Here is a 72089-nt window from a genome sequence, read left to right on the forward strand (position 1 = left end):
GCATTAAAATAAAGACTGTGACAAGAGACAAAGAAGAACATCAAGAGATCAATCCTAGAAAAAGATATAACAATTTTAAATATATATGCATCCAACAAAGCACCATCTAAATGTATAATGAAAATATTAATAGACATAAAGAGAGAAATTGACAGTTACAAAACATCAGTAGGAGACTTTAACACATCCTTTACATCAATGGACAAATCATTCAAACAGAGAATCAAAAAGGAAACATTAGTTTTAAATTCTATATTAGACTTGATGGACTTTATAGACATGTATAGAACATTCTTCTCACGTGCACATAGAAGATTTTCCAGTGTAGATCAAATATTAGGCCACAAAACAAACTTCAGTAAATTTGAGAAAAATGAAATCATAGCAAGTATCTTTTATGACAATGGCATGAGAATAGAATAGAAATGAACTAAAAAAAAAAAAAAAAACCTGCATAAAAAAAACCCAAACTCAAGGTGACTTAACAATATCCTACTAAAAACCAATGGATCACTGAAGAAATCAAAGAGAATAATATATATATATATATATATATATATATATATATATCTGGAGCCAAATGATAATGAAAATATGATTATCTAAAAGCTATAGAACACAGCAAAAGCAGTTGTTAGCAATACATGCTTACCACAAAAGAAACAAGCAAAACATCAAATAAACAACCAAACTGTACTGTTAAATGAACTGGAAAAGGGAGAGCAAACAACTCAATTAGCTATGGGAGAAATTATAAAAATCAGAGCAAAAATAAATAAGAGACTAAAGTAACAATAGCAATTTAAAAGACCAATGAAGCAAAGCAAAGAGCTGGAAAGATAAACAAAATTGATTCTGTGAAAAGATAAACAAAATTGATAAACATTTACTTAGTCACACACATCAAAAAATAAAGACAGAGGGCCCAGATCAATAAAATTAGAAATGATAAAGAAGTTACAAATAGCATCACAGAAATACAAAAAATCATAAGAAGTACTATGAACAATTGTATGCCAATAAAATGGACAACTTAGAAAAATGGACAAATTATCAGAAATGTACAATCTCTCAAAACTGAAGCAGGAAGAAATAGAAAATATGAACAGACCAATTACCAGTATTGAAATTAAATCAGTAATTTAAAAATTCCTAATAAACAGAAGTTCAGGACCAGAAGACTTCTTGGGTAAATTCTACCAGACATTGAGAGAAAAATTAATACTGAGCAGTCCTCAGATTACTCCAAAAATTGCAGAGAAAACTCATTCTGAGGCCAATATCACCCTGATACTAAAACTAGACAAAAATATATCACAAAAAAGACAGTTACACTATCTTTATATATTTGCAGCCACTATCATTGATGAACATGGGTGCAAAAATCCTCAACAAAATATTATCAAGTGAATTCAGTAATATATTTAAAGGAACATACACTGCAGTGAGGTGGGTTGGGATACAAGGATGTTTCAGCATCTGCAATTCAATCAGTGTAATGCACCACATTAATAAGCTGAAAAATAAAAACCATATGATTATCTCAATAGATGTAGAAAAAAATGGCAATATTCAACATCTATTTGTGATTAAAAACAAAAACAAAAACCTCTTCGTAAAGTTAATGTAGAGGAAACAGACTTCAACATAGTAAAGACTATATATAAATCAACAGTTAACATCATACTCAATGGTAAAAAGCCAGAAACATTTCCTCTAAGATCAGGAGTAAGACACGAATGGCCACTCTTTCCACTTTTATTCAGCATAGCTATGGAAGTCCTAATTATGGCAATCAGAGAAGAAAAAAATTAAAGGAATCCCAGGTGGGGAAAGAAGAAGCTAAACAGTCACTGTTTGCAGATGACATAATACTACGCATGTGCCGCTGTGCTGTGCTAACTTCCTTCAGTGTCCAGCTCTTTGTGACCCCATGGACTACAGCCCGCCAGGCTCCTCTGTCCATTGAATTCTTCAGGCAAGAATCCTGGAGTCTGTTGCCATTCCCTTCTCCAGGGTATCTTCCCGACCCAGGGACCAAACCCAAGTCACCCGAATTACAGGCAGATTCTTCACCACCTGAGCCACCATATGAAAAAGGCTTAATCTGACCAGTAGTCAGGAAAATGAATATTTAATATGCATTTAAATAGCCATGAATTAGAATTTTACATCCAGATTGGGGGGAAGTGTCAAAATCTAGTGATTACCAAGTGCAAGAGATGATGGAGAGAATCAGGAATTTTTTCGTACTGCTAATGGGGGTGTAAATCATATTTCAGAGAGAATTTTGACAATTCCTAGTAAAGTTGAACATGAACATATTCTAAAATTATCTAAAAATATATAGAGAAATTCTAGCATAGGTGCACAAAGCAACATATATAAAATTGTTTATTGTAGAATTGTTCATAGTAGCAAAGATGAATAGATTGTGGGAAATCCACTTAATGGGAAACCATAATAGAATGATGTTTATAATTAATTAAAGCTATATATAGCTATGAAAACCACAATATACCATAAAGAAATGTTGCACAAATAATGTTCATCCACTTAAATTGTTAAATACTCAACTAAAAAAAAAAAAATTACCTGTCCGTATACACACAACGTCAGGATATTGGTGACTGCTTTCAGAAAGGCGGTATGAGGAGCTCCATGGATGTTCCCAGGAACCAACTGTAACTGGTGGAAAAAACTTGAGTCTCCAGAAATTTTCCTAAGCAAGTAAGATAAAAGAAGAAATATATATTCAAGAAAATCTTCTAAATCTCAGAATGTGTAAGTCTGTAGCACCTGCTCCCTTTGTTGCAGTGTAGAGGAAAAGAAAGAGAAATGAGCTTTTTCTTTCCTCTTCCTGAAAATAAAAAAGGTAAAGAGAAGAGTGAGCAGGCCTGAACAGTTCTAGCTTTTTTACTTTAACTTCACCTAATTCTGCATATCAGTAACTAGGTTTGCTTTTCTTCCCCCTAACTCTGCAGGAGCTACACTTCACACCTATTTCCCCATGTTGTTGTTTAGTTGCTCAGTTGGGTCCAACTCCTTTGCCACCCCATGGACTGTAACCCACCAGGCTCCTTTGTCCATGAGATTTTCCGGGCAGGAATACTGGAGTGGGTTACCAGGCCCTCCTCCTAGGGATCTTCCCGATTCAGGGATCAAACCTGCATCTTCTCTGTCTCCTGCATTGATAGGTGAGTTCTTTTCCCTCTGAGCCACCTGGGAAGCATTTCCCTTTGACTCTATGCTAGATACATTCTGTATCTGGTGTTTACCCTTACAACACTCTCCTTCTTATAGTTCTTCCTTTTTACATGCCAGAAAGAAGGCTGTAGAGACAACAAACAGGCTAAGTTACTGGGTTACTACACCAGCCTATGACTGTCTTTGAAACAGTGCATGAAGAAGAATTCAAGATCCTAACACCTTTGTCCCCTCATCACTGACTCCTAACTTCAAGTCCTCATCTTATATAAGTCCCTAGACTCCTATGGACTTCCCAGGTGGTGCTAGTGGTAAAAAAAATAAAAAAAAATTAAAAAAAAAAAAACAACTCACCTGCCAGTGCTGGAGATGTAAGAGGCACGGGTTCAATCCCTGAGTCAGGAAGATCCCTGGAGGAGGGCCTGGAAACCCACTCCAGTATTCTTGCCTGGAGAATCCCGTGGAGAGAGGAGCCTGGTGGATCACAGTCAATAGGGTCACAAAGAGTCAGACATGACTAAAGTGACTGAACACACACAGAGAGACTCCTCATGGAGGGGAGACACTGTTCTTGAGGTGTGAACCAACTGTGTTCCCCTCCCTGCCAGCTGAGAATTAAAGCCACCTTTCTATTACCTCCAAACTCTGTCTCCATATTTTTTATTCAGCTTCAGTGGACAGAAAAAGCTAAGAATTTGACCAGCAACACGTTCCTAGTTCCTCTCCAACTGGCCAAGACAACGAGAGCTCTAATTTAGGCATGTGCAATCAAGGAAAGGAGCCCATCTTTTCCTCAGCCCCTGGACAAGAGACAAATTATTTCACTATCTCACTTGGAAAGGCAGGCTGCTAGCATTTCTCAGCTCCCACCTCCTTACTCCAAATTACAGAGGTTACATTCCTGGCAAGTGTGGCCAAATATTGAGGACAATCTTCCCCCACTCATACCCAATTTATAGGGCTGAAGACCACCTCATAGGAGATGTAAGCCAAAAAAAGAAGAAAAAAAAAAAAAAAGGACAATGCCCAATCCCAGCTAATGTATCGAGGGCATCCCTGCAGGAGAAGCAGGCCACAGTCTCCATTCCCAGCCCTAGAGTAGGGGTTCACAGATTTTGATAGAAGATATACTACCAAAAAAATCTTTGAAAAAGCTCTCTCCAGAAGACCCAGATTATTTGCAACATTGTGGAGGATTTCAAGCCTAAGGGTACATTCAGAAACAATAGACACTTTGATAGTATGCAATTAAGAACAACAAGCTAAACCAAAGGTCAGCTAATTTCCCAGAGAGAACAAAGGAAAGAGATTGCTAAGAATAGCCCTTCTGAGTTCAGAACTAGTTGCAAAGACTTCCTGAAAGAAATACCTCTCCAAATGGACCCCAGTTTAATTGGGTCAGACTTGGAGTAATTTCTGACTTCATAACAAAAATAGAGCATTTGCTGGGGCAATTAATATGGCTTAAAAGCTGAGGAGATATCAGAAAAGGGAGTGGGTTTAACAGAGATATCCGCAGAAGAGAGAGACAAAGAGAGTCTTATTAAAACTGCGCCATCCCAGCCTGATTGTGTGCATTCCCAAGTGTGCTCTTTGTGGAGTGGTACCAGTTGCTTCACACTCAGGAGACAGAAGATAAATTTTGAAGAAATAGTCCAGCCATGTAAATAAACAAGTAAATGAACAAACAACAGCAAAATCAAATCCCAGAGTCTTGAAGGATCAGTACCTAGAGTTCCTGCAATATACCCTTCGAAATAACTAGTTTATAACAATGACAACAACAGCAAAACACGCCACCCGTGAGAAAGGCAAATTGATAGGAGATATACTATCAAAAATCTTTGAAAAAGATACTGCCTGTGACAGACCAGAAATCAGAATAATAAGACAAAACCTTCAAAACAGCCACTATAAATATCCAAGAAGCAAATAAATAAATAAAGTAAAAAAAGAAAGAAAGCCATGATGACAATGTATTATCAGATAGAAAATATCAGTAAAAAGACAGAAATTAGAAAGCAAATGGAAATGTTCCTTTACTATGTTCTCATGTTAGCGACTATCAGGGTGCTATAGCAATAGATGCAAATAGTTATTTATTTAGTGTCTACTTGAAATAAACTGTAAGAATTTGGTGTTGTTCAGTTGACCAGTTGTGTCCGACTCTTTGTGACCCCATGGACTACAGCAACCCAGAGTTCCCTGTCCTTCATTATCTCCCAGAGTTTGCTCAAACTCAGATCCTTGGAGTCGATGATGCCATACAACCATTTCGTCCTCTGTTGCCCCTTTCACCTCCTGCCCTTGAACTTTCCCAGCATCAGGGTCTTTTCCAACAAGTTGGCTCTTCATATCAGGTGACCAAAGTATTGGAAGTTCAGCATCAGTGCTTCCAACGAATATTCAGGGTTGATTTCCTTTACTTTGATCTCCTTGCTAGCCAAGGGACTCTCAAGAGTCTTCTCTAGCATCACAGTTTGAAGCCATCAATTCTTCAGCACTCAGCCTTCTTTATGGTTGAACTCTCACATCCATACATGACTACTGGGAAACCATGGCTTTGACTAGACTGACCTTTGTCAGTAAAGTGATGGCTTTAAGGTAAATCCAGCTGGGCATTTCACATGATATACTCTGCATATAAGTTAAATAAGTGGGGTAACAATATACAGCCTTGACATAATCATTTTCCAATTTTGAGCCAGTTTGTTGTTCCACATTCTGTTCTAACCATTGTTTCTTGACCTGCTTCTTTACATGCTTTTCAGGAAGCATGTAAAATGGTCAGTATTCCTGTCTCTTGAAGAATTCTCCAGTTTGTTGTGATCCACACTGTCAAAGGCTTTACCATAGTTAAGGAAGCAAAAGTAGATGTTTTTCTCAGATCCCCTTGCTTTTTCTATGATCCAATGGACGCTGGCATTTTGATCTCAGGTTTCTCTGCCTTTTCTAAATCCAGCTTGTATATTGGAAGTTCTCTGCTCATGTATTATTTTTTGCTAGCTTGAAGGATTTTGAGCACTACCTTGCTACCCTGTGAAATGAGTGCTATTGTGTAGCAGTCTGTACATTCTTTGGCATTGCCCTTCTTTGGGATTGGCATGAAAACTGACATTTTCCAGTCCTGTGGTCATTGCTGAGTTTTCCAAATTTGCTGGCATATTGACTGCAGGACTTTCACAACATCAACTTTTAAGACTTGAAATAGCTCAGCTGGAATTCCATCACCTCCACTAGCTTTGTTCATAGTGATGCTTCCTAAGGCCCACTTGATTTTGGACTCCAGGATGTCTGGCTCTAGGTGAATGATCACACCATCCTGGTTATCTGGGTCATGAAGATCTTTCTTGTATAGTTCTTCTGTGTATTTTTGCCACCTCTTCTAAATATTGTCTGCTTCTGTTAGGCCCATACCATTTCTGTCCTTCATTGTGCCCATCTTTGCAGGAAATGTTCCCTTGATATCTCTAATCTTCTTGAAGAGATCTCTATAGTCTTTCCCTTTCTATTATTTCTGCCACCTTTTTTTTTTTTTTTTTTTTTTTTTGCTTAGGAAGGTTTTCTTATCTCTCCTTGCTATTCCTTGGAACTCAACATTCAGATGGGTGTATTTTTCATTTTCTCCTTTCCTGTCACTTCAAGAAGATATAAACCATATCTCCTATTAGTCAGTTTTATACCCATATTTTCAAGATCTTGCATAGTGTTTGGCATATAGTACACATCAAATAAATCTATTTAATAAAACACATGATTCTAGAGCCTCAGAGATTCAGATATTGACATTTTATACTTACACATTTATTCAACCATATTCCTGTTTAAAGGGAAGTAACTCTTAATGAGCACCTCTCATATGCCAGACATAGCACTAGGGAATCATGAATACACTTCATTTTTCACCTTCATAACTTTATGAAGGCAATAGTATTGCCCATTTGTAAATTAAGCAAAAAAAAAAAAAAAAGTTAAAAGAGATGAACTTACTCAAGGTCGTAAGTTACTAAGTGTGAAGTTAGCATTAAATTTGTATGGAATTAAATTTTGTATGGAAAATAGTATGGATAATATGGAATTAAATTTCTGACTGTTTCATTATAGGCTTTGGTGTTTATGCAATACTGTTTAATGGTAGAAGAAAATTAATTAAAACTCATTCAACAATAGAAGAACGGCCAGGGACAGTAGTAAATCTGTATGTACCTTTTGAGTTTGAGGTTAGTACAACTTCCTAATTGCTTTCCTATTAACAAGTGAGACCTAACGCGTCTGAGATGAGTCATACATAATGCTATGGGTTGAGTGCTGGCTGCTGCTCAGTCACTCAGGCGTGTCTAACTCTTAGAGACCCTATGGACTGCAGCCCTCCAGACTCCTCTGTCCATGGGATTTTCCAGGCAAGAATACTGAAGTGGATTGTCATGCCCTCCTCCAGGGGATCTTCCTGACTCAGGGATTGAAACTGCATCTCTTGTGGCTCCTGTATTGCAGGCAAACTCTTTACCACTGGGCCACCTGGGAAGCTCGATTGAAATTTCAGGTCCCTCTAAAATTCATATGTAGAATCTCCCGTTCCCAGTGTGGTGGTATTTGTAGGTGGAGCCTTTGAAAATTAATCAGACCATCAGGTCATGATTGTGATCAGTGCCCTTATAGGAAAAGACATAAGAAATATGATGTTCTCCTCTGTCAAATGAGGGCATAGAAAAAGGTGGCCGTTTGTGAAACAGGAAGAGGGCTGTCTCACTAGAATCCAACCATGCTGGCAGTCTGGTCTCAGCCTTCTAGTCTCTAGAACTATGTGAAATTAATACTTACTATCTAAGACACCCAGTCTATGACACTGTTAGAGCAGCTCACATTAAGGCACAGAGACTTCCATGCATTTATTGTGATTGCAAATCAATATGAATTTCCTAATCCAGCCCTTCTGAGGAAAGAAAGTAAGATAAAGATGAGGTGGATGCAGAGGCTGGAGATTCTCTGTAATATTAAGAGTGACTTTACTTGGGGATGAATATTCAGGATATGGAAAAAGGGAAGAAGTGCAGGAAAAAAAAAATCACTGGAGGGTATATATGTGTCTGTGTGTAGGTTGGGAGAGATATAGATTTTACAGATCTTTTCATGTCAACACAAGCAACTAATTAATACCATTTTGATGGGAAGTCAGAAAAGAGGCTTATCTGACAAAAACGATACAGTAAATTCCCTACATACAAATAAGTTCCATTTGAAGAGCATGTTCCTAAGTCCAACATGTTTATAAATCTAACAAAGTTAGCCTAGGAACACAACTAACACAGTCAACTATATAGTACTGTAACAGGTTTATAATACTTTTCATACAAGGGATACATTAAAAAAAAGCAGAAAATAAAATATTTTTAATTTTACAGTGCAGTACCTTGAAAAGTACAGTAGTACAGTACAACAGCTGTATACAGGGGCTGGCATGGAGTGAACAGGCAAGAAGAGGTACTTATGGAGGAGGGAGATGAGGTGGGAGATGGTAGAGCTGAGGATTGTCAACAACAGGAGACGTAGGGTGAGCTGCAGTTCTCTCACACCTGCTCTTCACGGCACAGGTCCTGGTTCCTTGCTGGATTCAATTCTACTTACTCTCTTCAAAGGTGAACCAGTGATGTCTGGGCAGTACTTTTCTTCTTTCTTTTTCTTTTTTTTTAATTAAAGATGACACAGTATCACTGAATTGCATTCTTAATGGCTGCGGCAACCTTCATGTACTGTCCTATGTCAGGGTCCTGATAGCTTATAGTGAACAGTGTTGGATTCATGATCTCTGAAGATGAAGATTTAGCTTCGGGACCAGGGACCAGACTTGATCACTCAAGAGCTTTTGTGTAGCAGAGTTTTACTAAAGTAAGAAAAGGGAGTAGTGAGTGGCCGAGAGGAAAAATCTCATGTCCAAGGTCTTTAGCTGTAACTGTGAGGAGATACCCCACTTCCAAGATAAGAGAAACCCCAGTAAGGTGGTAGGATCTGAGAGAGGGCATCAGAGGGCAGACAGACTGAAACCACAGTCATAGAAAACTAACCAATCTAATCACATGGACCACAGCCTTGTCTAACTCAGTGAAACTAAGCCATGCCATATAGGGCCACCCAAGATGGACAGGTCATGGTGGAGGGTTCTGACAAAATGTGGTCCACTGAAGAAGGGAGTGGCAAACCACTTCAGTATTCTTCCTCGAGAAACCCATGAACCATATGAAAAGGCAAAAGATAGAACACTGAAACATGAACTCTATAGGTCAGTAGGTACCCAATGTGCTATCGGAGATCAGTGGAGAAATAACCCCAAGAAGAATTAAGAGACAGAGACAAAGCAGAAACAACCCCCAGCTGTGGATGTGACTGTTGATAGAGGCAAGGTCCGATGCTGTAAGAGTAATATGGAATGGTAACCTGGAATGTTAGGTCCATGAATCAAGGAAAATTGGAAGTGGTCAAACAGGAGATGGCAAGAGTGAACACTGACATTTTAGGAATCAACGAACTAAAGTAGACTGGAATGGATGAATTTAACCCAGATGACCCTTATATCTACTACTGTGGGCAAGAATCTCTTAGAAGAAATGGAGTAGCCATCATAGTCAACAAAAGACTCCGAAATGCAGTACTTGGATGCAGTCTCAAAAACGACAGAATGATCTCTGTTTGTTTCCAAGGCAAACCATTCAGTATCACAGTAATCCAAGTGTATGGCCCGACCAGTAATGCTGAAGAAGCTGAAGTCGAATGGTTCTATGAAGACCTACAAGACCTTTTAGAACTAATACCCCAAAAATATGTCCTTTTCATTATAGGGGACTGCGATGCAAAAGTAGGAAGTCAAGAGATACCTGGAATAACAGGCAAATTTGGCCTTGGAGTACAGAATAAAGCAGGGCAAAGGCTAATAGAGTTTTGCCAAGAGAATGCACCGGTCACAACAAACACCCTCTTCCAACAACACAAGAAAAGACTCTACACATGGATATCACCAGATGGCCAACACTGATATCAGATTGATTATATTCTTTGTAGCCAAAGGTGGAGAAGCTCTATACAGTCAGCAAAAACAAGACCAGGGACTGACTGGCTCAGATCATGAAACCCTTATTGCCAAAGTCAGACTTAAATTGCAGAAAGCAGGGAAAACCACTAGACCATTCAGATATGACCTAAATCAAATCCCTTACATTTATACAGTAGAAGTGAGAAATAGATTTAAGGAACTAGATCTGATAGACAGAGTGCCTGATGAACTATGGATGGAGGTTCGGGACATTGTACAGGAGACAGGGATCAAGACCATCCCCAAGAAAAGCAAATGCAAAAAATCAAAATGGCAGTCTGAGGAGGCCTTACAAATAGCCGTGAAAAGAAGAGAAACCAAAAGCAAAGGAGAAAAGGAAAGATATACTGATCTGAACGCAGACTTCCAAAGAATAGCAAGGAGAGATAAGAAAGCCTTCCTCAGTGAACACTGCAAAGAAATAGAGGAGCACAATAGAATGGGAAAGACTAGAGATCTTTTCAGGAAAATTAGAGAAACCAAGGGAACATTTCATGCAAAGATGGGCACAATAAAGGACAGAAATGGTATGGACCTAACAGAAGAAGATATTAAGAAAAGGTGGCAAGAATACACAGAAGAACTGTACAAAAAAGATCTTCATGACCCAGGTAATCATGATGTGTGATCACTCACCTAGGGCCAGACATCCTGGAATGTGAAGTCAAGTGGGCTTTAGAAAGCATCACTACAAACAAAACTAGTGGAGGTGATGGGATTCCAGTTGAGCTATTTCAGATCCTAAAAGGTGATGCTATGAAAGTGCTGCACTCAATATGCCAGCAAATTTGGAAAACTCAGCAGTGACCACAGGACTGGAAAAGTCAGTTTGCATTCCAATCCCAAAGAAAGGCAATGCCAAAGAATGCTCAAGCTACCATACAATTGCACTCATCTCACACGCTAGCAAAGTAATGCTCAAAATTCTTCAAGCCAGGCTTCAGCAATACGTGAACCGTGAACTTCCAGATGTTCAAGCTGGTTTTAGAAAAGGCAGAGGAACCGGAGAACAAACTGCCAACATCTGCTGGATCATCAAAAAAGCAAGAGAGCTCCAGAAAAAACATCTATTTCTGCTTTATTGACTATAACAAAGCCTTTGTGTGGATCACAATAAGCTGTGGAAAATTCTGAAAGAGATGGGAATACCAGAACACCTGACCTGGCTCTTCAGAAACCTGTATGCAGATCAGGAAGCAACAGTTAGAACTGGACGAACTGGACATGGAACAACAGACTGGTACCAAATCGGGAAAGGAGTATGTCAAGGCTGTATATTGACACCCTGCTTATTCAACTTATATTCAGAGTACATCATCAGAAACACTGGGCTGGAGGAAGCACAAGCTGGAATCAAGATTGCTGGGAGAAATATCAATAATCTCAGACATGCAGATGATGCCACCCTTATGGAAGAAAGTGAAGAACTAAAGAGCCTCTTGATGAAAGTGAAAGAGGAGGGTGAAAAAGTTGGCTTAAAACTCAACATTCAGAAAACTAAGATAATGGCATCTGGTCTCATCAGTTCATGGCAAATAGATTGGGAAACAGTGGAAACAGTGGCTGACTTTATTTTTGGGGGCTCCAAAATTACTGTGGATGGTGACAGCAGACATGAAATTAAAAGACACTTACTCTTTGGAAGAAAAGCTATGACCAACCTAGCCAGCATATTAAAAAGCAGAGACGTTACTGTGTCAACAAAGATACGTCTAGTCAAGGCTATGTTTTTTCCAGTAGTCATGTATGGATGTGAGATTTGGACTATAAAGAAAGCTGAGTGCTGACGAACTGATGCTTTTTTTTGAACTGTGGTGTCAGAGTAGACTCTTGAGAGTGCCTTGGACTGCAAGGAAATCCATCCAGTCCATCCTAAGGGAGATCAATCCTGAGTGTTCATTGGAAGGACAGATGTTGAAGCTGGAACTCCAATACTTTGGCCACTTGATGGAAAGAACTGACTCATTTGAAAAGACCCTGAGGCTGGGGAAAATTGAAGGCAGGAGGAGAAGGGAACGACAGAGGATTAGATGGTTGGATGACATCACTGACACAGTGGACATGAGTTTGGGTAAACTCTGGGAGTTGGTGATGGACAGGGAGCTCTGGTGTGCTGCAGTCCATGGAGTCTCAAAGATTTGGACACGACTTAGTGACTGAACTGAATTGAACTGAGCCTGGCTTTTGATGGGGTGTGTGTATATGGGGAGCTTGAGTAGGGGGGTGGGGACTGGGGAGTGGAAATTCTATGGGATAGAGTTTTCTAGCCTTCTACACAGCCGTAGTTTTTTGTATGTGTGCATATATGCTCTGTCACTAAGTTATGTGTGCCTGTTTGTGATCCCATGTGCTATAGTCCCCCCGGATCCTCTGATCCGTAGAATTTTTCAGGCAAGAATAATGGATGGGTTGCCATTTTCTACTCCAGATGATATTCCCGACCCAGGGAGGGAACCCACATCTCTTGGCTCTTCTGCATCAGCAGGCAGATTCTTTACCAAACAATGGCACTCATTAGGCAGGAATTCTTTGGTGTAAACCAATAATTTTAATTAGCACAGGTTTATGAAAGTATTAGTTTACATAAATGACTTCTTGAATTTCAGTAAGACGTAATAACATCCTTGGTTGCCAAGTAGCAGTTTATAATACAGAGCAAATTAAAGGATTCAATTATATCATTAGCTCCAGCATATTTCTTAAGTATTAAGATATTTGTTGTACAAAATCCTAGTACCCTCCAATAACCTATTTGTCCTAAAAGTATCTTAGATTTAGCAAAATTTATAGACAAAATAAAATTGAACTATACTTCTAAGAATCATTGAAAGATAAAAGGAAAAATTTCTAATCAACTACTTAATATATAAAATTCTTCAAAGATAATTGTTCTGTTATTCAAACATTCTAGGAAAATTATTTCAAGAAATGTGGCAAAAGTTTAGCATAGTTATTATATGAAAGATAGACAAAATTTTACAGAATAATACTAAGAAATGAATACTTAAATCTGCAAAAAAAGGAAAAAGTGATAAGAATACTTAGATGGTTTTGATAAACTGTGAAATAAGTGTGCATTTAAATGAGATAAAATTTATTCTCACTAAGTATGGAAAATTTAATTGTAGTGCTAGTGAGAATACATGAACTTGCTTTGTCATATAGAACTCAGCATGAGGCCACAAAAATTCTTGACATTTGTGGATGTCTTTCAAAATCCATGAAACAAGTCATATGTTTTGCCTAGAATTTTATTAGTATTGCATTAAAGTAATAATCAAAGAAGTTAAAAGTTATTGGAAAAGATAATTAATCATGGATATGTGCTGTGCTGTGTTGTGCTCAGTAACTTCAAAGAGTTGTGTCTGACTCTCTGAGACCTGTGGACTCTAGCCTGCCAGGCTTCTCTGTCCATGGGATTCTCCAAGTAAGAATACTGGAGCAGGCTGCTGTGTCCTCCTCCGGAGGGAACTTTCTGACCCAGGAATCAAGCGTATATCTCTGGTGTCTCCTGCATTGCAGGGATGTTTTTTACTCACCGAACCACCTGGGAAGGCCAGTTATCAATATAATACAATTTAAAACATGCATATAGTGTAATGTCCAGTAAAGATGCCAAAAGTAGACATATGAGCATTCAGTTTGTGACTGTGCCAAAGCAGTGATTATGTATAAAGACTTTATGTATAAAGTCTCCCTGGTGGCTCAGATAGTAAAGCGTCTGTCTGCAATGCAGGAGACCCGGGTTCCATCCCTGGGTCGGGAAGATCCCCTGGAGAAGGCAATGTCAGCCCACTCCAGTACCCTTGCCTGGAAAATCCCATGAACAGAGAAGCCTGGTAGGCTACAGTCCATGGGGTCACAAAGAGTCGGACAGGACTGAGCTATGTCATTTTCATTTTCTAGAAGAGAAATGATATAGAAATACAAACAATAATTGTGTTAGGGTTGTGGTATCATGTAGGATCCTCTGATTTGCTAAGTTCTTTCTAATATTGTTATATGTTTATAAGTTTGATAAGAGTGGCGTAAACAGGCAAAGGAAGAGAACAGAGGTTCCAGGTTATTTTTCACTGTATTCACTTGCTATGTGAGATAAAGTGCTAGTAAAAGAGTGTGAGAAGAGAATGAACACATTCCTTAAAACTTTACAGAGCTGTCAAACTGTTCAGAAATAATTTGCTAAAACGTAGCATGAGCCTTTTCTTGGTCTCTTTTTTATTGTTTCTATCACCTGCAGATGTGACATAACAAAATTATGATGATTTACAGCTGTGCTGCAGAGAGGTTTATAATGTATATGGGAAAATCTTCATAATGTTTGGAGCTTGAGGGTCTGTGTGAAACTATGGGAAATTACTTCAGGGACCATGCTGAACTATAAATCTCATTTACAGAGACTGAGTGGAGGGGATACTGTGGATAAAGGCAACGAAAATACAATATTTAAAATGACAGGTCATGATAGAAGTTAAAAAATGCATTTAGCTTATCCAGGTGTGCTGCATTTACTCAATTTTGAGAGACTGTTAGTAAGCAAAGCACATATTGTATTATGCTCTTTAGTGTTTTCATTGTTTAGGGGATCAAGTAGAAATATTCTCTTGAAACAGAAAGTGTGTTAAACACTTACAAAAATAAGCCAGGTTAAGTCCCATCTCTGCCAGGTGAAAGTCAATATTAATATCTAGTAGGATATAGAACTCAAAAAGATCTGTTTGTTTGATAGAAAACCAGTTCTACACCTTTTCAAGGTATACATTATATCAATACAAAATGAGCTGCCATCTCTGGGTAAAGAGATTTTCAGATTGAATTCCAATGAAGACAGGTCTCTCTTGGGCAAGTTTATAGTGTAACCGTTAAAGTGTACAAGCACAAGAGGAGAAATAATTTAGTTTAATTTATCATTAGATACTTCTCAACTGCAAATATCTTTTGGTCTACAGTGAAAACTGTATCCAATTTCTTAGCCCAAACTTTTTGGCCCAGAAAACTGATGACTTTATGAAGTAGAGGAAAATTCTATAATTGGCAATCAAAAGTAATATTGGGTTGTCAATGTCAGAGAATTTTGTTTTTCACTTGGAAAGGTCAACATGGAAAGTTACAAATGCATAAATGCGAGCACAGTAGTGAATAGCTAGTTCAAGTTTACATGTCTAATTACGGTAGAAGGAAGACTAAAATCTTACAGTTTTTATCTAGATTAATTAAACTTTGAAAACACGTGCATGAAATAAAGAGAGTACATTTATATGGGACTTAGATTCAGTAACTGTAGCCTGTATTTTGCTTATAGGGGATGAGGAGGGACTGGTAACTGGCTATATGATAAAAATAAAAAATATCTCACTTCTCTGAACTGGCAACAGTGGATTAAAACTATTAGCAGACACATTTATCATGTTAAAATAGAAAGACCAAACTCTCTTTACCTACAGGTGGCTATTAGTTACCACAGAGCATAAAATAAAATGCAATGGGATAAAAGTCAGGAGGTTTTCATGAGTCTCTGTGACACGATTTAAAAAACAACAACAACAACAACAAATGGGTATAGAAAATCTGCAATACTGGCAAGTGAAAGATGAACATTTGAAAGATAAACAAATTATATACTCTTGATGATGTACTCAGAGCTATCATTATGACATGCAAAATAAACAAAGGAGTTACCCACTGTAGTGAAAGAGCAAATTACCCAAGATGGCAGTGGCCAGGTTCTCTCACCACGAGGCCTCTTGCTTTTTCCCCACATTTTGCAAATACATTGTTATGCAACAACTGAGATCCCTTATAGGACTGCATATGTGTGTCCCGATGTACCCACTTGGCCATGGGCCACTTTTGTTCTATAAATCTATATAAGCTACACCTGAAAAGCCCTTGAGGCTGTATCATGTCTGTGTTAAGGCTGTGTTAAGTTCACATCAAGGCTGCATTAAGGCCACGTTATGGTTGTGTTATGTCTGAGTTATGGCTATGTTATAACTGCATTAAGGCTTTGTCTGCTAGGTCAACCACAAGAATAAAGCATGCATGCATTGCTGCTGCAAACAAACATGTCTCTAGTTCCTATGGCTCCTCAAATTTTCTTCCAGTTTCCCCATTCACAGCTTGCCTACCCTAGGTTCAGTGAAGAGTGAGATACAGCGAGATAGTTGGCATAGTTGATGGGATACCCAGCAGGCAGGGGAGCCTGAGGCTCCAGTGGTTGGAGGAAGTCAGTGGACACCACATAGTATGTGGTACCTGGCGGCCACAGTCCTTTCAGCGTGGGCCCCAGTTGGAGACTGGGAGATGGAGGACAGGTCACTGGATAATGTTGAAATGTCATTACAGGAGGTGAGTTCCCATTTGCCAGATAATGTGCCATGTACCACCACTGGCACCATGAGATGGGTTTTCCTAACCTCTGAAGGCCGGTATGGACATTGCTCTCCTTGATGCTGCTCAAGTGCACGAACTGCAGAGACAGATGAACAGAAGAGTTGGAACCATGCATATGTATGCTGAAGCCAGACATGGCTGACCTTGAGGATCCCAGTGCCTCAGACTGTGAGGTAATGAGGGACGATGACAGTGAACACTGTGAGACGCAGGCCCCTGCTTGGCTGTGAGGCCTGTTGTACAGCAGGAAGTGGAACAGGAGCAGTCTATGGCCCGGGGGGGACATCTTCAGGGGACCCACAGTGTGACTGAGTTCACAACCTATAGACCATATACTCAGGTAGAGTTGGCAGTATGGCTTCTGCTACTCTGGGACACAGCGGGGGAGGATATCATTTGCTCCAGGGATGAAATAGAATGGTTTGCATCTATAACCACTCACCCCTCATTGAGACAAACATTGTAGAACATTATAAGACTGCAGGTCCCTGCTTGTGAGCAAGGCCAGTTATATAAGTGAGACCAGAGCAGCAGTTTAAGCGCCCATAGCAAAAGATACAGGTAGTTACACAAGCTCCTGATGTGGGCTGTGACCCTGTACATACAGACTCATGATGTGAGCTGTGAATGCTACAGAAATTCCCTCTCTGAAGAGGTGGGCCCTGTCTCTGTGGGGGGTTTTGCAGGTCCTTACTGAGAGAAGTGGGTGGAGGCAGGCAAAGAGGATGAAAAGCATGAAGACTCCCAAGGGGGCCCAAGCTGGCAGGAGCCCATCTGGGTTACACAGATGCAAATGTGGGTTGATTTGTGCAGAGGTGTACTCTAAAGGCTGTGCCCTATGATGTAGATTAAGTAAAACTGTCTACTATAAAGTCTGTGTCTTATGATGTGGATTTAGTAGAACACTGTAAAGCCTGTGTCCTATGATGTGCTGCCGCGGCTGCTGCTAATTCACTCAGTTGTGTCTGACTCTGTGCGACCCCATAGATGACAGCCCACTAGGCTCCCCCGTCCATGGGATTCTCCAGGCAAGAACACTGGAGTGGGTTGCCATTTCCTTCTCCAATGCATGAAAGTAAAAAGTGAAAGTGAAATCTCTCAGTCATGTCCGACTCTTAGAGACCCCATGGACTGCAGCCTACCAGGCTCCTCTGTCCATGGGATTTTCCAGGCAGGAGTGCTGGAGTGGGTTGCCATTGCTTTCTCCGAATGATGTGCTATTAACTGCTAATTCTCTTGCAGATTTAGAATACTGTGAAAACATTTGGAATCATGTGGGCTGTGAATGCCACAAAAATCCCCTCTTTGAAGGAGTGGGCCCAGCGCCTGTGGGGACTTTTGTGATTCCTTACTGAGAAGACACATGGTGGACTGGATTTAGGCATGAAAGACAAAGGCATTCCACATGTGGTGGGTAGCTCTTTTAGCTCCTTGAACACGAGGACTACAACATGAATTCCAAGTGATGCCTGGCATTGGGTTTTGCTATGTGTTGGAGATGCACCTGTTTGCTGTCATAGCATCCACTGCTGTTGCAGAATGTGGGTTTGAGGGTCAGTGGTATCCACAAAGGACATATCACAGAAGTGGACTGTACATAGATTGTGAGGCAAGAGATCCTGAAGAGGTGAAATGTAGGGAAAGAGCAAATTAGCCAAGATGGCCGTTGTCAGGCTCTCTTACAACAAGGCCTCTCACTCTCTTGACCCACGATTTGTAAATACGTGGTTATGTAACAACTAAGGTAATTTATAGAACTGTGCATGCATGTCAAGATGTATGTGTTTGGCCATGGACCACTTTTGTTCTGTAAACATATATAAGCTCCACCTGAACAGTCTTTGAGGCCATATTAAGGCAGCATTATGGCTGCATTGTGTCCAAGTTTTGGCTACACTATGGCTGCATTAAGGCTGTGTCTGGTGGGTTAACCATGAGAGTAAAGCATGTCTGCCTTGCTGCTGTGAATAAACATGTCACAGCAGTTCCTATGGCTCCACGAGTTTTCTTACAGCTTCCCTGTTTGTGCCTTGCCTACCCTGGGTTCAGCGACCTGTGAGATACAGCATCACCTTATTCCTTCCTAAAGATGCTGCTGCTGCTAAGTCTCTTCAATCATGTCTGACTCTGTGCAACCCTATAGACATCAGCCCACCAGGCTCCCCCGTCCCTGGGATTCTCCAGGCAAGAACACTGGAGTGGGTTGCCATTTCCTTCTCCAATGCATGAAAGTGAAAAGTGAAAGTGAAGCTGCTCAGTCGTGTCCGACTCTTAGTGACCCCATGGACTGCAGCCTACCAGGCTCCTCCGTCCATGGGATTTTCCACGAAAGATACTGGAGTGGGCTGCCATTGTCTTCTCCCAAAGATGTTTGTGAATTATGACCCAGTACAACTGCTAAAATTTCGGAAATCACAATGATTATTATAGGTGAGTCTAAACAGACTTCATGATTTTTTCATATACAGGCTCCCCTTACCAATTATATTTGCATTCAATGACTTTGCAATGGACTGATGTATGCATGCATGCTAAGTCACTTCAGTCATGTCCAACTCTTGCAACCCTATAGACTATAACCTATCAGCTCCTCTGTCCATGGGATTCTCCAGGCAAAAATATGGGAGTGGATTGCCATGCCCTCCTCTAAGGGATCTTCACAATTCAGGGATAAAACCTGCAGCTCCTGCAGCTCCTGCATTGCAGATGGATTCTTTATCACTGAGCCACAAGGGAAGCCCAGTGGATAGATAGTTAGCAGATATTATTCAAGCATTTTCTGTGTCTGGTTAGGTACCTTAAATACTAAAGTGAAAACTCAATATTTTTTTTTTTACCTTAACCTTATATATTTATGTGAATATTTGTACATTGTATATGAAAGGGAGAAGAAAAATGGATAATTGAGGAATAATGTATTTTCTTGTGGGAACCACTGAGTTATAAAAAATTCTGAGGTGAAAACAAATGAAGTTGACTATCAGGGCTTCCCTGATAGCTCAGTTGGTAAAGAATCTGCCTGCCATATAGGAGATCCTGGTTCAATTCCTGGGTGGGGAAGATCCGCTGGAGAAGGGTTAGGCTACCCATTCCAGTATTCTTGGGCTTCCCTTGCGGCTCAGCTGGTAAACAATCTGCCTGCAGTGCGGGAGACCTGGGTTAGATCCCTGGGTTGGGAAGATCCCCTGGAGAAGGGAAAGGCTACCCACTCCAGTGTTCTGGCCTGGAGAATTCCACGGACTGTATAATCAATGGGGTCACAAACAGTCAGACACAACTGAGTGAGTTTCACTTTCACTTTCAAGAGGATCAACTAGAAAAGAGTAGGTGAATGCAATCTATCAATTATAAGGTCATTGTAGCCACATGCAGTGTATCCTAAGAGAAAACTTGCTTACTCATTGCTTAAGACGCAACCCTACAATTACTATTAATATCATTTCACCTGAATACTGTTTACTAGATCAGAGTTTGCCACCTGAGCCAAGTGTAGTTCCTCAATAAGATACCAACTAAAATATGATGTGTACAATGTAAAGAATGAGCTGAGACAACCATATTCTTTCCTTGGAATTATATTAGAGAAATTTTTTAAATTTTAAGAAATTAACAACATGAAGTAAAAATTTCAGAGACAGGACAGTGAATTGGAGTTGTTAATAATTGTGACAAAACAAAGCAATGAGGAAACAGACATTATGGTGAACTACTTAATATGAAGGGTAGAGAAGAAAAAAAGTCAGTAGACTAGGAGAAGACAATAGAATCAGCAAGGAGAACCCTTTCTTTCTTCTTTCTTTCCCCCTTTCTTCTATCCTCCTTTTCTTTCCACTCTTGCTTTCTTCCTTCCTCCTTTTCTTTCTTCTCTAATCAAGAAAAAAAGAACACGTAACATTAAATTTTCTATCTTAATCATTTTTAAGTATATAGTTTAGTACGGTTAAGTATTTTACATTGTTTGCAATGTATCTCTAAGACTTTTCTCCTTGCAAAGCTGAAACTCTATACTCATTAAACGTCATACACCTGCTGCAAGGCTTTGGCAACTACCTTTCTACTTTCTTTATCCATGATTTTTACTACTTTAGATACTTCATAGGAATGGAATCATACAACATTTTCCTTTCATATTCCTATCGATTTTGTAAGTTATATGCTTTTCCAGTGACAGATAACATTTAGGTACGTATACATCCTTAGAACAGTTATGAAAATAAATACATATCTTTGAGATACAAAACAGTACCAAATAAACCCAAGTAGTAACAAGTAGCAATATTTTCCTTTTGAATCAAGGAAATAATTGAAACACACAATTTGAAATATTTATTCAATAAAATAATACTTGGGGGGAGTACAACAAAAGTCCATCTAGTCAAAGGTATGGTTTTTCCAGTAGTCATTATGGATGTGAGGGTTAGACTGTAAAGAAAGCTGAGCACCAAGGAATCAATGCTTTTGAACTGAGGTGTTGGAGAAGACTCTTGAGAGTCCCTTGGACTACAAGGAGATCAAACCAGTCCATCCTTAATGAAATCAGCCCTGAATATTCATTGGAAGGGCAGATGCTGAAGTTGAAGCTCCAATACTTTGGTCACCCAATGCAAAGAACCAACTCATTGGAAAAGATGCTGGGAAAGACTGAAAGCAGAAGGAGAAGGGGATGACAGAGGATGAGATGGTTGGATGGCATCACTGACTCGATGGTCATGAGTTTGAGCAAACTCTGAGAATTGGTGATGGACAGGGAAGCCAGGCGTGCTGCAGTCCATGGGCTCACAAAGAGTCAGACACGACTGAGCAACTGAACTGAACTGGGGGGTAGTACATGGGCCCAAGAAATATATTAGGTATTGGTGTTTAAGGGAGGTTAAAGTAAATATATCCCACTTTCACTTTGTGTCAGGAAAAAAAAAAAAGCACTTTATTGATTTTAAATTTATTAAATTTATTGATTTTAAAATAAGTTTAATGTATTTTAACTGAGTTAGAGACTTGAGGGAGAATGTAACTAATGATGAAATTTTTGATTATGTTTTCATAGAACTTTAAAATAGGTCTTAGTTCCACTTCTCTTTCATAATGACAATACTCCTTGCTAGATTAATCTTAAAATAAACTCGGTGTATTTTAATCTTGTGTGAAGGTTTCAAATATGCATTGTAATGCATTTTAGTAAAATATATAAATGATGACATCTCTCTAAGCAGTTCTGTATATAAAGAGATACTGCTGAGCTCACCAGTTGTCATATAATTGAACTTATCAACTGTCTTGCAAGCTTTTAAAGAGTCTTCCTTGTCATCATCCTAAACATTTTTAAATCTCCTCTGTTTTCACAAAACTGGATTATCTTACACAGTGTGAGAATTTGTAATTAAAGTTTACTTAGAAAATGTATTAAGCACTATAGGAGCTTTTGCACAAGTGCTAATGAATATACTGTATTTAATCATCATCAAACAGATCAGATATAAGGAGCTGATAAGTTAAATAAACAACTTTTAATAATGCAGATGCACCCAAAATTGTGATATTGGCATTGTAAGAAGTAGATTTATTCCATGTCATTTATGTTAAATTGATTTTTTTTAACTTCTCTCTAGTGACATAGGTACATGGTAACTGTTAAAGCAAACTTCTAACATGTAACATTTGGGGAAATTGTATGAATTATAATGAATTAAATGTATGAATTATAAAAAAAAGTTTTTAAAAATAAAAAGAAAGCATCATTTAGCTATGTGAAAGATTTTCCTCAAAGCACTGAGTGCTCTTTGTAAGAAAAGCTATGACAAATCTAGACAGTGTATAAAAAAGCAGAGACACCACATTGCTGACAAAGGTCTGTATAGTTAAAGCTATGTTTTTTCTAGTAGCTATGTATGGATGTGAGACTTGGACTATAAAGAAGGCTGCACTGAAGAACTCAGGCTTTTGAATTGTGATGTTGGAGAAGACTCTTGAGAATCCCTTGGACAGCAAGATCAAATCAGTCAGTCCTCAAGGAAATCAAGCCTAAATATTTGTTGGAAGGACTGATTCTGAAGCTGATGCTCCAGTACTTTGGCCACCTGATGCAAGGAGTCAATTCACTGGAAGAACCCTGATGCTGGGAAAGATTGAAGGCAAGGTGAAAATGAGGCTTCAGAGGATGAAATGGTTGGATGGCATCACTGACTCAATGGACATGAGTTTGAACAAGCTCTGGGAGATGGTAAAGGACAGGGCAACCTGGCATGCTGCAGTCCATGGGGTCACAAAGAGTCAGGCATGACTGAGTGACTGAACAACAATTGACTGCTAAATATTTGGAAAGTCTAGTTCTGGGATTTTTAGGATCATAGTGAGCTATTCATTAAGTGATCTCTAGACCTGGAACTGTTGGGCCAGATGGCAAGGGAAAAGAACAGTTAATTTAGGTTATGCAGGAGATCAGTTGTGCATGATGATGGAAGGTATAAGCTAGTGAGGGTGGATCAGCAAGAAAGAACTGTCAAGATCAACAGAAGCAATGTTTGGCTCCTCTGGGATATCATATCTTCTCCTGAGGAATCAAAGTCAAAGGCGAAAGATTCTCTGTAAGCAAAGAAGTAGAGAGTATACAGATTTATCTGACCTCATGGACTAGAGAATGCTTTCATGCAAAAATGACTTGTACTCAATAATTTTTGAAAAAAAGAATCTCTAAATGAGGCATTTATCCTCTGACTTTTGTGGCCCTCTCTAATCTTTAAGAAGTGTTGCTTACTAATGCTACACTTAGGGCCCAAATCATTGTCTCTTCCTAGAATAAAAACTGACATGGGGTTTAGAAGAGAACCATGGCCCCAGGAGCTCTAAAATATTGATTGTAGAGTGCCTCATTTTTCCTCTTTTTGGATGATTCACTCTTATGCAAGTGGTTTGTTCTTCCTGTGGTTGATGTAGGATTAAGGCCTATACATTCATAATAGTATTAGTTTACTTTGCCATCACAGAATTTTCATGCTAACAGGGGTCTTAGAAGCTGGTTGGTCTCTACTTCTCACCTGAGTAATGATCATGCATGGTAATCCTCCCGGACCTAGAAGTCAAGTTCCTCTCAATTTGCTGACCCTTCCTTATTAGTCTATTGTTCTCTAAAAAATGAGAATAACAAAAAACCTCTAGAAGCTCGGAGATTAGTACTGGGCTCAATCCTCTAAACGTTGAAGTGCTTATATAAGATCTTGATGAAAGAAAGGAGAGATTCACTTGAGCAATGACACAGACAGGTAATCAAACACAGCAGAGTATATAGGTCAGCAAAAAGCTTCTCTGAAACATAAACTGTAAAAGTGAAAATAGCTATTGTGAAATATAGTTACATTAGATGCAAGCAAAGCCATTACTAAAATGCTTATTCAAATTGCCCTGAATAGTTTCAAATATATAAACTTAATATATGTGTTAATTTTTTGCAAAGAATAAAAAAAAATATAAAAAGAGGAAATCATCAAAGAAAATTGTTTGAAGAACCTAGGGCCACTGTGGAAATTAGTCCAGTTCTTTCACTTTATGCATAAAGAGACTAAATCTCTTAGGGGTAACACCAGTTGTGCTAGGTCACAGCAGGCCAAAATATAATCCTAAATCCTCCGATATCATGTTAGCACAAAACTGATTGGGTATTTTTCTTTTAAAAATACAGAAAAGAAGAAGAGGAGTATGACAGAAGAAGACACAAATTCACAGTGTAATGCAGGAGCAAGGTGGGTAGCATCAAAATGGAGGATCTGATAAACTAGAAGGACCTGAAAAACTAGAGATCAAGAAAATCATGTTAAGAAAGTTAAGGCAAAAAATAATAGGAGTTTTTAACTAAAGATGTTAGGAAATTTTCCAGAAAATCTGAATCAGTTTAGGTAGTAATAGAGTGAAAGTGAAAGTGGCTTAGTCGCGTCCAGCTCTTTGTGACCATGGACTATACAGTCCGTGGAACTCTCCAGGCCAGAATACTGGAATGGGGAGCCATTCCCTTCTCCAGGGGATGTTCGCTTATCCAAGGGAACTTCCCAACCCAGGGATCAAACCCAGGTCTCCTGCATTGCAGGAGGATTCTTACCAGCTGAGCCACCAGTGAAGCCCAAGAACACTGGAGTGGGTTGCCTATCCCTCCTCCAGCGGATCTTCCTGACCTGGGAATCAAACTGGGGTCTCCTGCTTTGCAGGCAGATTCTTTACCAGCTGAGTTACCAGAGAATCCCACATTCCTTGATAATGCGATAATAATAATAGCAGAGTAATAGAGTACAATACTACAAATTTTCATTCTGGGCATTCTTTTTTTTTTTCTCTCTCTCTTCAGCCCACAGATACAATAGAAGACAAGCTCAGAGCCTCTGAATTTGAATGGCAGTTCTAGCGGAGCAGGAGTAGAAGTGCATAGAATACCTGAATCTACAATCAGAGGATTTGAGAAATCAGAATTCCCAAATACTATCCACTGTTAATTACTAACCATGAAGCAAAATACAATTTGAAAATAAATTTCATATTTTTTCCCCTTTTGTCCCATGAGAAAAGAACATGAAATAGCTATACACGCTAGAGTATGTTTGCAATAGAATTTATACAGAAGCAAATCCTCTATACTAATAAGAAACTGAAAACACTTTTGGATATAAAGAATAGCCATGTAAGTGTAATTATTTTATTTGTTTTGTTGCAAGATATAAGAGGTTTCATTCAGACCAAATTTTTTTGTGTGTATTGAATTTAAAAGATATACTTTTTTTATAAAATTCTGCGAGCCAGCTAGTTTAATTTTTAGCTATAAATTCTGTGAATTTGCAGGCTTTCAATTTTCAGAAGGCAATGAACATTATTTCAGTACAACTTTTATGTTAATTTGGGGGTAATAAACACCACTGCAACAGGTTTAGAGACACCTCTTGTCAACCTACAGCCTCTGGGATAGGTTATCATTGTGTGTGTGTATTTAGTCACTCAGTCATGTCCAACTATTTTGTGACCCATGGACTGTAGCCTGCCAGGCTTCTCTGTCCATGGGATTTCTCAGGTAAGAATACTGGAGTGGGTTGCCATTTCCTTCTCCAGGGAATCTTCCCAACCGAGGGATCAAATGATGCCTCCTGCACCTTCTCTGTCTCCTATGTATCCTGCAGTGTGGATGGATTCTTTACCCACTGAGTCCCTGGGGAAGCCCAGGTTATTACGAAAAGACACCAATAAAAATATGACATAGTATATTGATTCAAACTCCCTAGTTTCAGCAACTATAATTGTTTGACTAAGACTGAACAAAACTTTACACACACACACACACATCTTTTTACCCTCATCTTTGGAATAAGAATTAAGCAAATTAATAGGGTAAACTAATTTATGTAAGAAATGACTACTTCCATGTATAATGCCTTTAAGAATTTTAGCATACTAATTATTTGTATTCAAAAGAATATTCCACATGAAAATCTATTATATATAAGGAAAGATCTCTATTTAGAAACATGTAAGTTCTTTAAGAGACTGTGTAGCTCAAAAATATAAATCAACTGTCTTGAATAATCTCTTATAATTCATCCCCTCAGTTGACATGGATCTGATAGGGCTTCTTATAATTCAAATTGCTTCTTAATTTTCTTAATAATTTAGAAATACATTAGAGTTTTCAGTTTACATGTTGTTTGAGAGACTTGGGTTCCATCCCTGGGTCAAGAGGATCCCCTTGAGAATACTACCTTCTCTAGCAATGTCTTGCCTGGAGAATTCCATGGACAGAGAAGCCTGACAGCTATATGTGGATCATGGGGTCCCAAGAATCAAGGAGACTGAGCAACTAACACTTTCACTTCTTTTCAAGTGTTATACACTTAAGGCAGTTGTTTTTCAATTTGTTTGTTTTGTTTTTCATGACATGCTGTCTATGAAATCACATTAGAAACAGTGTTTGGTTATGCTTGCTTTACAAAATAATGAGTCAGTATAGTTTCTGTGTGATCAAGACATTCTTATTCAACATTTTTACCAAAAATAATTTCTAAAAGCAGCTGCATTTTATGTCATGACTCAAAATCTTAATATTAGTGAGTGAAAGTGTTAGTCATTTAGTCATGTCCAACTCTTTGAGATCCCATGGACTGAAACCCACCAAGCTCCTCTCTCCATGGAATTTTTCAGGCAAGAAGACTGGAGTGGGTTAGCAGAGACTTCCTTTCCCAGGTAATCTTTCTGCCCCAGGTCTCCGGCATCACAGGCAGATACTTTTCCATCTGAGTCACCAGAAACAGTGTTTGGTGCTGCTTGCTCAAAAAACAATGGGTCAGTATAGTTTCTGTGTGATTAAGACATTCTTCCTCAACATTTTATTTAAAGTAAATTCTAAAAGAAGCTACATTTTGTCAGGACTGAGAATCTTAATGTTAGTGAGAGACAAATGGAAACCATCCTGATATTAGTCTCCTAGTCTCAAACTGTACTAAATGATGGGGTTAACAACTGGAAAATGCCCAGAATGAAAGAAAAAACAGTAATTTTGAAATTTTAATGAGGCTAAAATCTCTTAAAACTGTGTACTTTAAAGTATTCTGGGCTTCCCAAGTGGCTCAGTGATAAAAAATCTTTCTGTTAATGCCAGGAAAAGCAGGAGACATGGGGTTTGGTCTCTGGGTTGGGAAGATCCCCTGGAAGAGGAAATGGCAAATCCCAATATGCTTGCCTGGAAAACCCCATGAAGAGAGGAGGCTGGTGGACTACAGTCCATGGAGTTGCAAAGAGTCAGACATGACTGAACATGCACACACACACACAAAGTATTTGGGGCATGGTGTTTTTATTTTTAGTGCACAGATATTTAGTCATAGGCACAGTGTAAGTGCTGCATACTTTACACCAGAAAAGCAGATTTAGCTATGATCAAATATTTCAGCACCCAAGATAATTTATTTTCCTCAAAGGTAGAATAAGATAAGAGAATGACGGAGTACTAACATATCAGGCTATTATCAGGTGCTATAATTTATATGGTCTACATTGATTTTGCTCTTTGTAGGAGCTAATGCACATGCTTTCAGATGTATCAAGAGGACTTTAAAAAGGAAATATAAAACCTACAAAATATATCTCTCCATGAAATTTTATACCAGCAAGTCCATGGACACTGAACTGGAGAAAAAACAGTCTAAATTTTATATGATATTTAACTCCTCTGTTACCCTTTAACACATAACACCTAGCCATAAATCCTAATTTTCTTCTGTTTCAATAGCTTTAACATGGTGTAGAACAAATAATTACAACTATTTATATTACCTTAAAAATAAAAATCAATTTGCCTTAGCCAAAGACAATATAAAATATAATTAATTGAAACACAATTCTTAAAAAAAAAGTTTCACTATCAGTAAGTGAGGCTTTAAAAAAGTGAATTCTGTGGTCTCATAGCTGAAATACCAACTAAAACATCTTTAATGCAAATGTTTTATCTAAAACTTAAGATATCTTGTGACTTAAAGATTTTGAAAAGAAAGGTATTATCTAAATAGCCATATTATTTAGGTATGTTAATAAAAAACAGTGGATTCTCTAAAAAGTGAAAAGTCTTGAAAAAAATTTGTGTTGTTTCCCTGATGGCTTAGTGGTGAAAAAGCCACCTGCCAATCAAAGAGACAGAGATTCAATCCCTGGTCTTGGAAGATTTCGCATGCCGTGGAGCAACTAAACTCATGCACCACCACCATTGAGCCTGTGGTCTAGAGCCTGGGAGATGCAACTACTGAGCCCGCACCCCCGAGAGCCTGTGCTCTGTAACAGGAGAACCCACCACGACGAGAAGCTCCACAGCACAACTGAAAAGCAGCCCCCATTCTCCACACGACAGAAAAGCCTATGCAGCAATGAGAACTCAGCACAGCCAAAAATAAATAAATACTAAAATACAATTATTCTTTTAAATTGTGTGATTCTGATTATATGGCTCTCTTAAAGTCTCTTTCACTTCAAATATGAATTTAGATCCTACATGAAGCATAGTTTTTTTATTATACTTATTATGGCTTGAGGCAAGGAAAGAAAAGTATCAACTGTCCTTTCCCAAAGAGTCTGGGAATGGTATTTGATCAGGAAGCACTAAAAACATACAGTTAAGTGATTCTGAGGACAAATACTTACATAACACAAACTGTTATCCAAAGACTGACCTCTAAGTCAGTGACAAAGTGGCATAATTTGAACTTCTCCTCCTCCACTAAACTGGGGAAGCTAAAAGGGTACTAAAAGAGCTCACACTTTAGTAGCAGCACCATATATCCTAGAAGAACCAAAGGGGCAAGAGTATTATTTAGACCTCAGGGATTCCCACGAGTTTAATGAACCAAATTAATGCTATCAAGTAAAAAGAAAAAAATTAGGAAAAAATAGGGAAATGATTGAAAGATTCAGCAGGAAAATACAAAGTTGGGATATAACTCATTTAAAATACAACAGATTTCATATTAAAATATAAAATAAATGGATTGAGTTATTTTCAATATAAAAGGAGAAATACCAAAACTGATGAAGCTGCAAGAGTCTATAACAAATGACCAGATATTCGAAAAATAATGAAATAAAACTTTGGAAAGAAAATATGTTTTAAAATGAGAAATTAAATGGATAGTTTAAAAACAGATAAGCAAAAGTCTTTGAATGCATGGATCACAAAAAGCTGTGGAAAATTCTTCAAGAGATGAAGTACAGACCACCTTATCTGTCTCCTGAGAAACCTTTATGCAGGTCAAGAAGCAATAGCAAGTGACTGGTTCAAAATTGGGAAAGGAGTACTACATGGGTGTAGCTTGTTACCGTGTTTATTTAACTTATATGCAAAGTATATCATGTGAAATGCTAAGCTGGATGAATCGCAAGTTAGAATCAAGATTGCTGGGAGAGATACCAACAACCTCAAATATGCAGATGACACCACCCTTATGAAGGTAAACAAAGAGGAACTAAAGAGCCTTTTGATGAGAGTGAGAGTGAAAAAGATGGCTTAAAACTCAGCATTCAAAAAGCTAAGATCATGGCATCTAGTCCCATCACTTCATGCAAAATAGAAGGGGAAAAAGTAGAAGCAGTGACAGATTTTATTTTCTTGGGCCCCCAAATCATTGCAGAAGGTAACTGAAGCCATGAAAATTAAAAGACACTTGCTCCTTGGAAGGAAAGCTGTGACAAACCTAGACAGCATATTAAAAAGCAAAAGACATCAGTTTGCTGACAAAGGTCCCTATAGTCAAAGCTGTGGTTTTTCCAGTAGTCATCTACAGATATGAGAGTTGCACCATAAAGAAGGCTGAAAGCCAAATACCTGATGCTTTTTAATTGTAGTGTTGGAGAAGACTCGTGAAAGTTCCTTAGACTGCAAGGAGATCAAACCAATCTCCCCTAAGGGAAATCAACCCTGAATATTCATTGGAAGGACTGATGCTGAAGCTGAAGCACTAACACTTTGGCCACTTGATGTGAAGAGCTGGTTCATTGGAAAAGACTCTGAGGCTGGGAAAGATCGAAGGCAAAAGGGGAAGACTGAGAGATTGAGATGGTTAGATAAAATCATCAACTCAGTGGAGGTGAATTTGAGCAAGCTCCCAGGGATAGTGAGGGACAGGGAAGCCTGGCATGCTGCAGTCCAGAGGTCTCAAAGAGCCGGACACAACTTCGGGACTGAACAATGACAACAACAGCAATAGAGTTAGTGAACTAGACTACAGAAAATCAATACCCAAATGAGTTAGCGCCAAAAAGACATGGTAGTATTTTAATGCTAAGTCATGTCCGACTCTTGCAACCCCACAGACTATCCTGTCAGGCTCTTCTGTCCATGGGATTCTCCAGGCAAGAATACTGGAATGGGTTGCCATTTCCTTCTCTACGTAAAGATGTAAAATATAAAAATAAATGTAAAAGATAAAGAATAAAAGTTTCAGTCATCCTCATGAAATCTCAGAAAAATGTAATAAAGAAGCAATATATGAAGAAATGTTAATATTTTTTGTTTAAAACTAATAAAGTACCTCTATCAGAAGATAAATATATAATATACTATTTAATTATATAATATAGATAAGAAAACATACAGAAAAATCACTTAAAATATTTTATTAAAAATGCAATGTGACAGAGATAAAACAAAATCTAATCTTGAAGTCAGACAGGAAGAGGGATGAATAACAAAAATTTAGATTACCTACGAAACAAAGGCAATTAGACTGATAAATTACTTTTTGATAGAAAAAAAGAAACAAGCATTAGAATCCAATACTCAAAGTTATGAGAGAAAGTCACTATTAATCTAGAATAGTTTACCTAGCAAAGCTATATTTTAAAAATAATACTTATCATTTTTAGGTAAATGAAATAATGACAATGTATAATTAAGTGTAACTTAGAAGGAAACTCATAGCACAAAATATTTATATTTAAAAAGACACAGAAAACTAATAAGCTAAATGTCTGGACTAAGATTTTAGGAAAAATACAGAATAATCCTTCAGAAATCAGAAGATAACCTTATAGATATGGGCAAAATTAAAGAACACACACACAAAAAAGCATAAAATATAGAGAATGTACAAAATTTTAGAAGTGGTTATTTGAAAGATTAATAAAATAAGTGAAACAGTGATAAAATTTATTAAGAATAAAAGCAAAGAAGTATGAATAAATAATGGTGTCTTAGGGCACATAACTTAAAATATCCCAGTGTAGTAGTAAGTTTACCAGTTTTGAACAACTTTTACACAAGTTGTAAAATTTAGTTAAAATGTATGAATTCTTAGAAAATTTTTACTTATTGTAACTAACTCAAGAAGAAATATAGAGACAGAATAAATATAAAGCCTGAAGTAAGAAAAAATAGAAGTTATTTTTAAAAGGCAACATTACAATGAGACAATTTTACAAGCAGTTTCTATTTTCAAGAAATTTTGAAGAAACAGATCATTTCAATGTATTCATCATCTATGTAGGAGAAAATGAGAAGATTGTCTAACTTGAGGCCACTGTAAATGCAATACGTAAATCAAACAAGAACAGCAAGAAAAATAAAACCATAGATAATTCATACATATAAATATGAAACTAAATCAAATATTAATAGCTTGAAAGATAGATTAATGGCCCCCTGAAGATGTTCATATCCTTCTTAGTCCTCAAAATCGGTGTTATTACATAGCATAGAGATCTTACAAATATGGTTTTAGGAATCTTGATAGGGGCATGCATGCCCTGCGGGTTCAGGCTCCGCAACAGACCCTGAGTGCCTGTGCAGGTCAGTGGGGTCATCACCGAGGTCACAGCACCACCTGCCTGGACTGCAGGCCACGTGGCTCCACGATCACCTGCGCGCCTGCCCGCGGCTGGCAGACGCTCCGCAGGCACCCACCCTCACTCCAGACCCGGGCTCTGTGGCCGCTCCGTGGGCGTCCGTGCATCAGACACTCATGCCACAGACACCTCTAGTGTCTGTGAGCCATTCCAGGGCACAGAGGGAGTCTCGGCTACGAATTTTCCCGGGGTGGGGGGCGGGGGCGTGAAGACATACGGAATACCTCAGCACGTGCCACCAAGTTCAACAATCCTTTTGCACAGCCTTGGCAATTGAAGATTTCTGCAATCTTTACCAATACTGGCCTCGGCTGATAAAACCGCATGAAGGCTAAGGGGCTGTGTACACCCCGAACCAGGACCACAGCGTCCCATGCAACGGGGCCTTCGTGTTCACCTCTAGCTGGAGGCCTTTCCTTCACAGACCTGGGAGAGGGAATATCTATCTAGTGTTTGGGGGCTATCTAGTGTTGGAGAAGGCAATGGCAACCCACTCCAGTGTTCTTGCCTTGGGAATCCCAGGGATGGTGGAGCCTCATGGGCTGCAGTCTATGGGGTCGCACAGAGTCGGACACGACTGAAGCGATTTACAGCAGCAGCAGCAGTGTTGCAGAAGACTCTTGAGAGTCCCCTGGACTGCGAGGAGATCCAACCAGTCCATCCTAAAGGAGATCAGTCCTGGGTGTTCGTTGGAAGGACTGATGCTGAAGCTGAAACTCAAATACTTTGGCCACCTCATGTGAAGAGTTGACCCATTGGAAAAGACCCTGATGCTGGGAGGGATTGGGGGCAGGAGGAGAAGGGGACGACAGAGGATGAGATGGCTGGATGGCATCACCGACTCGATGGACATGAGTTTGAGCAAGCTCTGGGAGATGGTGATGGACAGGGAGGCCTGGCGTGCTGCGATTCTTGGGGTCGCAAAGAGTCGGACACAACTGAGCGACTGATCTGAACTGAACTGAATTGAGTTTAGAATATGGCTAAAACTAAAATTGCTCACCCATTCTTCAATTACACTAATGTAGAGTTCACCACCCTGAGACTGCATGTATTAGAATGTTAATTACAAGCACTGTGTTATATCTGATCAGGACTACTCTGCCCTGCATCATATGAGCAGAGAGGGCTTTGGCCTTCTTTCCTTCCTTCTTGAAACACTCCTTGCCTTGCTTTAGTGAAAATATGCTCTTTCAATTTTTATTCTTTATCCCCAGCCCATCTTTTTCAGCTTTTTAAAACCAGTTTAGCTTCATCTTTTCTCTATATTCTTACCCAAGTTAATATCATTCATTTTTCACAATTTCATGTCATCCAAATGCAGGTGACTACCAAATTTACGTCTTGAAGCCATTTCTTTACTCTGAGCCCCAAACTTATATTTCCTATTATATATCTTTCACTTTTTATATTTAATATCTAAATTTCTATTTCAGCATTTATTTTTTATCATTTCATTCAGACTTCCTGTCCTCGTAAGTGATGGTAAAATAAACATACCTTAGTTAAAACAGAAACTTGGAGGTTATACTTGATTCATTTTTTTTCCCCTTGTCCTCCAAATCATTAGTAAATCTTGCCTTTCTACTTCCACAATAAACTCATATCTGTTCATACTGTTTCCATCGGCACTGACTGAGATACAATCCCATTATTTAATTTTCTGTAATTATTTTTTGTTATCTTTTTTATTTTTGTAGAAAAATTTAAAAAATTATAATCAGGAAAACAGATAATTAAAACCAGTTCAAAACATTTCTTTGAACTTAAATTTAAACTCAAATACTTCTTTAAACAGTTATTTGTGAGATCATTTTGTTGATAACAAATCTTACACATCTCACACAGCTCAATTAGTTTAATGCCTAGACACATATGGTAATACAAGAAAACAATCAAACAGCATTTGCATTCTCACATGTGAATTGAGTATTGATAATGGTTTAGTTGCTAAGTCCTATTCAACTCTTTGTGACCCCATGGACTGTAGCCTGCCAGGTTCCTCTGTCCATGGGATTTTCCAGGCAAGAATCCTGGAAGGGGTTGCTATTTCTTTCTCCAGGGATTCTTCCTGAACCTGGGTCTCCTGCACTGCATGCAGATTCTTTACTGACTGAGTCACCAAGGAATTGAGTATTAATGAAGGCCTAATCCTAATTATCAAGATTGGAGTTTAATAGTATAGATGGAAAGGGGTTGAAAATCAGGGTTGTGGCTTGTGTGACTGGCCACATGCATATGATTAAAACATTAGGAATATCATGAAATTAACTGATTTATAAGATCATATGTGGTTTAAACATTACTCTGGTTTTCAGTTATAGTCACTAAGGTTGTATTCTCCATCTGACAGTAGTCTTATGATGCTTATTTTGTATTTATGCATGTTAACTTTGAAAGACCAATGTTGATTTTTTTTATTGCCTATAATAGTTTTTTTTTAATGGAAAAGCATTAGTCTGAATTATGAACCATCTTGTATATATTTTGAAATGCATTGCTTTAAGTGGCTGCTAGTAATTCTGTGGAAGTTCATTTCAGATGCTGAAATATATGAGAGCTGTTATATTAGAATTAAATGATATTACTGGCAGTTGATAATTTTATTAAATATGAGGAAGCTTAAATACTAAGTATGTGATTAATGTAACAATTTGCTTAATGTGGTGAGCCACTTTGGAGAAATGGAACAAACACAGATGTTGACAAAAGACAGAAATGAATTTGAACCCTACTACTTACTGCCTGTGTGACTTTAAAAAAGTTACTTACCCACTCTGATCATATGTATAGAATTTGGAAAACAATTTTTACATTTTAGCATTGTTATAAGAATCAAAGAAAATTTATGTAAAATGCCTGGTTTATAGTAATTTACTCCATCCTGAATATTGCTAGTATTAATTCAAATGATGCCACATATGTAGTTATGTTACACTGTCTCTTACCATCTTGTTAAATGAGCATCCTTGTTGGTTTGTCAATCCTTAATGGCTGTTTTGACATTTGTCTATCCTTGGTGGCTTCATTGCATTGTAGGTGAAGACTGTATTAGATATTTGAGAGAAAGAAAGAAGAGAATTATACAGATAAGCAAATTCAGCCCAGTGTAAGAAAGAGGGAGGTAGCTTATGTATATTCTAGAGATTTTCTCTATATACAGGGTTATGTAATCTTGTCTCTGCTTATAAAGATAATGTCAAGTCATGCCCTCTAGAGCAAGGTTACCCCAGAGTAAATTGACCCCACCTCAATTACAAGCTTTACTAGCCCGTATGGTCAAGATGCTGGCTGGCTGGCATGTGTGTGCTCAGTCATCTCCAACTCTTTGCCACACAACAGACATATCCTGTAAGACTCCTTTGACTGTGGAATTTTCTAGGCAAGAATACTGGAGTTGGTTGCCATTTCCTACTGCAGGAGATCTTCCCGACCCAGGAATCAAATCTGTGTCTCTTGCATCTTCTGCATTGGCAGGCAGATTCTTTGCACCTGTGCCACCTGGGAAGCCCTCTAGGGGAGGAGGGGAGGAAACTAAGACAAATGTATTAGCAAAGTATGTAAATGTTTCAATAAAACATGTTCGTTAACAAGGAATAATGAGGTAATGACAAAAGTGAATACAATTTCAGCTAATTTATGCTCAGTTGGGGCTTCCCAGGTGGGGCTAGTGGTAAAGAACCTGCCTGACGATGCAGGAGGGAGACAAAAAAGACAGTTTCGATACCTGGGTCAAGAAGATATCCTGGAGAAGGAAATGGCAACACACTCCAGTATTCTTGCCTGGAGAATCCCATGGACAGAAGAGCCTGGTGGACTGCAGTCCATAGGGTCTCAGAGAGTCAGACATGACTAAAATGACTTAGCACACATGTCCAGCTGATATAAATGGCATACTGCAGATACTTTAGAGAACATCTGTTGATGTTCTTGTTAGAACAGCTTCAGCTATTGTCTGAATCATCAAGTTATATAAGCATGTTCACACATAAAATCCTCATTGGAGATACACAAAGCAGAATTTGAAATTATTGGTCAGTGAAATGTTCAGTGTAGTTAATTCATAGTACTTCATAGCATTTGAGAATGTAAAATGTTTCACTTCATTACAAAAAAATTCAATTGATCAATAATATACACAGATTTCTCATTTGCTATTAAGATTTTTAAGCATAATGGGAAAACTTTAAAATTGGAAATGGAAGAGGCATTTAAGTGTCTTTTTGGTTATTCTCCTGCTACAGATTTGACTTAATTCAGTTTACATAAATCATTATTGATTCTAGTTCTACAAAATAGAAATGAAAAAATTGTTATCTGGTATATTTTAAGGTCTACAACGCCATTTTTTTTTTTATCTCCTATATAACCTCAGCTTGTTGAATGAAAGAAAACAATGTAAAAATGTATTTTCCAAGTATTGTGAATTATATTAATATTGTACCTCATGTAAGGCATGGATGAATTTGTAGAGGTTTTTTTTTTGGGGGGGGGGTGGAATTAATCAAAATACTGTCCAGAGATAATCAGTGCTTATGTTTTTATGTATTCTTTCAGAGCTGCTTCTATTCCATACTTGATTTTCTTACATTTTATACAATATGTATTACTATATTCATTACTTAAAGTGGTTTATAGCTAGGTTCAAAACTTCAGTATGCATGCATCAGAATGACATAGTGAGCCGATCGAGAAGATCATAGCCTGTCTGGCCACCTACATGCCCACATACTCTCTCTTACTCTTTTCAAAGATTCTGATTTTGCAGAAGTGAGCCACAGCCAAGAAATATGAATTAGAGAAATAAACTTTTAGATGGTTCTGAGGTGGATAGATTATAAAACTGGAAAACATAGGTCTGTAGAACCTGTGTTATTCTGGGAGGATAATGTATTGAAGTACCCTACACCTATACTAATTTGTTAAAATGTTTATCTTTTTCAGGATTATCAAAGAATTTTGATAACAGAATGAATGATTTGATATAATTTTCTGTTGAAATGTTTATCTGATGAATTTTGAAGACAATAAATCATGTACTAAATTTTCAAGTTCTTAAGTTCTTTCCATTCATTTCAGTTGTTCAGTCCTGTCCAACTCCTTGCAACCCCGTGGAATGCAGCACGCCAGGCTTCCCTGTCCATCACAAACTCCTGGACTTTACCCAGACTCATGTTCATTGAGTCGATGATGCCATCCAACCATCTCATCCTCTGTCATTCTCTTCTCCTCTCACCCTCAATCTTTCCCAGCATTCAGGGTCTTTTCAAATGAGTTAGCTCTTTGCATCAGGTGGCCAAAGTATTGGAGTTTCAGCTTCAACATCAGTCCTTCCAATGAATATTCAGGACTATTTTCCTTTAGGGTGGACTGGTTGGATCTCCTTGCAGTCCAAGGGACTCTCTAGAGTCTTCTTCAACACCACAGTTCAAAAGCATCAATTCTTTGGCGCTCAGCCTTCTTTATCATCCAACTCTCACATCCATACATGACTACTGGAAAAACCATAACCTTGACTAGACACACCTTTGTTGGCAAAGTAATATCTCTGCTTTTTAATATGCTGTCTACGTTGGTCATAACTTTCCTTCCAAGGAGTAAGCATCTTTTAATTTCATGGCTACAATCACCATTTGCAGTGATTTTGGAGAACAAAAAACAAAGTCTGCCACTGTTTCCACTGTTTCCCCATCTATTTTCCATGAAGTGATGGGACCAGATGCCATGATCTTAGTTTTCTGAATGTTGAGCTTTAAGACAAATTTTTCTCTCTCCTCTTCTACTTTCATCAAGAGGCTCTTTAGTGCTTCTTCACTTTCTGCCATAAGGGTAGTGTCATCTGCATATCTGAGGTTATTGATATTTCTCCCAGTAATCTTGATTCCAGCTTGTGCTTCTTCCAGCCCAGCATTTCTCATGATGTACTCTGCATATAATTTAAATAAGCAAGGTTACAATATACAGCCTTGATGTACTCCTTTTCCTATTTGGAATCAGTCTGTCGTTCCATGCCCATTTCTATCTGTTGCTTCCTGACCCGAATACAGGTTTCTCAGGAGGCAGGTCAGGTGGTCTGGTATTCCCATCTCTTTCAGAATTTTCCACAGCTTATTGTGATCCACACAGTCAAAGGCTTTGACATAGTCAATAAAGCAGAAATAGATTTTTTTCTGAAACTCTTTTGTTTTTTCAATGATCCAACAGATGTTGGCAATTTGATCTCTGGCTCCCCTGCTTTTCTAAATCCAGCGTGAACATCTGGAAGTTCACGGTTCACATATTGCTGAAGTCTGGCTTGGAGAATTTTGAGCACTACTTTACTAGCATGTGAGATGAGTGCAATTGTGTAGTAGTTTGAGTATTATTTGGTTTTGCCTTTCTTTGGGATTGGAATGAAAATGAACCTTTTCCAGTTCTGTGGCCACGGCTGAGTTTTCCAAAGTTGCTGGCATATTGAGTGCAGCACTTTAACAGCATCATCTTTTAGAATTTGAAATAGTTCAACTGGAATTCCATCACCTCCAGTAGCTTTGTTTGCAATTATATGGGTCGTGAAGATCTTTTTCGTACAGTTCTATTGTGTATTGTTTCCACCTCTTCTTAATTTCTTCTGTTTCTGTCATACCATTTTTGTCCTTTATTCAGCCCATCTTTGCATGAAATGTTCCCTTGGTATCTCTAACCTTCTTGAAGAGATCTCTAGTCTTCCCCATTCTATTGTTTTCCTCTATTTCTTTTCATTGCTCACTGAGGAAGGCTTTCTTATCTCTCCTTGCTATTCTCTGGAACTCTCCATTCAGATGGGCGTATCCATCCTTTGACTTTCACTTTCAGATAGTCTATTCAAGTTTTCTATCCCCCTTTCAGTCAATTTTCATGACATTTTCTTAAAATACTGGTCATTGTATTGTAAAACGTATTATTGTTTATGATGTGGAGGAATTATATTTTACCAGAATAATATCAGATTTTATCTGTATAAATTCTTCTTTCCTCTTCATTTTTGCTTATTCCTTTCTATGTCCAGTTTCTTCAGTTTGATACTTGATGTTTGGAGGGTGTTTCTTTTAGAGTTTGGCACCTTCTAGCCATGGACATGGTATAGCTCTGTTTTGATTTCTGTCTAGTTTCATGTATGTTGATATTATTTTTACTCCTTAGGTATCATTTTGTTAAATTTATTTCTAATTTTCATATAGATTCTATTGCTGATATAAATAGAATTTTAAAAATTTTCTAAATGTTTATTTTTGTTATATTTTATGGAGTTTTATTTTCATGTACCTATGTTTATGTAAGTATTTTTGTTTTCTACCTAATAACTTTGCCGAATTCCTATTAATTTTGCCTGATTGATCATCTGACTGTTCATGTTCTCATATTTGTTGCTATGAAGATATCAATGCTATATGTATGCATAAAATGTTTTTATCCTGTCTTATCATTTGTTCTATTTTCATTTCACATTTGCTTCCCTTCCTTCCTCCCTTCCTTTCTTTTTTTCTTTCCTCCTTTCTCCATGTTTACCAGATTGTCTAGGGTGATGCTGAAGAGCGATGAGTGAAGACAGTAACTTTATCATGTAGTGACTAAAGTAACTTCAAAATTCTCATGATTAATATAGTATATGTTGTACTTTCAAAAAATAAGATGGTTTATTTCTCTGAAATGCTTTTATAAATAAAGATTGTCAGTTCTATGTAGTTTGATTTCATTTGATTTAAACTGCCTGTGAAACCAGTGGAAACAGATGTCTCAGATCACAGGATTTTGACCAGTTCAGTGTATTCTATCTCCTTACTGCCAACTTTTCTAAGTGTTTTTGTAGTAAACATACTTCTTTTCAAAATTATACTATATTTAGACTTTATTTATTTTTTTACCATTGCAGAATAAGGTACTTAATAAATACATATGTGTTTTTCTTAGCTGTATTTTTATTCTTCCCTTACCTCTGGTCTGTTGAACTGAAATAATTTTGTTAAATCTTTTTTTCTTTTTTATGACATATCAAAAACAATATATTCAGATTCTTTCCCTTGTAAGATATATCTGTATCTATATCTATACATATATATTCTGGAAGTGTTTTAAAACCTCAATATTTCTATCTTTCATTCAAATACATGAAAAGCCTTAACATACTTTAAGAACTCATTCACTATTTTCCAATCAAGTTTTAAGTGACTTTTCTTTTTTTAAATGTAAAAATAAGCTAAACATGCTTTGATATTCTTTAATCTATTTTATTTATAAGATAGTTTGTCCATTTTTAAGACTTTCCATTCTTTCCTGGAACCTATATCTTCCCTAAATTTGTGATTTTCCTCTGTGACTATACTTTTTTTATAAATCATGTGAGATTTGTTGCATTAATATTTTTCTAGTGTTGAGTAGATTAGCTTAAGATAGCAGAGTAGAAGGATGTACCTGCATTCTTTCTTGAGAAAGCACCAGAATTACAATTAGCTACTGGGTAACAATTGATGGAGAAACACTGAAACATACCAAAAATGATACTGTCACCTGAAGCAAAGGAGAGGCCACAGTGAAATTGTAGGAAGGGTGCAAGTATTATAGAATCAAATCCCATACCTGCCAGGTGGGTACCCACAGACTTGGCCAATAAGTATACAACAGAATTATCCCACTGGAGTGAAGGTTGTGAGCCCTGTGCTGGGCTTCCCAGACTGGAAGTCCAGCAATGGGAAAAGGAGTCCCCAGAGAATCTTTCTTTGAAGGCCAGCAGGATTTGATTGCAGGGCTTTTACAAGTACAGGGAAACAAAAATTCCACTTTCGAGGGCACACACAAATTTTTGTGTGCATTAGGACCCAGGAGGTGGGGGGAAAAAACACCAACCTCATAAAAGACTCACCCACACCTACCTTCTAGTATCAGAGGGTTTCTTGAAGAGATGGTTGGGGGGAGGGGGGGTGTTGGCTATGCCTCAGTGCAGGGACAAAGCCTAATAGAATTTAGCATGACCAGACAAGATTTGCAGGAAGAAACCAACAATTTAAAACAAACTTGTATACATATAGACTGCTGAATCAGAACCTCTTGGGAAGAGAAAACCCCAAAACACAACAGATACACACACAAAAAGAAAATAAAACAACCTAAACACAACACAAAAGAAGGTCATCAAATCACCAGAAAAGGGAAAAAAAAAGACCTACAAAAACAAATCCAAATCAATTAAGAAAATGTCAATACGATCATATATATTGATAATTACCTTAAGTGTAGATGGGATAAATGATGCAACTGAAAGATAAGTTGACTGAATTGTCACCAAAAAGACCAATATATAAACTGCCTATTAGAGATCCACTTCAGACCTAGGGATACATATAGACTGAAATGAAGGGGTGGAAGAAGGTATTCCATGAAAATGAAAATCAAAAGAAATCTGGAGTAGCAGTACTTGTATCAGACAAATTGGAATTTAAAATAAAGACTGTTTTAAGAGACAAAGATGGTGATCAAGGGATCAATCCAAGAAGAAGATATAACAATTTCTATATCCAAAATACTAGAGTTTCAGCTTCAGCACTTGTCCTTCCAATGAGTATTCAGCATTGATTTCCCTTTAGATTGACTGGTTTGATCTTCTTGGTGTCCAGAGGACTCTCGGGAGCCTTCTCCAATTGCACAGTTAGAAGGCATCAATTTCTGGGCATATATTCAGAGAAAAACATGGTTTGAAAGCATTCATGCACCCCAATGTTTATTGCATCATTGTTTACAATAGCCAAGACATGGAAGCAATCTAAATGTTCAACAGAGAAATGGATAAAAAAGATGTGGCACATACATACAATGGAATATTACTTGGCCATTAAAAACAATGAAATAATGCCATTTGCAGCAACATAGATAGACCTAAAGATTGTCATACTGTTTCAAGTAAGTCAGAGAAATAGAAATATTGTATGATATCACTTATAAGCAGAATCTAACATGAAATGATACAGATGAACTTACTTATGAAACAAAAACAGACTCACACACTTAGATAAGGAATTTATCATTACTTGGGTAAAGTCTGGGGGAAAGGAACAGTTAGGGATTTTAAGATTGATATGTACACACTACTACAATTAAAGCTGATAACCAATAAGAACCTATTATATAGAACAGGAAGTCTGCTTACCATTATGTAACAACCTAAATGTGAAAATAACTTGAAAAAGAATAGGTACATATATATACATATATGAATCACTTTGATGTACATTTCAAACAATCACAACATTGTTAGTCAACTATAGTTCAATATAAAGTAAAACTTTAAAATATATATATTTTTTTCATAGCATTTTTTGAAGCTATCAGAAAATCTTTTGTATTAACTTGGGAATTATAGTTGCCTTACAATTGATTGACAGGGTGTCAGCTATGCCAATACAGTAGGAACAACTTCAGTTTTCAGCAAGGGTAGAGAATTCAGGCCCAAGATCATCACCTATTCTTTCCAAAGTCGCATTTGATTGTGACGAGTAACCCGGGGAGTTTGATAGTGGAAAAAATAAACAGATAATTTGTTAACTAAAATCAGTGAATTCTGTCAGAAGGTATTGGCACTCCAGTATCCATCAGGTTGGGATTCAGAGAAAAGACTGGCAAAAGCCAGGCAGAGAAACTTTTCTCAGAAGGCTCTTAGGAACCAAGGAAGCTGTACCATCCGTTATCAGAAACAGATCCATATCAAAGCCCATTGGTCAAATTGAGAGCATAGACCAAAGCTGCTATTCATAGTAGTGGCATATTTCTGACCAAATTTCTAAGGGCATTAAAAAAGATAACTGGGTAGAAGCCCAGATGAAAAGACAGACTAAAGGCAAACCTTGGCTTTACAATTCTGGCAAAGATTATTTCTAATTTAAATGTTCACTTTGTGGAGCATTAAGATATTCATTTGTGGTGCAAAAACTTCGCAACTGCAAGAAAATCTGTCAGATTTAGTTTGAACTTTCTAGGTTGTTCATGTTCATTGAATAGACTGTGCTTGAATTTGTAGCTTTCTCCTAAATATGTAGATAAAATGTAAACAATTTGTTTCTGAAGGAAAGGCCACTACCCAAGGAAATTTTATTACAAATTGAACACTTCTGTATTCACACACACACAACACACACACACACACACACACACACAAAGAAATCTAAAGGTGTTTAAGAATGACTATATGACTAGCATGTTATAGGGCATTTTACCTATATGATTTTATTTAATTTTCAACCCTTGATCTATGAGAAGGTACAATCATCTCTAGATGGCAAATGAGGAAATCAAGACTGAAAGTGATTGCATAATTTTCCCAAGGGCACATACCTCATATCTGAGCAACTCCGAAACTCTTGTTATTTCTCTTCGATTAGGATATCCTCCGTAACCAAAGCATGTTGGCATGTCTGGGCCTTAAGAAGTTAAGTCCTGCATTTGAATAATTTTATGTATCTTAAACATGAAAACAATTATATGAGCTATGATTAGCTTTAATATTGCAGTCGTACTTTAGATAATGCGGTATACATAATATAGAAAAGTTACTACTCACTCCATATCAAGCATCATTTATCATCATTTATTTTTAAACAGAAGGGTGACAATAATATTCTTTTACCCCCAAATAAACAAACCATTCTTGTCCATATGTTTTTGATATAAATTCAAATTAAGTCTGACATGTTGGTAGTTAGATGTCAAGATGCTAATATTGATTTTTATGTTATATGTTTAATCACCTTTCTAGGCAATTAGGGCAAACTAAGTAGGCCCAGAAGTTCCTACTCAAAATATTGATCAAAATTATATGTGACTTCATAGCTGAGGGTATTCATGGCTACTCCTGCAACTAAGGGTTCCCCTGGTGGCTCAGACCGTAAAGCGTCTGCCTGCAATGTAGGAGACCTGGGTTTGATCACTGGGTAGAGAAGATCCCCTGGAGAAGGAAATGGCAACCCACACCAGTATTCCTGCCTGGAAAACTCCATGGATTGAGGAACCTGGTAGACTACAGTCCATGGAATCACAAAGAGTTGGATATGACTGAGCAACTTTACTGGTTCACTGGTTCCCACAACTAAATAGGGAGAAGATAATATATTTTAAGATATTTGGCTATAATATTGTTTCCAGATTTTAAAGCACAGTTAGAAAATGTGATTTAGTAGAAAAAGACATTACTTCATAATAGTATTCTTTTAAATTTCAAAGACAAAAGCTCTCTTCAAAACAGCACAAGATTTAGGTTTTAAGAATTCTTTTTAATCTTCCCTATAGTTCTGCTAATCAATAGTTGTCAGATTAGCATACTGCAGGAAAAGTCAGCAGTAACAAAGAACATGAGAATTAATAATATTCATAGTCTCTGAAGGATTTGGGTCTATTTCTCCAATTAAATATAAAATCAGTGTAATTTGGAGTCCAATGTAAAAGCACAATCTTTTTCAATTCATTTACACTTTTTTATTTTTTAATTGGGGGAGGGTAGTTGTTGTGTTGCATTCTGTCATACATCAACATGAATCAGCCATAGGTATATATATATATTCTAAAGAAAATCAATCCTGAATATTCATTAGAAGGACTGATGCTAAAAAAAAAAAAAAAGAAGAAGGACTGAGGCTTAGCTAAAATTCCAATACTTTGGCCACCTGATGCAAAGAGCCTGACTCATTAGAAAAGACCCTGATGCTGGGAAAGCCTGAAGACAGGAGGAGAAGGGGACGACAGAGGATGAGATGACTGGAGGGCATCACTGACTCAATGCCCATGAGTTTGAGCAAACTCTGGGAGTTGGTGAAGGACAGGGGTGTCTGGTATGCTGCAGTTCATGGGGTCTCAAACAGTCGGTCTCAACGGAGCAGCCGAACAACAATACATATGTCTGCTCCTTCCTGAGCCTCCCCCCACCCCTTCTCACCCCTCTAGGTTGTCACAGAGCACAGATTTGAACTCCTGTGTCAAAACCGCAAATTCTTACTGCCTGTTTTACATGCGGTAATACATATGCTTCAGTGCTACTCTCAATTCAGCATACCCTCTCCTTCCCCCACTGTGTGCATGAGTCTGTTATCTATGTCTGGATCTCTACTGCTGCCCTGCAAATAGGTTCATCTGTATTATTTTTCCAGATTTCATATAAATACAGTAACATATGATATTTGTTTTTCTCTTTCTGACTTACTTCACTCTATATAACAGTCTTTGGTTCATCCACCTCACTAGATCACTTCACTTACATTTTTAAAGGCACTGCTTACAGTATTCTCTCCAGGAAATCATACTATTTGGTTTCAATTTCCTTATTTTTTTTCTCAAATTTTAGTAATTTTTTATCATTAAAATTATCTTATTTTTGATTGTGAAAAAAATGTGTTAGGATGCTGAAGCATGAAGATATGATGGAATGAATATCCATTCACAGTTTGTTTCAGTCATTCAATAATAAAATTGTATACTGAGCACTATAAATTTAAAGGCATTTCATGTGTGTGGAAGAAAGGTTGCAAAGATTAGCAAGACCTTATCAATGACTTTAAGTAAACAAATTCTATTATTTTCATTCCGTCATAAATAAATATTATAAGATCCCATTAACTGAAAAAATGGATGCCTCTTGTAGGATATTAAAATGTGAAAATCTAAATATCTTGAAACTTATAAAACATGGTAAGCTTCTGAGTCTGAAACCAAAATTTACTTAGTATTTTGGTATCTTCATTTCAAACTATAACATTTTTAAAAGACAACTAAACGGTCTCTGAAAATACAATTTTAATGACTTCATAGTAATTTATTATATGAGTATGCCATAGTTTATTAACAGAATCTCTAGTCACTTCTCTTATTTTTTTCTATATACTGATTATTGCTTCCTTGAACATCATTCACACTACTGAATCTTTCTTTAGGATAATTTTTCATGCATATTACTCTGATCAATAATTCTACTACTATCATAAAACATAATACTATAAGTTGACACATATATTTTTAACCTGAATCATTTTCATTTGCATAAATGTTTTTTTCTCTTTAGGAAGTGCATTTAGATAAGGCATTTTCTAAATCTGCCATGTCTGAAAACTATTTTATCTACAGAGTAACTAGGTCACATTTCTTTTTCCTCTGTAAATATTACTCAATTTTCTTCTGATATTTTAATGTCACTGAGATTTCTGAGGACAGTTTAATTTTTTTTTCATTTCCTTCCCCCGGTGAATGTTACTGAGTAGTCACAGGGTGCTTGGTACCTGCAAATTGTAACCAAAGTGGCAGGGTTATTACTCTTATAGACATTTTTGTCATATAGTGAGTGAAGCTGTAAGTCGCTCAGTCATATCTGAATCTTAGTGACCCCATGGACTATAGAATTTTCCAAGCTAGAATACTGGAGTGGGTAACATTTCCCTTCTCCAGGGGATCTTCCCAACCCAGGGATTGAACCCAGGTCTCCAGAGTCTACCTTTTATAGGCAGCTTCATTTTTTCCAGCCTACATATTTGAAGAAATTGAAGTATTTCCTTGTCTTTTAATCCTTACAGTTTATCTTAAATTCTATGTGAACAGGAAGATTCCATCCAATCTTCCAAATCTGATGGATTTCTAATGACCAGGTCTTGGGGTGTGTTGAAGCGTCATGAGATTGAATTTGCTGGGAAAAGAGCTCCATGATCGGTCACTATAATATGTCTAGTGGCTGCTGAGTATTTTCCAGTGCAAGTTAAGCAAAGTCCATTTCAACTTGCAATGTCTTGTTTCTTCAAGTCAGCTTTCCTATTATTCTTTTATGAATGATTTTTGTCATCTGTTTTTCATTGATAAATAGAGATTTTTGTACAAAACATATTTCTGTGATCTACATACCCTATATTTTACCTTTTCTCATTTTTATCTCTATCTCTTCCTTTGAGTTTTGGGAAGTATTTCATAATTCTCTTCTATATTTAATGATCTTTCTCTTTGTAGTCACCAACTATAATGAGTTATACTCTGTGTGTGTGTGTGTGTGTTTAATGAATTACATTGTTATTCATTATCATATCATTGTTAATGATACATCGTGTATCAGTCAATGTTGGTAGGAAATGTATGGCATTCTCAAATCTGGTGTGTTTTAGGAAAAGTTTTTAAAAGGGGCACATGTTTGATCTGGGAATAAGGAAATAATACAGAAAAGTGGATTAGTCAAAGCTATGGTTTCTCCAGTAGTCATGTATGGTTGTGAGAGTTGGACCATAAAGATGATTGAACACAGAAGGACCTTCAAACTGTGGTGTCAGAGAAGGCTCTTGTGAGCCCCTTGGACAGCAAGGTGATTAAACCAGGCAATCCTAAAGGAAATCAGCACTGAATATTCATTGGAAGGATTGATGCTGAAGCTGAGGCTCCAATACTTTGGCCACATGATGCAAAGAGCCAGTTTACTGGGAAAGACCTTGATGCTGGGAAAGACTGAGGGCATGAGAAGAAGGGGGTGACAGAGGATGAGATGATTGGATGGCATCATGAACTCAATGGACATGAGCTTGGGAAAACTCAAGGAGATAGTGAGGACAGGAAAACTTAACATGCTGCAGTCCATGGGGTCACAAAGAGTTGGACATGATTGAACAACTGAACAACAACTGACACTAATAATAGCAATGTGCTATTCCCCTACCTCACCTGAAATGAAGCAGCAGTTATGAAAACCTGGAGCGAGAGACAATCATGTGGAGTGAGCCACCTGGTATTAGCTAATGCTTAAGAGCAGCAGAAAGCTCACGGCAATGTCACAGAGAGTAAATCAAAGAATAATCAACACTAAGATGCTTTTGAATAAAAATGTAGTCCTTTCTCTTTAATGAGAAAAAAAAATTTTTTTTTTGAAAACCAACAGTGTGTAACAACTTTTTATCAGCACATAATGAAAACATGATATGGAAGAATTGAGAGCAAACAGAGTAATCATACTAATACATTTAAATGATTTTTAACTCAGTAAGAAATATTGGTATGATTAGAATACACAAACCAAAACCCAATTCTTTACTATGTATATGAAATGCATCTAAAAATATGATGATCCAGAATGGATAAAGTTGGGAAATGGATGGGAAAAAGATAAAAAGAAAGTAAGGAAAATGCTCCTCATATAAAGCAAGATTTTAAGTGCAAAAAATCATTAAGTAGTACAAAGAATGTAAAACTGACAGATTTAGCAAATGAAAATACTGAAATCTCAGTTAAATTTCAATTTTAGATAGACAGTGAATACTTTACTGATATTACATGCATTTCAACACAACTTAAAATTTATGCATTATTTGTATTAAATATAAGCTTAAGAGGAATTCATGTATTTTTCCAAAAATCCTACTCATTTCCCAGTAATTTATGTCTACCTGAATAAGCATAAACTATGGGATATAATCATAAATATCTTTATATTTGTATTTTACTGTCCTTTAAATTTGCTATTTTCCCAACAGGCCTTATTACACACCAATAGTTTCTAACTCCTCCAGCACTGTAGTTGACAAAGAGGAACAGGTAAGACTTGATAGACTTGATTGGTACTTTATTGGTTATTAGCAACATCCCTCTTAAAATGCCATGGGGTCACAAAGACACAGACATGACAAAGTCACTAAACAACAGAAGTTCAATTCAGACAGTATGGTACTGGCACAAAGACAGAAATATAGATCAATGGAACAAAACAGAAAGCTCAGAGGTAAATCCATGTACCCATGGACACCTTATGTTTCACAAAGAAGGCAAAAATATACAATGGAGAAAAGACAATCCCTTTAACAAGTGGTGTTGGGAAAATTAACCATGTCTAAAAGAATAAAACTAAAACACTTGCTAACACCATACACAAGAATAAACTCAAAATGGATTCAAGATATAAATGTAAGACCAGGAACTATAAAACTCTTAGAGGAAAACAGGCACAACACTCTCTGACATAAATCACAGCAAGATCTTCTATGACCTACTTCCCAGAATAGTGGAAATAAAAACAAAAATATGCAAATGGAACCTAATTAAACTTAAAGGTTTTGCATAATGAAAAAAAAACTTATAAGCAAAGTGAAAAGGCTGCCTACAGAATGGGAGAAAATAATAGCAAATGAATCAATTGACAAAGAATTAGTCTCCAAACTATACAAGCAACTTATGCATCTCAGTTCCATAAAAACAAATAGCCCAGTCAAAAAGTAGGTAAAAGAGCTAAACAGATATTTCTCCAAAAAAGAGATACAGATGGCTAATAAACACATGAAAAATGCTCAACATCCCTCATCATTAGAGATATGCAAATCAAAACCACAAAGAGGTACCAATTCATTCTGCTCAGAATGGCCACCATCAAAAAGTCTGCAAATGATAGATGCTGGAGAGGATGTGGAGGAAAGGGAACCTTCTTACACGGTAGGTGGGAATGCAAACTGGTACAGCCACTATGCAGAACAGCGTGGCAATTATTTAAAAAACTGGAAATCGAACTACCATTAGACCTAGTAACCCCACTGCTTGGCAAACACACCTCAGTTCAGTTCAGCCATTCAGTTGTGTCTGGCTCTTTGTGACCACATGGACTGCAGCACTCCAGTCTTGGCTGTCCATCACCAACTCCTGGAGTTTACTCTAACTCATGCCCACTGAGTCAGTGATGCCTCTAACCATCTTATCCTCTGTCGTCCCCTTCTCCTCCCACCTTCAATCTTTCCCAGCATCAGGGTCTTTTCAAATTAGTCAGTTCTTCCCATCTGGTGGCCAAAGTATTGTAGTTTCAGCTTAGCATCAGTCCTTCCAATGAATATTCAGGACTGATTTCCTTAAGGATGGATGAGCTGGATCTCTGTGCAGTAGAAGGGACTCTCAAGAGTTTTCTCCAACAACACAGTTCAAAAAGCATCAATTCTTCAGTACTCAGCTTTCTATATAGTCCATCTCTCACAGCCATATGAGTAGTCATCTCACATGACTATTGAATACACACCTAGGAAACCATAATTGAAAGAGTCTCATGTACCCTGATGCTCATTGCAGCACTGTTTACAATATATAGGACATGGAAGCAACCTAGGTGCCTTTCAGTAGATGAATGGATAAGGATGTTGTGTTACATATACACTATGTAATATTACTCAGCTATAAAAAGGAACACATTTGAGTCAGTTCTAATGAGGTGGATGAAACTGAAGCTTATTATACAGTGAAGTAAGTTAGAAAGAAACACTAGTATTAGTGTATATTAATGTATATATATGGAATTTAGAAAGATGGGAACAATGATCCTATATACAAGGCAGCAAAAGAGACACAGATGTAAAGAACAGACTTTTGGACTTTGTGGGAAAAGGTGAGAGTGGGATGATTTGAGAGAATAGCTGAAGCATGTATATTATCATATGTGAAATAGATGACCAGAACAAGTTCAATGCATGAAGCAGGCCACTCAAAGCTGTTGCACTGGTGGGGAGGGAAGTGTTCAGGATAGGAGGACACATGTGCACCAGTGGCTGATTTAGGTCAAAGTATGGCAAAAACCCATCGCAATATTGTAAAGTAATTATCCTCCAATTAAAATAAATTAATTACTTAAAACAAAAAATTTGACAGACATCAATGGAAAGAAACTACTGCTATTTTGGAAGGTCATACAAATTCCTATTTTCTCAGAACCTTAATGAAAATCAGATGTATGTTTAAAAAACTGTTTTTCAATTCAATTGCTAGGGTAAATGTCCCTTTGGCCCAATAACCCTCATTTTTCTATTTGTTTTCCTTATGTATTATGGCTTTTTTCACCTTTATTCCTCTTTTTGTACTATATATGTACAGTTTTTTCCTAGTATGTTATTTTAACTGCTTTGTGTTTTTGTTGTTGTTGTTGTTGGTTTGGTTGGTTGGTTGTTTTTAAGTTGTGTTCTTAGAGCTTTCCCTATAAGTTACAATTAGTATATTAATTGACAATTTAGTTCAGATAAAAATCATCTTAATTTCAATAATATATAAAGTCTTTCCTCCTCTCTAATCTCACACTTTCCCTCCTCCCTTATGCTATATTTGTCAGACAAGCTACATTTTTACATACTGTAAGTCCATCCCACACTTTATAATAATTGCTTTCTGTTATTATTATTTAAATTAGGTAGAAAAAAATGTTACAAATAAAAAATGCATCTTCACTGTGTTTCTTAATTGGAGCATAATTGCTTTACAATATTAGTTTCTGTTGTACAACAAAGTGAATCGGCCAAATGTGTACATATATTCCCTCCCTCTGGAGCCTTCCTCCCATTCCCTCATTCCACTCCTCTAGTTAATTTTACCAGTGCTCTTTACTTATTGCATTTCAGCCTGAAGGATCCACTTTCATGTTTTTGTAAGGGTCAGTTCAGTTGCTCAGTCATGCCCAACTCTTTGCGACTCCATGAATCACAGCACTCCAGGCCTCCCCGTCCATCACCAACTCCCGGACTCCACCCAAACCCATGTCCATCAAGTCGGTGATGCCATCCAACCATCTCATCCTCTGTCATCCCCTTCTCCTTCTGCCCTCAATCTTTCCTAGCATCAGGGTCTTTTCCAATGAGTCAGCTCTTCGCATCAGATGGCCAAAGCATTGGAGTTTCAACTTGAACATCATTCCCACCAACAAACACCCGGGACTGATATCCTTTAGGATGGACTGCTTGGATCTCCTTGCAGTCCAAGAGACTCTCAAGAGTCTTCTCCAACACCACAGTTCAAAAGCATCAAATCTTCGGCGCTCAGCTTTCTTTATAGTCTAACTCCCACATCCATACATGACCACTGGAAAAACCATAGCCTTGACTAGATGGACCTTTGCTGGCAAAGTAATGTCTCTGCATTTTAATGTGCTGTCTAGGGTGTTCATAACTTTCCTTCCAAGGAGTAAGCGTCTTTTAATTTCATGGCTGCAGTCACCATCTGCAGTGATTTTGGAGCCCAGAAAAATAAAGTCAGCCACTGTTTCTACTGTCTTCCTGTCTATCTGCCATGAAGTGATGGGACTGGATGCCGTGATCTTAGTTTTCTGAATGTTGAGTTTTAAGCCAAATTTTTCACTCTCCTCTTTTACTTTCATCAAGAGGCTCTTTAGCTCGTTTTTCACTTTCTGCCATAAGGGTGGTGTCATCTGCATATCTGGGGTTATTGATATTTCTCCCAGCAATCTTGATTCCAGCTTGGGCTTCATCCAGCCCAGAATTTCTCATGATGTACTCTGCATATAAGTTAAATAAGCATGATAACAATATACAGACTTGATGCACTCCTTTTCCTATTTGGAACCAGTATGTTGTCCCCTGTCCAGTTCTAACTGTGGCTTCCTGACCTGCATACAGGTTTCTGAAGAGGCAGGTTAGGTGGTCTGGTATCCCCATCTCTTTCAGAATTTTCCACAGTTTATTGTGATCCACACAGTCAAAGGCTTTGGCATAGTCAATAAAGCAGAAATAGATGTTTTTCCAGAACCCTCTAGCTTTTTGATGATCCAGCGGATGTTGGCAATTTGACCTCTGGTTCCTCTGCCTTTTCTAAAATCAGCTTGAACATCTGGAATTTCACAATTCACTTATTGCTGAAGCCTGGCTTGGAGAATTTTGAGCATTGCTTTACTAGCATGTGAGATGAGTGCAATTGTGCTGTAGTTTGAGCATTCTTTGGCATTGCCTTTCTTTGGGATTGGAATGAAAAACTGATCTTTTCCAGTCCTGTGGTAAGGGTACTTTGCTAGAAACAAATAGTCTTGGTTTTTGTTTGTCTTGGAAATATCTTGGTTTATCCTTCATTTTAGAAGCATAGTTTTGCCTGATAAAATTATTTGTTGATAGCCTTTATTTTTCAGTACTTTGTATATGTCATCCCACTGTATTCTAGCATTCATGGTTTAAAATAATCAAGCATTATTAGTCAGTTATTGAAGCTCCCTTGTATGTGATGAGTCAATTTTCTTTTGCTGTTTTCAAGATTCTTTGCCTTTTGATCTTTTGACCATAATGTGTCTTAGTGTGGATCTTTTTGAGATGTCAGATTAATGATATAATAGTTTTTGGTCACAACTGGTTCAAATATTATTCCTGTTCTTTCCTCTGACTCTTGTCATTTGGTAACTCCTAAATGCACATGTCAGTTTGCTAGATGGAGTCCCACAGGCCTCTCGTCAGTCAGTCAATTCAGTCACTCAGTTGTGTCTGACTCTTTGCAACCCCATGGACTGCAGCACACCAGGCCTCCCTATCCTCTAAGGCCTTTTAAATTTTTTCTTCATCATTTGTTTTATTTCTCAAGCTGAATAATTTCAATTGCCCCATTTTCAAGTGCACTGGTTCTTCTTCTTTCTGTTCAAATTTGATGTTGAGCCCCTCTAGAAATTTTTCAAATGCAGAATTCCTGTTTCCTTTTCATAATTCCTATCTCTATTGACATGCCTTACTTGGTGAGACATCATTTTCATGGTTTGTTTGCACAAGGTTTCCTTAAGCTCTTCAGCATATATAAAATAGTCTTTGTCTAGTAAATCGGAATTTACTGTGTGACTCGGGGAACTCAACCCAGCACTTTCTAACCACCTAGAGGGGTAGGAGGGGAGGGAGGTGGGAGAAATATTCAAGTGGAAGGGGACATGTAAACATATGACTGATTCATGTTGATGCTTGCTAGAAACCAATGCAGACTGTAAAGTAGTTATCTTTCAATTAAAATAAATTAATTAAAAATTATCATTCTAACAATATAAAGAAAAAGTGAAAAGAAATAAGTCTTTGGCTAGTAAACCCAATGTCTGGGATTCCCCAAGGACAGTTTTATTCATTTCCTTTTTTTTTTTCTTTTCTGTGTAGTGTCATGTTCTTGTTTCTTTATAATTTTGTTGTTGTTTGAAAAAGATTTTCAATATAAGTTTTTTGTTGTTGAAAACAGGACATTTTGAATATGACACTGTGGCAACTTTGAGAATCAGATTTTTCCCTTTAGAGTTTTGTTGTTGTTGTTCTCTTTGTTGTTATTTATTTGATTGTTTTTGCTATTATTCGGAGAAGGCACTGGCGACCCACTCCAGTGTTCTTGCCTGGAAAATCCCATAGCGGGAGGAGCCTGGCAGGCTTCAATCCATGAGGCCGCTAAGAGTCAGACGTGACTGAGAGACTTCACTTTCACTTTTCACTTTCATGCATTGGAGAAGGAAATGGCACTCCAATGTTCTTTCCTGGAGAATCCCAGGGACAGGGGAGCCTGGTGGGCTGCCGCCATGGGGGTCTCACAGAGTTGGACATGACTGAAGCAACGCAGCAGCAGCTATTATTGCTATTTGTTTAAATGTCTTTTCTGGGTTAATTTGGTAAATTCTATACTTTTGTTTTGTGTGGTCACTGAAGTCTGTGTTTGGTTAGCTTAGTGGTCAGCGAAGGATGAGACAGAGCTTTCTTTAAATGCCTTGAATGGAAAGTCTCTCAGTTCTTGCAGAGAGGCATGTGTGCATGTTAGAATGTCTCTAACCCCCAAAATTGCTGCCTTAACCTTCATTTCCTCCTTGTACCAGCTGCAAAGTCAGGTAGAGTTGGGATACCAGAAAGGTCTCAGGCCTTTCCTGGGCATATACAGAGCCTTGCTCGTGTTTGTGGTCTTCTGGATCACCAAGAATATTCTAGAGCTTTTTGGCCCTCCTAATAGATCCTATTTCCTAGTTTTTCCTTTTAGATGTTTTCATCAGCCTCTTAATGGCCACAAATGATATTGCTGCCTCAGGCAACTTTGATTATAAATAATTCCTATGATGATTTTGAACGAATGCCCTGAGGATAGAGCTGTTTACATAAAGCAAGCTCTGAGTCAGGTTAGAGAAAGACAAATACTGAGAGCAAGCTCCTTTCCAGGGAGCTTCCAGCCTTGGTTAATAAGTGACAGTTTCTGAGGATGGGACTTGTATTCTATTCTGTGCTGTCCTCTCCAGCAGCTGCTAGCCTTCTGATTTTCACAGTTATCATGACATTGTCTGGCTTTTGTTTTTTCAAAGTTACTTGCAGAGTTTGGGAGAGGATGTTGTGTATAAAGCCAATTAAGATTCCATAAAGCTTGCTGTTTTTAATGAGATTCAGCTAGTTTTCTTGAGTAAACACTCCTTATATTATTGCAAACCTTTGGTTAATTTCCAGATTTCTGAAAAAAATTGATTTTGACAACTTTTGCTTGTGCTAATGTTGCTTTTATGGATTTTAGAAGGCCCTTACCCTATTATTTCAGGAGTATTTTCTAAAGCAATTTTGCAAGTTTATAATAGCTTGTGTGTGAAAATTATACATGCATTTAAATGGGTATATGACATTTGACTCATATTTTTCTCTCCCTGATTATCAAAAATATATGTTATCTCCTGGCATTGTGTTATTATCAATAAAAATATGACCACCATCTTCTTTTCTTTGTCCTTTAAATGACTTAACTATTTTGCTATTTTATCCAATTTTTTTGTTTATTTTTCTTTCAAGGTTTCATTTCAGGTGAAAAATTCCAGCATTATTTTCTTTAAGAGATAATGTCCTTTCAATATGTAATTTTCAGATTTTTTTTTTTTAATTTTAGTAATATTTTTCCAAATACTTATTGTAGTATTTGTTCTGTTTCATGTATTTCACTTCCTTCTTTGGTGACGCATATACATGCTCAAATTACTTTAATTTTCTTCTTTATCTTCTTTTTCTTTTTTGTATTTAAATTGTCTTTCTTTTTCTCTTAAAGCATTCACTCTTACATTTCTTTTAGTTTACTGTTTATTTCTGAAATGAATTTTTATTTGTCTTTCTTGAATTCTATCACTTTATGAGTTTTCCTAATTCTATTATTATTCATGTTTAGAATCACTTTTAGTTTGTTTTGAAATACTAGGTTAGAGGTTTCCCTGGTGGCTCAGTGGTAAAGAATCCCTGCCAAGGCAGAAGAAATAGGTTCAACCCCTGGCCCAAGAAGATCCCACATGCTGTGGATCTGTTAAGCCTGTGAGTCACAACTGCTGGGCCTGTGCTCCAGGGCCCATGTGCCGCACATACTGAAGCCCACGTGTCCTAGAGCCTGTGCTCTGCAAGAAGAGAAGCCACCACAAGGAGAAACCATGCACCGCAAGCAGAGACTAACCCTGCTTGATGCAACTAGAGAAAAACCCACACAGCAAACAGGATCCAGTAGAGTGAAAAAGTAAATAAATATATAAAGGGCGGGGAGGATGTTAGGCTAGAACTTTATATTTATACATATTTTATATGCACATATTTTTTGTGTGATCTCACTGTCTATAGGGACAATATTCTGCTCCCTATCCTTTCTTTGGTATAATAGCAATGTTGCTTATGAAACCGTGCAGCTCAAATTGGGACTTGAACCCACATGTCAGGCCTCAAATTTTGCCAAAACTCACGATATTACAATCGGGATCATACCCCTATTTCAGCACTTAATGAAGCTCAGATTCTTGAAGTCTCGTCACAGAAAAAAAAATCAGTGAGAGACAAAGTGATAAGTAAGAAGTGGATTTATTTAGAGAGAAGTACTATCCACAGAGTGTGGGCCATCTCAGAAGGAGACAACAGCCTCAAAATATGGTGTGGTTAGCTTTTATTGACTGGGTAATTTCATAGGCTAATGTGCATGCTAAGTTGCTTCAGTCATGTCTGACTCTTTGCGACCCCATGGACTATAGCCTGCCAGGCTCCTCTGTCCATGGGATTCTCCAGGCAAGAAAACTGGAGTGGGTTGCCATGCCCTCCTTCAGGGTATCTTCCCAACCGAGGGATTAAACCTGCATCTCTTATGTCTTCTGCATTGGCAGCAGGGTGCTTACCACTAGTGCCACCCTGGAAGACTGTAGGCTAATGAGTGCAGGAGTATTCCAACTATTTTGGGGGAAGGGTCAGAGACTTCCAGGATTTTGTCCATTGCCCAATTTTTGGTATTTGATAGTTGACTTGGATAGTTGACCCACAGTGCCTGTGGATGTGTCATTTATTTAGCATACTAATGTGTTATAATGAACATATACTGAGACTCAAAGTCTAGTGCAAGTCAACTTGTCCACCGTCTTGGATTCATCTGGTTCTAATCAGTTTATGTCATGTCCTAGGGTTATGTCATTCTTCCAAATGTTATGTCTTGCCCCTTCCTTCCTGTTGTATTTCCCCTTCAGAGTTTTTACTCCCATATTCTTATGGGAATCAGAGGGGCAATGGTCCATTTTCTGTAACTGCTTCAAGGTAGAGTTGGGGCATCAACCTTGCCTGTAAGGGAATAAAAATCTCTGGATGCCTGATCTAGGGGATGTAGGGCAGAACAGCTCCTTGTTTTAAATCAGTTTGGGCTGGAATCCTCCCATAGTCATCATCTTGATGTGGAACTGTTGCAACTATTTCCTTAGCCTTCCTATAAACCTTGATGTGAAGCACTTCTTATAACAGCATTGGAGTACAAAAATAATTACCTATCAATGACAAAAGACTTAAAAGTCATGGCTAAACAGCTGATTACAGTGCAGTTGATAAAGAAACTTTGTTGTAATAACCACAATTATGAATGGTTAACATATCAAATAATCCTAATTAAATAATTTATCTTTGAGATACCTCAAGGGTCTTCTAAAATAGCCCAAAGTTAGCCAGAAATCAAAAGAACTTTAAAATTTGGAATTTTGGAAGCTTGTCAAAAGGTTTAAAATGGTCAAATAAGATCATAGGTCACTGTGAGAAAATATTTATTCCTTAACCAAAGTTATAAAAGTTCTGAAAAGCAAGTAGAAATCACTTATAGGCAGAGGAACTCACACAATCTATTGTCAAAAGCCACATTTCAAGAATTTTTGAAGGGAGAAAGCAAGCCCAGTCTTCCCCTAGTCCACTCCCAACAAAATCCATTTACCCAGCTAAATTTAACATAATCATAGAAAATCTTGATCATGTAAAACTCTTTTCAGTATTTCATTCCTCACACTTTCTTTTACTGAAAATATATATCTTATTTCCTTAAAAGTATTTTTGCCCCAACATTGAGTTACTTTTCTTGCTGACAAATTTGAAATAGATATAATAAGGTCTAGTAAACCTAGCTAAAACAGATGTTTTATACTTAACATTGATGATTCTAAAGACATGTCTATATTAATCAGACCAACAAGCTTAAGCCACCATCAATACCAAATATAAGCTTAGTACTGAATGTTTTTCAGATGGCATGAACCTGAAATTCATCCTGGCCAGGTTATTTTCTGACTATTTATAGCTGCACTTAAATTCCTTTAAGGAAATTACGAAGAGCTCTTTTATGAATTTATTTTTAGCAGTACTATACATCTACATTACACATATAGATACATAAAAACACACAAACACAGAGGTGTCACAGTTCCCACTCTAAAATTTCAGCCCTGAGTCCCAGATAACAATATAAAACACATAAGCTTACAAAAGAGGCTGGATATTAGGTTTCCAGAGGATGGAACAAATCAAGCTTACTTGTCCAGATGGCTAAATCTTTCTACTAAATATTTACAGAAAAGACACTTAGGATTTGCATTCATCCTTGACAAGTCAGCTCCTAAATTGTTTTACCTGCTTTTCAAAATTTGCATTTTAAAAGATGGCAGAGATAAGGATTCCTGAAAGGACCAGATATGACATTTGATTTCAAAGATACAGGTGAGTTCCTCCTAGGATGACTTTGTTTCCCCTTTGTTTAATACTTACAAGCCTCTTAAGATAAATGGCTTCCCTGGTGACTCAGATAGTAGAGAATCTGCCTGCAATGGGTGAGACACAGATTCCATCCCCGAGTAGGGAAGATACTCTGGAGAAAGGAATGGCAACCCACTCCAGAATTGTTGCCAGGAGAATTCCATGGACAGAGGAGCCTGGCAGGCTACAGTCTATGGGATTGCAAAGAGTCAGACATGCATGACTGAGCAACTAACACTTTCACTTTCACTAAGATAAATAGAGGACGTTTGGGAAGTAGTAAAAAAATTGGTGGACTTTAGATTTTTATAGTCATACCTTCTTTAAAGGCTACATTTGTAAAACAAAGACAGTTTTGTTTTTCTTTTTCAAAGAATTGGGTGGCTACCTAAATGATATTGAAGAACTGACATACCCACTTACCTATACTGAAATGTTTTACTTTTCTTCATTTAGAGGTGATGACCTCATCCCACAATTCCCATCAGACTCCAAATATTAACTGTGTTTAGTCAGACCAATGGCCTCCCATTTAGGTAATATATTTACATTTTTGGAAATCTCTAAGTTTAAGATATTTGAACCTTATAGACACTCTATAACCCTTTTCACTTAATAGTCATTTGACTGGATATCTTTGGCCAAGTCTAGGACCTTGATATTCCACATTCCAGGGTCTACTAAGGCTTCCATCTTAATTTCAGATTTTATTTGTTCCTTTCTCTTGCCCCTTAAGAAACACAGTGGCCACCCAATCCAGTTAATAAATATCTTCCTACCAAAAGGATGAAACAATCAAGAGCAAAGTAAAAAGAATTAAAAAACAAACAAACAACAACAAAAAACAGCTGGTCATTAATCTTGCATAAAACAGGTTCCAGAAAAGTGTGCCTCTGCCTCTTTCTTGACACCTCCATTACACTTATTTGTGCATTAAGTCAGCTTTCTGAGAGGAGAGATAATAAGATGTTGTCTAGCACTTCTGCAGTAGTGATCCTTCTCTAGTTTCTGTGATGAGTTTGGAAATATTTCCTTACAGTTTCTGTGATCTCCTGGCTCTGTGCCCCTTCTCTCTTCTCTGTTTTCTGTATTGTCTGCATTTATTATTTTTTTGTTTTTTTTTTTCTACCAGCTTTCACTATTCTCCTTGATTTATACAACTCCAATAATTTCTCTCCAATGGAAAAGAGATTCTTGTGATCAGTTTTGAGAGATCATCAGTGTTCAGACTACTCCAGGTGTAATACTTTCAGTATAACTTACATAAACTTACATAAACACAAATGTATGTAAGATACAACCCAATGTTAAATGCTCTTCTCAAATCATCTCACTGTGCTTCCCATAAAGTCTGGTGGCTCTTTGACAGTTATAAACTTCTGTGATCTCTCAGATGCCCCATTGATCCCCCAGACTATAAAGGACTTGTGAATGTCAGTGCTTTGCTTCTACTCACACACGTTGGGGTTGAGGGGGAAACTTCCTAGGACAGACCCTTATCCAGTTCCTCTCCTTTAATGTCTCTCAGAAGTACCTTGGTAAAAGTATCTGATGTACATTCCTTAATTGTTTTAAAGATGTGAAAAATCCCACTAAATGGAAGGAGTCAACTATTTGATGACCCCAGACTTATTGGAGCCTGAGTGATAAGGTTGCCCATTGTGACATCATCTTATTACTTCACCACAAACCAATCAGAGAATTGTGCAGGAGCTGATCACATACCCTACAATCTCTCTCCTTCACCTTGGCATTAAAAAATGCCTCCCAGAAACTCATCAAGGAGTTCAGACTTTTTGAGCATTAACATTTTCCTGGACTCCTAGCTTGGGCTGCAGTTGTTGTTTCAGTCACTAAGCCATATCTGATTCTTTGCGACCCCATGAACTGCAGCACATCAGGCTTCCCTGTCCTTCACTATCTCCTGGAGTTTGCTCAAACTTATGCCCAACTGAGTCACTGATGCCATACAAACATCTCATGTTCTACTGCCCTCTTCTTCTTTTGCCCTTAGTCTTTCCCAGCAACACGGTCTTTTCCAATGAGTCAGCTCTTCACTTCAGGTGGCCAACATTTTGGAGCTTCATCTTCAGCATCAGTCCCTGCAATGAGTATTCAGGGTTGATTTATTTTTAGGACTGACTGGTTTGATCCTCTTACAGTCCAAGGGACTCTCAAGAGTCTTCTCCAGCAAAACAAATGGAAAGCATCAGTTCTTTGGCATTCAGCCTTTTGTATGGGCCAGCTCTCACATCTGTATCTGACTACTGGAAAAGCCATAGCTTTGACTGTAGGGACCTTTGTCAGCAAACTGTTGTTTTTACTTGGGGCCTTGAAATAAATGCTGTTAGTTCCCTTCACCACAACCCGATGTCAGTAGATTGATTTTATTGAGCATGAATGAGAACACCCGTTTGGTTTGTCAAAAAAAAAAAAAAAAAAATCTGTCTTTTTTTTTTTTTTTTTAAGATATACAGTCTAGTCCACCTTTTATGGGGAAGATTTGGAAATATTTAAAAAAATATCCTATTACCGCCATCACTTTTATAGAAAGTAATTTCATAAAGTTTTTTTTTCCCTCATTCATAGGCTTGGCCTCCCAACTGTGCCTGCCACTCCAGAAATTGTGCATGTATTGCCTAACTTTCAGCACTATAAAGATGGAGAGCCTGAGGTGAATACCTTTTTTCACTTTTAAGACTTTTGGTTTATACATACAAGGCTTAGAATTTTTGTTTTTGCTTTAAAATGAAATTTTCACCTGCCTATGTCTATGTTTACTTAGTCTCTTTTAATTTACAGTATTGAAGCTGAATCCAGCCTCTGTATCCTGACATCACATTAAATCTTAGAGTTTTTGGTGAAGTAGGAAAGAGTAGCCTTATTACTTTGCCAGACAAAGGGGCCACAGTGGGCTAATGCCTTCAAAACTGTGTGTCCCAACCTGGAGAAGATAATGAAAAGTTTTATAGTAATGGCTCTAAAAGTGCAGGATTAACTCATGGACATTCTTTTGATGGTTAGTGGTAAAGTAAGTAGGACTCTGTTTCATCAGCCTTCAGGTTCCAAAGAGTCTGGGGTGTATGTGCTTGTGGGCAGCATACCACCATTAAATGTTAACGTCTCCCACCTGGGAGGGACATCGGTATCTGCTAAACAACTCATTGTTGTATGTATCGATGATGAGGATGGCAAAGAACGGCAAGATGACTGAGTAGAAGGACATGTGCTCATCTTCTCCTGTGAAAACACCAAAATCTCAAATAGCAAGAGAACAATACCAAAAGAAGTTCATCTACTGTTGCAAAAGTTCTAGGCCTCACATCAGATTTCCCAATCTGGGGATCTGGCAAAGGGACTGGTCATTCCCCATGGAATTTGACTTTGAAGGCCAGCAGGATTTGATTGCAGAACATCCAAAGGACTCGGGAAACAGAGACTCCTGGATGGCACAGATAAAACCTTGTGCTTACAAGGACCCAGGGGAAAGAAGCCTTGAATCCATAGAAGATTTGCCTGTGTTTGAGGGTCTTCTGTTGAGGCATGTGTCTGCAGTGGCCTGGTGCTGGGACAGGGACACTGGAACCAGCAATCCTGGGAGGTGCATGTTGGCAAAAGTCCTCTGGGAAGTTACCTTTAGCCCCACCAAAAAGCCTGTAGACCCCAGGTCTGGGTCACTTCCAGCCAAACAACTAACAGGAAGGGAGCATAGCCCCACCCATCGGCAGAAAGTTGGATTAAAGATTTACTGAGCACAGCCCCACCTAAGGGCAAGACCCGGCCTTCCCCACAGCCTGTCCCTCCCATCACAAAGCTAGTACAAGCTTCTAATCTTCATCCATCAGAGGGCAGACAGAGAAGCAAGAACTACAATCCCACAGCCTATAGAACAAACCCCACAAACACAGAAAGTTAACCAAAATGATCACATGGATCCCAATCTGGTTGTAGCGAAGGGCCCTACATGACTCAATGAAGCTATGAGCCATACTGTGCAGGGCCACTCAGGATAGACAGGTCATGGTGGAGAATTCTGGCAAAAAGTGGTCCACTGCAGAAGGGAACAGCAAACCACTCCAGTATTCTTGCCTTGAGAACACCATGGACAGTATGAAAAGGCCACAAGATATGACACGGGGAAATGATCCCTCCAGAACAGTAGGTATCCAATATGCTACAAGGAAAGAGTGGAGAAATACTCCCAGAAAAAATAAAGAGACTAGGCAGAAGCAGAATTGATGTTAAACTGTGGTTGAGTCTGGTGGCTAACATCTAATACTGTAAAGAACAATATTGCATAGGAACCTGGAATGTTAATTCCATGAACCAAGGTAAATGCAACACGGTTAAGTAGAAGATGGCAAGAGTGAAGACCAACATTTTAGAAATCAGTGAACTAAAATTGGTGAGAATGGATGGAATTCTTTTAGATAACCATTATGTCTACTACTATGAACAAGAATCACTAGAAGAACTAGAATAGCCCTTATTTAACAAAAGAGTCTGAAATTGAGTACTTGGGTAAAATCTCAAAAATGAAAAAAATATTCTTGATTCTTTTTCAAGCCAAACCACTCAACATCACAGTAATCCAAGTCTATACCCCATTCACTGATGCTGAAGAATCTAAAGTTACAAGCTCTATGAAGACATACAAGACCTTCTAGAACACACACACACACACACACACACACAAAAGATGCTCTGTTCCTCATAGGGCACTGGAATGCAAAAACAGGAAGTCAAGAAATAAATGGAGTAACAGGCAAATTTGGCCTTGGAGTATAAAAAGAAGCAGGGCAATGGCTAACAGAGTTTTGCCAAGAGAATGCACTGTTCATAGCAAACACATTCTTCCAACCACACAAGAGACAACTCTACACATGGACATCACCAGATGGTTAAATACCAAAATCAAATTGATTATATTCTTTGTAACTGAAGGTGGAGAAGCTCTGTACCATCAGTAAAAACAAAACTAGGGCTGATTGTGGCTCAGATCATGAGCTCTGTATTGCAAAATTCATTCTTTAATTGAAAAAACTGAGGGAAAACCACCTAGGCCATTCATCTATGACCTAAATCAAATCTCTCATGATTACACAGTGGAAGTGATGAATAGATTCAAGGAATTAGCTTTGCTAGACAGAGTACCTGAAGAACTATGGATGGGGGCACCTAACATTGTATAGGAGGCAGTGACCAAAACCATCCCAAAGAAATAGAAAAAGTCAAGGTGATTGTCTGAGGAGGCTTTACAAATAGCTGAGAAAAGAAGAGAAGTGAAAGGCAAGGGAGAAAGGTAAAGATATATCTAACTGAATGCAGAGTTCTGGAGAATAGCAAGGAGAAAATAAGAAAGCCTCCTTAAATGAACAATGCAAAAAAAAAAAAAAAAAGGAGAAGCAATAGAATGGGAAAACCTAGAGATCTTTTCAAGAAATTTGGAGATACCAAATAAGTATGTCATGCAAAGATGGGTACAAAAATAGACAGAAATGGCAAGCACCTAACAGAAGCAGAGAGGTTAAGAAGAAGTGGCAAGAATACAGAGAAGGACTATACAAAAAAGTCCTTAATGACCCGGAAAACCACGATGCCGGGCTCACTCACCTAGAGCCAGACATCCTGGAGTGTGAAGTCAAGTGGGTCTCAGGAAACTTTACTATGAAAAAAGCTAGTGGAAGTGATGGAATTTCAGCCGAGCCATTTTAAATGCTAAAATGTGATGCTGATAAAGTGCTGTACTCAGTATGTCAGTAAATTTGGAAAACTTGGCAGTGGCCATAAAACTGGAGAAGGTCAGTTTTCATCCCAATCCCAAAGGACAATGCAAAAGAATTTTCAAACTACCCTAAAATTGCGCTCATTTCATATGCTGGCAAGGTGATCTTGAAATCCTTCAAGATAGGCCTCAACAGTAAGGACTGAGAACTCAGAGATGTACAGATAGGATTTAGAAAAGACAGTGAGAAGAAGGCAGAGAAACCAGAGATCAAATTGCCAGCATCTGTTTCATCATAGAAAAAGCAAAGGAATTCCAGAAAAATATCTACTTGTGCTTCACTGACTATGCTTAAAACTTTGACTGTGTGGATCACAACAAGCTGTCAAAAATTCTTAAAGAGATGGAATACCAGATCACCTGATCTGCCTCCTGAGAAACCTGCATGCAGGTCAAGAAGCAACGATTAGAACCAGACATGAAACAATTCAGTTAAGTTCAGTTTAGTCACTCAGTCATGTCCAACTCTTTGCAACCACATGGACTGCAGCATCCCAGTCTTCTACGTCCACCACCAACACAGAGAGCTTGATCAAACTCAAGTCCATTGAGTCAGTGATGCCATCCAACCATCTTGTCCTCTGTTATCCCCATCTTCACCTGCCTTCAATCCTTCCCAGAATCAGGGTCTTTTCCAATGAGTCAACTCTTTGCATCAGTTGGTCAAAGACTTGAGCTTTAGCTTCAGCCTCAGTTCTTGCAAAGAATATTCAGGATTGATTCCTTTAGGATTGAAAGGTTTGATCTCCTTGCAGTCCAAGGGACTCTCCAACACCACAGTTCAAAAGCATCAATTCTTTGGTGCTCAGCTTTCATTATGGTCCAATTCTCACATCCATAGGGCTCCCCTCAGAGCTCAGTTGTAAAGAATCTGCCTTCAGTGCAGGAGACCTAGGTTTGATCCCTAAGTCAGGAAGACCCCATGGAGAAGTAAATGGCAATCCACTCCAGTATTCTTGCCTGGAAAATCCCATGGACAGAGGAGCCTGGTGGGCTGCAGTCCATGGGGTCACCAGAAGTTGGGCACAACTGAGCAACTAACACTTCACTTCAGGACTTGGGAGTGGATGCCAGAGGAATAGCCATTTGCTATGTGAACTTCTTCTTTATGTCAGATTGCTGGCAAAGGCTATACATTTCTCACATCCATATATGACTACTGGGAAAGCCATAGTTTTGACTAGACAGACCTTTGCTGGCAAAGTAATGTCTAGGTTGGTCATAGCTTTTCTTCCAAGGAGCAAGTGTCTTAATTTCATGGCAGCAGTCACCATCTGCAGTGATTTTGTAGCCTCCCAAAATAAATTCTATTACTGTTTCCACTGTTTCCCATCTATTTACCATGAAAGGATGGAACCAGATGCCATGATCTTCGTTTTTTGAAGGTTGAGTTTTAAGCCAGCTTTTTTACTCTCCGCTTTCACATTCATCAAGCAGCTCTTTAGTTCCTCTTCACTTTCTGCCATAAGGTAGGTGTCATCTTCTTATCTGAGGTTACTGATTTTTCTCTCTGCAGTCTTGACTCCAGCTTGGGTTTCATCCAGCCCAGCATTTTATAAGATGGACTCTGCATATAAATTAAATAAGCAGGGTGACAATATAAAATCTTGATGTTCTCTTTTCCCAGTTTGGAACCAGGCCATTTCTCCTGGTCCAGTTCTAATTGTTTCTTCATGACCTGCATACAGATTTCTTAGGAGGCAGTTCAGGTGGTCTGGTAGTTCCATCTCTTTAACACTTTATCAGAGTTTGTTGTGATCCACAAAGTCAAAGGCTTTGATATAGTCAATAAAGCAGAAGTAGATGTTTTCCTGGAACTCTCTTGTTTATCTATGATCCAACAGATGATGGCAATTTGATCTCTGGTTCCTCTTCCTTTTCTCAATCCAGCTTGAATATCTTCATGGTTTATGTACTTTTAAAGCCTGGCTTGGAGAATGTTGAGCACTACCTTGCTAACATGTGAAGAGTGCAATTGTGCAGTAGTTTGAATATTCTTTGGCATTGCCTTTCTTTGGGATTGGAATAAAAACTGACCTTTTCCAGTCATATGGCCACTGCTGAGTTTTCCAAATTTGCTGGCATATTGAGTGCAGCACTTAAACAACATCACCTTTTAGGATTTGAAATAGCTCACTTGGAATTCCATCCCTTCCACTTGTTTTATTAATAGTGATACTTCCTAAGGCCCACTTGGCTTTGGAGTCCAGGATGTCTGGCTCTAGGTGAATGATCACACCAACATCATTATCTGGGTCATTAAGATCTTTTTATATAGTTTTTCTGTATATTATTGCCACCTCTTCTTAATATTTTCTGCTTCTGTTAGGTCCATACTGTTTCTGTCCTTTAATGTGCACATCTTTGCATGAAATGTTCCCTTGGTATCTCTAATTTTCTTGAAGAGATCTCTAGTCTTTCCCATTCTATTGTTTTCCTCTATTTCCTTGCACTGATCACTGAGGAAGGCTTTCTTATCTCTCCTTGCTATTCTTTGGAACTCGCATTCTGATAGGTATATCTTTCCTTTGCTCTTATGCTTTTAGCTTCTCTTCTTTTCTCAGCTATTTTAAGGCCTCTGCTGACAACCATTTTGCATTTTTTGCATTCATTTTTCTTAGGGATGGTCTTGATCACTGCCTCTTGTACAATGTCATGAATCTCTGTCATAGTTTTTCAGGCACTCTGTCTATTAGATCTAATTTCTTGAATCTATTTGTGACTTCCACTGTATAATCATAAGGGATTTGATTTAGGTCTACCTGAATGGCTTAGTGGTTTTCTTTCTTCAATTGAAGTCTGAATTTGACAATGCAAAGTTCATGATTTGAGCCACAGCCAGCTCCCAGTCTTTTTTTTTTTTTTTTTTTACCGACTGTATAGAGCTTCTCTATCTTTGGCTACAAAGAATATAATCAATCTTATTTAGGTATTTACCATCTGGTGATGTCCATGTGTAGAGTCGTCTCTTGTGTTGGAAGAGGGTGTTTTCTATGGCCAGTGCATTCTCTTGGCAAAACTCTATTAGTTTTTTCCCTGATTCATTTTGTACTCCAAGGCCAAGTTTGCCTGTTACTCCAGGTGTTTCTTGACTTCCTACTTTTGCATTCCAGTCCTGTATAATGAAAAGGACATCTTTTTTTACTGTTAGTTCTAAAAGGTCTTGTAGGTCTTCATAGAACTATTCAGCTTGGCTTCTTTGGCATTAATGGTTGGGACATCAACTTGGATTACTGTGATATTGAATATTTGCCTTGGAAATGAACAGAGATCATTCTGTCCTTTTAGAGATTGCACCCAAGTACTGCATTTTGGACTCTTCTGTTACCTATGAGAGCTACTCCATTTCTTCTAAGGGATCCTGCCCACAGAAGTAGATATAATGGCCATCTGAATTAAATTTGCCTTTTCCTGTCCGTTTTAGTTCACTGATTCCTAAAGTATCAATGTTTACTCTAGCCATCTCCTGTTTGACCATTTCCATTTTACCTTGTTTCATGGACCTAACATTCCAGGTTCCTATGCAATATTGCTTTACAGCATCAGACTTTACTTCCATCACCAGTCACATCCACAACTATGTGTTGTTTTTGCTTTGGCTCCATCCCTTCATTCTTTCTGGAGTTATTTCTCCACTTTTCTCCAGTAGCATATTGGGCACCTACCAACCTGGGAATTCATCTTTCAGTGTTCTATCTTTTTGCCTTTTCATACCGTTCATGGGGTTCTCAAGGCAAGACTACTGAAGTTTTTCATTCCCTTCTTCAGTGGACCACATTTTGTCAGAACTCTACACCATGACCTGTCCATCTTGGTTGGCCCTATGTGACATGGCTCATAATTTCACTGAGTTAGACAAGCCTGAAACATGAAACAATGGATTGGTTAAAAATCAAGAAAGGAGTATGCAAGGCTGTATATTTTCACCCTGCTTGTTTAACTTATATATGAATTTGTTGTTGTTGTTGTTCAGTCAGTAAGTTGTGCCCCATCTTCGTGACTCCATGGACTGCAGCATGCCAGGCTTCCCTGTCCATCAACACCTACTGGAGCTTACTCAAACTCATGTCCATTGAGTTGCCAGCTACCCAACCATCTCTTTTTCTCCCTTCTCCTCCTGCCCACAATTTCTTCCAGCAACAGAGTCTCTTCCAATGAGTCAATTCTTCCCATTGGGTGGCCAAGGTTTTGGAGTTTCAGCTTTAGCATCAGTATTTCCTGTGAATATTCAGGGTTGGTTTCCTTTAGGACTGACTTGTTTGCTATCCTTGCTGTCCAAGGGACTCTCAAGAGTTTTCTCCAACACCACAGTTCAAAAGCATCCATTCTTCAGTACTCTGAGAGTACATCATGTGAAATGCCAGACTGTATGAATCACAAACTGAAATCAAGATTGCAGCAGTCTTTGATATGCAGGCAATACCATTCTAACTGTACAAAGCAATTAAGAACTAAAGATCCTCTTGATGAAAGTGAAAGAAGAGAGTGAAAAGGCTGGTTTAAATCTCAACTTTCAAAAAAGCTGCATCATGGCAACTGTTCCCATCACTTCATGGCAAATAGAAGGGGAAAAAGTTGAAACAGTGACAAATTTTATTTTCCTGGGCTCCAAAATCACTGTAGACAGTGACTGCAACCATGAATCAAAACATGCTTGCTTCCTGGAATAAAAGTTATGACAATTCTAGACAGCATATTATAAAGCAGAGACATCACTTTGCTGACAAAGGTCCATATAGTCAAAGCAACGGCTTTTCTGGTAGTCATGTGTGGATATGAGAGTTGGACCATAAAGAAGTCTGAGTACCAAAGATTTGATACTTTCGAGCTGTGTTGCTGGAGAATACTCTTGAAAGTCCCTTATACTGCAAGGAGATCAAACTCATCAAGCCTTTAGGAAATCAACCCTGAATATCCATTGAAAGGGCTGATGCTGAAGCTGAAGCTCCAAAACTTTGGCCACCTGATATGAAGAGCCAACCCATTGGAAAAGTCCCTTATGCTGGGAAAGATTGAGGGCAGGAGTTGAAAGGGACAACAGAGGATTTAGATGGTTGGATGGCATCACTGACTCAATGGACATGAGTTTGAGTAAACTCCAGGAGATAGTGAAGGACAGGAAACCTGGCATGATGCAGTCCATGGGGTAGCAAAGTGTTTCCAGGACTTTGCCTTAAAGCTTCAGTTTTGTTTCTCTTGACTATTTCTCCCTTGTCTCACATCCACTCCTTTTCCTAATTAACAACTGCTTGAATAAGTCCTTTGGAACTCAGGGAAGGTCATGGAGCCGAATGAAAATTACTTCTAGTAATTAAAGAAATGGGGGACACAGAAACATTCTGCGCACAGGAACCCCACAGGGTCTCGCTTGGTAACAGTATCTGTTATTCATTGAAACTCATCTCTTCCTAACTTCTCAAGCAAACCTATATATGCGTGTGAGCAAAATATATTAGGGCAGAAAGGAGAAGAACAATATGTGACAGAGCAAATTAACTTTCAATTCTGTGTAGACATAAACCAAAGTCTGTAAGGATGACAATGAAAAATGTAAAGCATTAGAATATCTTAGAATATTTTTGTTTTATCTCCATGAGTTTTGCAAAGTTTTTGTGTTCATTCTTTTCTTTATTGTGTTACTTTCAGCCTGCTCAATTCAATTCTGCATCATCTGGCTCTGTCTTCTACTTTCTTATCTCTTCCTTTTTGTCTGATTGTGAGAACATTTTCTTGATTTGCTTTTTCAGGGTATTATTTGCTTGTCTGTTTTTTTTTTTTTTTTTTTTTTTTAGCACAATCAATGTGCTATTTTTTCCTCAGCCATTTTGAAGCAATATTTCTTATTTGATATTGTTCATAGATGGGTCTTTTGAATCTAACTACATGTTTGACTTCTTTTAATTTTTTTTTCAATTTTACGGTTATAGAACTCACATTTTGCTGTTTGCTGCTCAAAAGTGAATATTTGAGAAATGAGTGTTGGTTAGAAAGGAAAGATTGCTTTAGTCAGGAAACTGGCAACCAGAGAAGAAGGTAGTCTTGTGTCCAAGAAGCAGCTCCAAAGATTCTTCTCTACCATGAACATTTTTAGAGGGAATATCATTCTAGGAGGAGATCAGAGTGTTCATTATCTTCCACTGTGTATAGACTTTCTGCTGACTGGTTAGAGGTAAGGCCACAGGGTAGTGTCCTAGGAATCCTGTGCTCAGCATGAAGTTACCATTTTCCACCTGGTTGCCTACCTTATTTCCTGCTGAAGAAGTCAAAGATATTGTTAAGTATGTTCCCTGAGGAGGAACCAAGCCTCTGTTCCATGCTACACTATTGTTTCCTGAATTCTCCTTTATTTCTGCATCCCTTCCCTCCCCTGAGTAGCAATTGTTTGAATCTGCACTTTGGATCTCAGGGACAGTCAAGAAGGGTGAAAAAGAAACAGTGAAAAGTGAAAGTAGCTTAGTCATGGCCAACTCTTTCCAACCCCACGAAACTCTCCAGGCCGGAATACTAGAATGGGTAGCCTTTCCCTTCTCCAGGGGATCTACCCAAGCCAGGGATTGAACCCAGGTCTCCTCCCAGGTAAATTATTGCAGGTGAATAATTTTCACAAGGGAAGCTCAAGAATACTGGAGTGGATAACCTATCCCTTCTCCAGCAGATCTTCCTGACTCAGGATTTGAACTGGGGTCTCCTGAATTGCAGGTGGATTTACCAACTGAAGTCTCAAGGAGGGTGAATGAAGCCTATTTCCTATCAACAAGAAATTGGAAACATGGAAAGGATTCATACTCAGGAGGTCCCAATAGGGTCCTGCTCAGTTTCATTAACATGTGTGTCCTTCAAATGGGACAGCTGACTTTGAATACTATTTTCCTGTGCTTAATTACTAAAGTTAACAAATTCCTCTTGCTCCTATTTTGGTGTTATTGTTGTTCAGCTGCTCAGTCAGGTCTTACACTTTGCGACCCCATGGACTGCAGCATGCCAGGTTTCCCTGTCCTTCACCATCTCCCAGGACTTACTCAAACTCATGTCTATTGAGTCAGTGATGCTATTCAACCATGTTATCCTCTGTCATCTCCTTCTCCTTCTGCCTTCAATATTCTGATGATATATTTGCAAAAGATGCTATATATGTAACTAAGATGGATCAGATATTTTTATAATTATCTGGTTTCCTTATTAAAATCTGTACAAAGAAAGTTGGCATTTTCTTCATTTTGCTAATTTAGAAAGTTCATGTGTTTGAAACTGTTATAAAGTAAGTTACAACCTGATGAGGTTACAGAGTAAAAAGTTTTATTGTCAAAGGAAATGATTTTTCTTGTTTATTTTTATACTTTTTCTGTTTATGTTGCAATGATTAATTGAGATAATAACCACACCATTCCTAAATGTCACAACTATTGCTCATTTGGAGTCTTTTGAGCTCTTCAGCTTAACATCTGGAGTCAGGGTAAGCTGGCATGCCTGCAGCATCCAGCAATTGCTTCATGATCTGCACTCCCAGCCAAGAGTGTGTATTACA

At 38.0% G+C, this 72089-nt stretch overlaps 1 long non-coding RNA gene across 1 annotated transcript; it reads right to left on the reverse strand.

The window, feature by feature from the left end:
• Positions 1–20326: 20326 nt before the first annotated feature.
• Positions 20327–60422, reverse strand: LOC110133121 (uncharacterized). The gene is made up of 4 exons (XR_002312688.2): positions 60236–60422; positions 43373–43474; positions 34981–35078; positions 20327–20550 (listed from the first exon to the last, which is right to left on the reverse strand). It is a non-coding gene; the product is annotated as an uncharacterized lncRNA (long non-coding RNA).
• Between the last annotated feature and the right edge of the window lie 11667 nt (positions 60423–72089).

The sequence above is a fragment of the Odocoileus virginianus genome, chromosome 17 (assembly GCF_023699985.2).
Source record: "Odocoileus virginianus isolate 20LAN1187 ecotype Illinois chromosome 17, Ovbor_1.2, whole genome shotgun sequence".
NCBI classification, from domain to species: Eukaryota; Metazoa; Chordata; class Mammalia; order Artiodactyla; family Cervidae; genus Odocoileus; species Odocoileus virginianus.